At 39.4% G+C, this 72,089-nt stretch overlaps 3 protein-coding genes across 8 annotated transcripts; all 3 read right to left on the bottom strand.

The window, feature by feature from the left end:
• Positions 1-17,910: 17,910 nt before the first annotated feature.
• On the bottom strand, positions 17,911-56,131 carry LOC136232386 (phosphoenolpyruvate/phosphate translocator 2, chloroplastic-like). Of its 5 annotated transcripts, none has more exons than XM_066021510.1 (8): positions 55,564-56,131; positions 55,350-55,508; positions 50,508-50,593; positions 50,345-50,429; positions 50,159-50,278; positions 18,579-18,656; positions 18,357-18,486; positions 17,911-18,084 (listed from the first exon to the last, which is right to left on the bottom strand). In XM_066021510.1, exons 1-8 carry the CDS (start codon positions 55,978-55,980, stop codon positions 18,008-18,010), a joined length of 1,152 nt encoding a protein of 383 aa, XP_065877582.1. In that variant the 5' UTR covers positions 55,981-56,131; the 3' UTR covers positions 17,911-18,007. The 5 variants fall into 5 exon arrangements, with proteins under 5 accessions (XP_065877582.1, XP_065877581.1, XP_065877584.1 ...); XM_066021509.1 differs by having other exon boundaries at positions 50,345-50,437; positions 55,355-55,508; XM_066021512.1 differs by having other exon boundaries at positions 55,350-55,502.
• LOC136232566 (uncharacterized) lies at positions 29,325-32,277 on the bottom strand. The gene is made up of 4 exons (XM_066021789.1): positions 32,219-32,277; positions 31,501-31,729; positions 31,246-31,428; positions 29,325-31,156 (listed from the first exon to the last, which is right to left on the bottom strand). The coding sequence occupies exons 1-4, from the start codon at positions 32,275-32,277 to the stop codon at positions 30,497-30,499; spliced, it is 1,131 nt and encodes a 376-aa protein (XP_065877861.1). The 3' UTR covers positions 29,325-30,496.
• Positions 56,132-56,201: 70 nt separating the features above from the next.
• LOC136232388 (uncharacterized) lies at positions 56,202-59,823 on the bottom strand. 2 transcript variants are annotated; one of them, XM_066021516.1, is made up of 5 exons: positions 59,533-59,823; positions 59,370-59,427; positions 57,004-57,467; positions 56,645-56,889; positions 56,202-56,558 (listed from the first exon to the last, which is right to left on the bottom strand). In XM_066021516.1, exons 3-5 carry the CDS (start codon positions 57,450-57,452, stop codon positions 56,299-56,301), a joined length of 954 nt encoding a protein of 317 aa, XP_065877588.1. In that variant the 5' UTR covers positions 57,453-57,467; positions 59,370-59,427; positions 59,533-59,823; the 3' UTR covers positions 56,202-56,298. The 2 variants fall into 2 exon arrangements, with proteins under 2 accessions (XP_065877588.1, XP_065877587.1); XM_066021515.1 differs by lacking the exon at positions 59,370-59,427 and having other exon boundaries at positions 59,533-59,821.
• Between the last annotated feature and the right edge of the window lie 12,266 nt (positions 59,824-72,089).

Below are 72,089 nucleotides of genomic sequence, written 5' to 3'. Positions count from 1 at the left end.
CGGGCGGCATCTTCAGAAATCACTGCGGGTTCGCACATGGGAGCTTTGCCTTTGCAATTCCTACTGCGAATGCTTTTTTGGCGGAGATTAGAGCAGTAATTTTTGCCGTGGACATCGCTTGGGAAAAGGGATGGACCAACCTTTGGATCGAATCTGACTCACTGGTCGTGGTAACGCTGCTAAAGACCCGCTCTGATTCGGTCCCATGGTCAATTCGCCAGCAATGGCTCAACTGTCTTCGACAAACCTCACAAATGGAACTCATCGTCACCCACATCTTTCGTGAAGGAAACAGGGCTGCGGACGCCCTTGCACGCTTCGGTGTCGACGCCATCGACATCAATTAGTGGAACACGGCTCCAGACTTCTGTCAGCCAATGGTTTTTGATGATTTATGTAACATTTGTCACTTGCGTTTGTCTTAACTTTTTTTTCTCCCTTCTTCCCCCTATTGTACTTTTTTTTCATTTTTTATCTAATATATTCGGGTTTTGCTGAGCCTGCGGCTGGGGTGCCAACATAGTTGGGATGTCAGTCTCAGACCTAGTATCGTCCCAGCTTTCATAAAAAAAAAACTAATAAAAAACACGGAAAATTAACTGAAAGTACGAAATTTATTTTTATTTCTTTATTTTATCAAAACACTTTATTTTTATAATTAAACTTATTTATTTTATCCAAAATCAACCCGTAAATCACGCTAAAAGATAGGGTACAATACCCCTATCATGAACCCACAATTTTTATGAGACATTTTGAGCCAAAAAGAGTTCACACGAGAACTCTATATTCTTTCACTATTTTGAGAGCTTTTGCTTTACTCAAATCATAGAGTTTACATCAAATATCAGGTTAAGTATGTCTATTTCGATATAAGAACAATAGATGATAAAATAATCTCACTTAGGCTAATTCTTTTGTATTGTTTTCTTATTTTTCGCAATCCTTAGAAAACCAACTTTGAGCCATTAACTAATTTTCTTTCTTACACCCATTAACATTTAACCCATCTGTTGGGGTTTAGTGTGCTATAGACAATTGTTCTAGGATACAAACTTAATGTAAATGAATTGTTCTTTATATCATTTGTTTAATGAGATATATGTTTTGTAACTATATAAAGGCAATCCCTTTTTAAGCACTAAATAAAGTCTAATAAAAGGAAATCCGTAAGTTTGTTTAAAGTGATTATAAAGTGTTCATACAAGCATGAAGTGAGACAAAAATTTATAGTAAACTGATAAACTTAAAACCACCCCAAGTCAAGTGATATGTTTGGGATTGACATATCACTGTTGAGACTTGTATGTAACAATGTCTTCTGTCCGACAGAAAGCTGATCTCACGAGCTTCATATATACAGATATCTGGACAGTTACATAGATCCGATGAAACGTTGTTCATTAGGATTGGGGATCCGATTTGAGATAACAGGATGGGTAGATTCATCCTTGTCACATGTTCATCTCATCGGTATTAATAGGTATAACTAATCCTCAGACTCAAAGGAATGTTAATTGGTCATCCTGAATTACTGAATGTGAGACTTTGATCCTGCTGTCCCACGATCCTTAACAGAGATGACTCTGGGGTGTGAACGGCAAAGGTTGGGTGTCACAGGAGGTAATGTCAGGGTAGTTATACATTGGATTGAGCATTTATCACTCCCGATAAATGGGAGATACGTCCATGGATCACTTGTGGAAGACTCGACTCTAAATCCTTGCAAGGTGATAGCTTAAGACTTGAAATGCAGATTTCACTTAACCTATCTATTTGAGTTGACTCGGCATGTACAAGTAAAACGAACGTCTCGCTATATGTGACTTGACATCATCCATAGTCATAAGATTTAGTTCAAGGATGTAGTTGATAAAGGATCGAATTATACTGTAACTAATACGGAAAGGTTAACGACAGAATCAACCTGTCTTCTTAACGGACTCTGGGGGAATGATTACAGACTTGCCAATAACATACTCAGTACATCATTCCGTTATGCAAAGATTAAATATAATTCTTGAAGAAATTAATTTAATAGTTGCATACGGCCAGAAGTAGTAAGAACCTAATGGATCACACATAAGACTTGAAACCAAAAGAGAGATGGATGTTATTAATTGATGGAAGCCCAATTGAGCCCAGTAAGACCCATTTAATTAAAGGGGGCCGAAATTTATATATAATTAGTAATTAATTATTTTGATTTTATTAATCCTAATTTGATTAGGAATATGAATTAAATTAATTAAGAGATAATTAAGTTAGGAGTTTTAATTAGATTAATATACTCCTATTATTATCCAATAAGGTTGTTTATTATTATCCTAGATATATTAGATATATAGTGAGATAATAATTAGGAATTCTATTCCGAATGGAATTCCTATTAAGTAACCTATTCCTATCTAACTAGGGTTTAGATACAAGTGATTATATATACCCCCTACTACATAGAATTTTGACTAAGCCTAGATACTCCCCTTTTGTGAATTTCGATTTTTGCAAGAGAGAGAGAGAAAAGAATTCGACTCCCCTAGTTCGTGGACAAGAATTCATACGGCTTCCATCGATCGATTAATTTCATCTATCTCCCTTTTTCTTTGATCTTGTGTTGATTAATTAGAGGCAATCTAAGTGCTATTTCCTGACCTAAGCAACGAAGCTGTCCTAGTCACTAGTTGACTAAGCCAGTGTCTTGCTGAGTGTTAAGTGCCGCTGTTTTATAAACTTTTCTTAAAGAAAAGAAATCTGCCCAAATTATTTAAAAAAGGTAAAATAGTTCCTAACCCCCCCTTGGAACTATATTTGCAACCTTACAAGGGACCAACAAGTGGTATCAGAGCCTAAAAGCTCATTACTAAAGGTCTAACAACCTTGAGTTGATCCATACCATGGGCGAAAACAGCACTCGGTTTCTCCCTGGAAACCAGACAACTCAGATATTACCTGAGGGGCTGTCCATTACCAGGCCTCCCCTATTCTTCGGGTCAAACTATACCTTTTGGAAGAATAGGATGAAAAACTTCATTCAAGCTACAAACATGAGTGCCTGGTTATCTATAGTCCAAGGCCCGTTTGTACCTGTGAAAGTTGTTGATGACCAGTCAGTTGTTAAAGCTGAGGTTGAATGGACAGAGGATGATCTTAAGAAGCTTCAAAACCATGCTTCGGCTATCAATATGCTTCACTGTGCGCTCGATGATGCAGAATATAACAAAATCTCAGGCTGTGAGTCGGCACAAGAGATCTGGAAAAAGCTGGAAGTCACCTACGATGGAACAAACAAAGTAAAAGAATCCAAGGTGAATCAGCAGATGAGACTGTACGAGCTGTTCGAGATGAACAATGATGAGGGCATTTCAGACATGAACGCAAGGTTCACCAACATCATTAATGAGCTCAAGAGACTTGGGAAAATCTTCACTGAGGAAGAACAAGTCAAAAAGATACTCAGGAGTCTTCCAAAAGACTGGCAAGCAAAGAAGACAGCAGTTGAGGAAGCTCAGGATTTAACCACCTACAAATATGACGAACTCATCGGTTCATTGCTGACCCATGAGATATCAATGAAGAACTTTGAGGTGAAGGAAAAATCTGATGACAAGAAGCAGAAGTCACTTGTCATAAAGGCTGACTCCACTGACGGGAGTTCAACTGATGATGAGGAGATGGCTATGTTTACAAGAAAGATGAAGAGGCTGTTCAGGAAGAACGACAAATATTCCAAAAAGCCTTACAAAAATTTTGATAATTATAAGGCTGACTCAAGCGACAGCAAATACAGAAAGGATAGCTCAAAGCCCATTACATGCTTTGAGTGCCACCAAGATGGCCATATTAAGTCAAACTGCCCCACGCTGAGGACAGACAAGAAAAGTGGGAAGAAGGCAATGGTGGCTACTTGGAGTGACAGTGATGAATCTTCATCAACAGAAACCGAGGCCACCGAGTCAGCGAAGATATGCTTTATGGCTGACGAACTTGCTGAGCCATGCATTTCTGAGCATGCTGACCAATCTGATGAGTCAGATAATGAAGAGTAATCTAATGAGGTAATCTCACTCTCTCAACTCAGAAATGAAATGGGTAACGCCCTGAGTGATCTCTATACACTTGTTAAAAAGTGTAATAGGAAGATTAAAGCACTCAGCCGGCGCTGTGATGAAGTAGAAGAGGTCAAACTGAGTGACCTCAGATACCTTCTTCAAGACAACTCAGTTTTGCATGAAAATATGAAAATCATTCATGAGTCTGTCTCTGAAGTCCAGTCAGTTTCAAAGAAACTGAGGAAGGATGTCACAACCATTCAGAACCAATTAAAGGTTCCAAACAAAAACAATTTTCCGCTGAGAACTCAGTATCAAGGTACACAGTACCAAGGTACTCAGCAGAGAAGAAATCCCCAACGAAAAGTCCAATGTGATTTTTGTGGGAAGTTAGGACACACTACTAAATTGTGCTGGCACGCTCAGCACTGGGGTGCTGACAAGTCAGTAAGAAATCCTAAACAGAAGGTCAGTTGTGACTTCTGTGGAAAGAATGGCCATACTGTCCATGTATGCCGCCATAAAATAAAATATGATGCTATACCTGTTGCACCTAACAAGTCAGGACCCAAAAAGAGTTGGGTACCTAAAAGTAACTAGTTACAATGCAGGTAAGCCTGAGATGTGCCGAGAAGTCAAAGATGTGGTATATTGACAGCGCATGCTCAAGGCATATGACGGGTGATGAAACTCAGTTCATCACGTTTGAACGTAAACGAGGAGGGAGTGTAAGTTTTGGAGACAACAAGAAGGGTAAGATAGTAGGCTCAGGAACCGTCGGAGGTAACCCTACTATTGAATCTGTCTCCCTAGTCAGCGGACTCAAATATAACTTACTCAGCGTAGCTCAGCTATGTGACAATGGGAGAAAAGTTATATTTGATGCTACTGGATGTAAAATATACGAGGGTAAAACTAATGAGTTAATCTTAACTGCCCCTCGGATAGACAATGTCTTTATGCTAAACCTCGAAAAGAAGTTTTCAAAAACTGTATGCTTAGTCACAAAGGAAGAAAATTCCTGGCTATGGCACAGGAGACTTGGTCATGTAAGCATGGACCTCTTGGCCAAATTAGCAAGAAAGCAATTGGTTGAGGGACTGCCTGAACTTAAATTTCAAAAAGATCAATTATGCCATGCCTGCCAAGCTGGAAAACAAACCAAGCAATCTTTTCAAAGTAAAAACATTGTCTCAACTAAGCGTCCGTTAGAAATGCTACACTTGGATCTCTTTGGTCCAGTCCAGCCGCTGAGTCTGGGTGGAAGAAGGTTTTCCTTGGTTATTGTAGATGATTTCTCTCAGTACACATGGGTTATCCTGCTGACCAGTAAGGATGAGACTTTTGAGACATTTTCAAACTTGGTTAGAAAAATTGAAAATGAGAAAGACCTAAAATTAGCTCATATCCGTAGTGATAATGGTGGAGAATTCAAGAACCAAAAGTTTGTTGAATTCTGTGAAGCCAGCGGCATTGACCACAATTTCTCTGCTCCTAGAACGCCTCAGCAAAATGGGGTGTTGAAAGGAAGAACAGAACTCTGGTTGAGATTGCCAGGACAATGCTGGATGAGCATAGGCTTCCAAAGTATTTTTGGGGAGAGGCTGTTAACACAGCATGCTACATTCTTAATAGGGCTCTAGTTAGACCTATACTCAAGAAAACCCCCTATGAACTTTGGAAAGGACGAAAGCCCAATATTGGATACTTTCGTGCCTTTGGCTGTAGATGTTTTATTTTAAATACCAAAGATAGCTTAGCAAAGTTTGATTCAAAAGCTGATGAAGCTATCTTTCTGGGCTACTCAACAAACAGCAAAGCATACAGAGTTTTTAATAAGCGAACTCAAGTTTTAGAAGAGTCAATACATGTAGAGTTCGATGAAACTGACCCTGCAGGTAGATACCAGCCGCTGACCGAAGATGATCCAAACTCAGTAACCATCGCTGACTCAGAACCAGCTACTGAGTCATTCACGAAAAGGCTGACCAAGAGTAAGAGTGAACCTAAGATTACTTTTACTGACCCATCTACTTCTGCAGAGATTGTTGAAACAGGAACAGCACAAGACATGAATCTACCCAAAGAAATAAGGATTCCTAAAGGGCACTCCGAAAGTGCAATCCTTGATTCTGCTGGGAATACCCTGATGACGAGGAATCAACTCAGGAAATACCTCAGCAATGTTGCTTTCGTCTCAGTACAAGAACCGAGGAATTTCACTAAAGCTGAGTACGATGAATTCTGGATGAACGCAATGCAAGAAGAGCTCGATCAATTTCGAAGAAATGATGTATGGGAGTTAGTGCCTCATCCAAAGAGTCAAAAGACCATCGGAACAAGATGGGTCTTCAGGAACAAGATGGACGAACAAGGAAACATAGTCAGGAACAAAGCAAGGCTTTTAGCTCAGGGCTACAGTCAGCAAGAAGCTGGCGGATATCTTCACGAAGCCACTGGCTCGTGAGCAATTTAGCATACTGAGAGAAGCAATTGGTATGTTTAATCCTCTTCAGTAAATTCCTGTGCTAAATGAATATTGAATGCTGAATGAATTACATGCTGAATGATTTATTGTTTGCTGAGTATGTCATTGAAACTGACTGAATATACAATACTGAGTAATCTTGCACACTGAGTAAATTAGTTTTCGAACTTGAACTAAAAACCATCCTTAAAGAATGCACTGACTACTTAGAATATGAAACGTTTATATCAACAAACGCTAAGTAAAAGCACTTATTAGCATTTAATGTCACTACACGCGAAGTGACACCTGTACTGCGCATGCGCCGAATAACGTTTTAATAGTGTCATATGTGTCAGGGTTTCTGTCGATTGGACAACCCAGAGCAAAACTGGATAAAATTCAAACGGAACCCTACACCATAAAATCTATAAATAGTAAATACTAACCCACTACCCTCGTCACATATACATTGGACCCTAAGAAAGCTTCTAAATTTTCCAAAGAGCTTCAAAACTTCAAAAATGTCTTATAATGAAAGTTATTTCTCTCCAACTCTCAAATCCTCTGACCAGGCTGGTCCTTCAACTAGCCTAATGAGAAAAATGATCAAAGTACACTCTTGGGCCAAGAATCAAGAGGTACTAAGGAGTCGATTCTTCCATCCTGATTTCATCTCTTCAGAGACTCCATTCTGTGAATGGATCAAAAACAACAAATGGACAGGTCTCTTCTCTCTTTCCGGTCAAACCTATCCCACAATGGTGAGAGAGTTCTACTCCAACCTGCATGTTGATGCAGATGACTCTGACTACCTAGAGACCACAGTCAAGGGTCAAAAGATAGTGATAACCCCTAAATATCTAGCCACATTGCTAGAGATACCAAATACAGGGATTCAGTTCAGAACCACAAAGGAGCCGATACCGAAAGCCATCGCAGAAAAGATGAAGGGGTTCTGTAAACCCAGAAACTACAAGGGAGAAGTACCCAGCACCTGCATGGGCAAAAATCAGAAGATGGCCCACTTCTTGCTGACCAACTTTATCTTCCCTAAACTCAGCTCTCCCTCATCTGCCTCTAATTTTGAACAATGTTTCATCTGGCATATGCTGACCAGCACTCCTTTCAACATGCCTGTATTTTTGGTCGGGGCTTTCCAAAGAAGCGGAAGGAAGCTCCGTTTAGGTTCTCTCATCACCAGGATAATACAAGACAAGAACATAGAGACTGTTGATGAAATAAGTTCAACAGGAACTGCTATCACAGCACGTCTGCTGAATGGACTATCACACAGCCAACCCCTGAAAGGGTATGATGAGAATGAAACCTCTGAGGAGGAGAATCTTATGGCTGAGGATGAGCAACCCATTGGAGAAATGGAAAATCTGGCTAACCTGGATGCCATTATAGATGATGTTATGGCTGAAGCCGCTCACACTGCTGAGGGTACAGAACCAATCAATGAACCTCCAACTGAGAATCCGTCCACTGTGCCATCTGAGGTTGCTGAAGCTGAGAAGAAGAAGAAAAAGGGAGCATGCTCGAAGGATATTCATACTGTCCCGAGAAAGATAAGGCTGATAGAAAGCAACAAGAGGAAAGCTGATCAAGACCTAGCTGAGTCAGCTGAGAAGAAGCTGCGAACAGCTGAAGAACCTGTTCTTAAAGGTCATGTTGCTCAAGAGGGGTCTCCACAAAATCAAGCCTCTGTTCCTCCCGTAGAGAAACAAGCCAAGACCCCTGTAAGTCCAAAAGAATCTCCACTCCCACCGCAAACTCAAAGCAACTCAGCACCTGAGGTCAACACGCCTCGTAGTCCTGTCACTACACAAGGCCCTCAGTGTGAACCCACTTCTGCCAAATATGCACACCTTGGTGCCACTGAGTCAGGTCGGCGTGTCATCGCCTCAGCAAGCACTCTGCTTCAAGAACAAGCACCTACTCCATCAACTCCTGCTCAGTCCTCTCATCCACCTGTCACTCACCATATTCTGCGTGAAATCTATGATTTGATCAATCACTTCTCCTCTGTCCAGCCGCAGCCACCACCACATGCTCAACTGACCAAAATGACCGAACTCATGCTGACTATGGTCAGTCACATGAATTCCTTGGAGGGTCAAATACGTGTGCTGCAGGATCAGGCCAATTCTCCTGCCCCTACCGTCAATTTGCCTACTGCTGATGCTGGCAAAACGGGGGAGAAAAGTGGCAACTAAGGAGAAGGAACTCTAAGTTAGAAACTAGACAGTTAGAAGATAGAAGTTAGGAAGAAGAATTTTATTATTTGTTGGCTTGTCCTTATTCTTTTCTGTTTTAAAAAATTCAATATGCCTAACTTCTGTTACTTTTGGAATACTTGCATTACTATTTAACTATCTGAATGCATGCTGCGTATAAATGTTTGAACTTGTCAAATATAAACCATTGAACAAATAATTTACTCAGCGCTCTGTCACTATACATTACTTCCGCTGAATACTGAGTAAAATAGAATATGTCCCATAAGCTGACCTATATCTGAAAACTGACCTTAGACTTATTCAATTAAACCTTAGAATGTTTAGAATAAAACTAAGTCAGTAGCTCAGCCCTGACGGGGGAGTTCACTTAATCAAAAAGGTCAACTATCATGGGGGAGCTCAACGCTGAGTTCCTTACTGATTACTTTTGCCAACATCAAAATGGGGGAGTTTGTTGAAACACCTTTCCACAGGATTTTGATTTGACAAAATTAATTAAGTGAAAGTAAATATTCTACAACACACTAAGTTTAAATACTTTGATTTAGTGTTACTAATGTGTTTGTTCAATGTTGAGTTTATAATTATTATAAGACATAAAGATCATAAGGCCCAAGCCCTATATGGAAGTCAAGGCTCAAGTCAAACAAGCCCAAGATCTCTCAGCCTGCGTATTTCCAAAACGCTGCCGTTGAAGTAATGAAACGCATGCTGAGCAAAGAAGGATCGAGAAGATCCACGTAGACAACTTCGGTATGAAGCTGCTGAGCTGTCTCGACAAAGCGTACAAGACAGCCGCTGACTACAAAGCAACTTCCAGACCAAGTATTTCCTCATTAGGTAAAGGTCAGAAGACACAACAAGCTGTCTGGTTGACATTACCCAAAATGGTGGAACATACTGACTCACTGACCGAAGAACAGAAGATGCTGGAATCTGATTGGCTAGGAGAACTGCTGAACAGACTGAGTGAAAGCGACATGAAGCCGTTTCCCTCCAACGGTTATTTCGAAATTTGAAATAACCAGAACCTCTCATAGCTCTCTATAAATAGAGCATTCAGAATCCACATTCTTCAGAGAACTTTGAGCAAAAGCCGTTACGCTGACCAAACGTATATAAAAGTTCTCCATCAAAAGCAAAGCAAATTTCTTACACTACAAAGTCTATTCATTTGTGTAAAAGTCTAGAGTGATTGTTTTTCAATCATCTAAGGTGTTCTAGCAATTGTTGTTTAGGACAAAATCTTTATCATTTCTAGAAGTAGAAAGGAGAGGCTGAGTACTCGGTTTTAAGTACTCAGTGGAGAGATTAGGATTGAGTAGAAGTATAGAGGAAGGTACTCTTGTCATACTCAATTGCTGATATTGTAAAAGGAGAGATTAGGATTGAGTAGAAGTATAGAGGAAGGTACTCTTGTCATACTCAATTGCTGATATTGTAAAAGGTTTGAGGCTCTACCTTTAAAGAGCTCAGTAGAGGATTTGAAATCTCGGAGGTGTTCCGGGGACAGGACGTAGGCTTAGAAGAAGCCGAACCTGGATAAATCTGCTGAGTGAAGTTTTTCTAAACCTTAACTCCTTATTCATATTGCTTGCTTAAAACAAACTAAAACCGACCAAGCAAAAGAGGTCAAGCTGAGTTGTGCGCTACAAACGAGCAGGTTCAGGAATAGACTCTAAGTGTTATTTCCTAACCTAAGCAACGAAGCTGTCCTAGTCACTAGTTGACTAAGCCAGTGTCTTGCTGAGTGTTAAGTGCCGCTGTTTTATAAACTTTTCTTAAAGAAAAGAAATCTGCCCAAATTATTTAAAAAAGGTAAAATAGTTCCTAACCCCCCCCCCCCCCCCCTTGGAACTATATTTGCAACCTTACAAGGGACCAACAAGCACCTACAAAGCTAGGTTAGTAGCGAAAGGAAATCGTCAGAAGCAAGGAATTGATTATGACGAAACTTTCTCCCATGTGGCTATGTCCAAATCAATCAGAATCATGCTTGCAATTGCCGCTCACTACGATTATGAGATTTGGCAAATGGATGTGAAAACAGCTTTCCTAAACGGAAACCTGCTTGAGGATGTATATATGATGCAGCCTGAAGGTTTCATATCAAAGGATGCAAATAAAGTTTGCAAACTTCAGAGATCCATTTATGGACTCAAGCAAGCATCTAGAAGCTGGAATAAGCGTTTTGACAAAACCATAAAACAATTTGGTTTCGAACAAAATTGCGAAGAAGCTTGCATTTACAAGAAAGCAAGTGGGAGCTCTATAGCATTTCTCATACTATATGTGGACGATATATTATTAATGGGAAATGACGTTGCTCTCTTACAGTCAGTGAAAGTTTGGTTATCTGGTAACTTCTCAATGAAAGACCTTGGAGAAGCAGCCTATATACTTGGTATAAAGATCTACAGAGATAGATCGCGTAGACTGCTTGGTCTTTCACGGGCTACATACATTGAAAAGGTGCTAAATCGGTTTAGCATGCTTGAATCGAAACGAGGTAACTTACCCATGCTACATGGAGTAAAGTTAAACAATCATCAATGTCCTAAAACCGATGATGATAAATGACGCATGGCTGTAGTCCCGTACGCCAGCGCAATCGGTTCGATTATGTATGCTATGCTATGCACTAGACCTGACGTAGTGTTCGCGTTATCTGTAACGAGTCGTTACCAAGGGAATCCGGGAGATGAGCATTGGATTTCCGTCAAGAACATTCTTAAGTACTTGAGAAGGAATAAAGATATGTTCCTAGTGTACGGAGAAGGAGATCTGAAAATAGAAGGATTTTCAGACGCTAGTCATCTCACATATGAGAATGATTTTAAATCCCAATCAGGATACCTGTTTATCTTGAATGGGGGCGCGGTCAGTTGGAAGAGTTCCAAGCAGGGAAGCGTAGCTTTCTCTACGACCGAGTCAGAGTATATCGCAGCTGCGGAAGCAGCAAAGGAAGCAGTTTGGATTAGAAAGTTCATTACAGAACTGGGTGTGGTGCCTGACATTGTCAATCCCATTACACTGTACTGTGATAACAATGGAGCCATTGCGCAAGCAAAGGAACCACGGTCTCATAATGCGTCCAAGCATTACCTTAAGCGATACCACATCATTAGAGAGATTGTGGCTAGAGGAGATGTGAGAATAGAAAGAGTACCTACAGAGGACAACGTTGCAGATCCGTTAACAAAGCCTTTAACCCAGAAAGTACATGATCGTCATTTAACTTCTACTGGGATAAGTTTTAGAAACAATTGGCTTTAGTCCAAGTGGGAGTATGTTGGGGTTTAGTGTCCTATAGACAATTGTTCTAGGATACAAACTTAATGTAAATGAATTGTTCTTTATATCATTTGTTTAATGAGATATATGTTTTGTAACTATATAAAGGCAATCCCTTTTTAAGCACTAAATAAAGTCTAATAAAAGGAAATCCGTAAGTTTGCTTAAAGTGATTATAAAGTGTTCATACAAGCATAAAGTGAGACAAAACTTTATAGTAAACTGATAAACTTAAAACCACCCCAAGTCAAGTGATATGTTTGGGATTGACATATCACTGTTGAGACTTGTATGTAACAATGTCTTCTGTCCGACAGAAAGCTGATCTCACGAGCTTCATATATACAGATATCTGGACAGTTACATAGATCCGATGAAACGTTGTTCATTAGGATTGGGGATCCGATTTGAGATAACAGGATGGGTAGATTCATCCTTGTCACATGTTCATCTCATTGGTATTAATAGGTATAACTAATCCCTAGACTCAAAGGAATGTTAATTGGTCATCCTGAATTACTGAATGTGAGACTTTGATCCTGCTATCCCACGATCCTTAACAGAGATGACTCTGGGGTGTGAACGGCAAAGGTTGGGTGTCACAGGAGGTAATGTCAGGGTAGTTATACATTGGATTGAGCATTTATCACTCCCGATGAATGGGAGATACGTCCATGGATCACTTGTGGAAGACTCGACTCTAAATCCTTGCAAGGTGATAGCTTAAGACTTGAAATGCAGATTTCACTTAACCTATCTATTTGAGTTGACTCGGCCTGCACAAGTAAAACGAACGTGTCGCTATATGTGACTTGACATCATCCATAGTCATAAGATTCAGTTCAAGGATGTAGTTGATAAAGGATCGAATTATACTGTAACTAATACGGAAAGGTTAACGACGGAATCAACCTGTCTTCTTAACGGACTCTGGGGGAATGATTACAGACTTGCCAATAACATACTTAGTACATCATTCTGTTATGCAAAGATTAAATATAATTCTTGAAGAAATTAATTTAATAGTTGCATACGGCCAGAAGTAGTAAGAACCTAATGGATCACACATAAGACTTGGAACCAAAAGAGAGATGGATGTTATTAATTGATGGAATCCCAATTGAGCCCAGTAAGGCCCATTTAATTAAAGGGGGCCGAAATTTATATATAATTAGTAATTAATTATTTTGATTTTATTAATCCTAATTTGATTAGGAATATGAATTAAATTAATTAAGAGATAATTAAGTTAGGAGTTTTAATTAGATTAATATACTCCTATTATTATCCAATAAGGTTGTTTATTATTATCTTAGATATATTAGATATATAGTGAGATAATAATTAGGAATTCTATTCCGAATGGAATTCCTATTAAGTAACCTATTCCTATCTAACTAGGGTTTAGATACAAGTGATTATATATACCCCCTACTACATAGAATTTTGACTAAGCCTAGATACTCCCCTTTTGTGAATTTCGATTTTTGCAAGAGAGAGAGAGAAAAGAATTCGACTCCCCTAGTTCGTGGACAAGAATTCATACGGCTTCTATCGATCGATTAATTTCATCTATCTTCCTTTTTCTTTGATCTTGTGTTGATTAATTAGAGGCAGTCTATTTTGGTTGCATCTCATACGGTTGATTCTAACTTAATCTTCTTGTGTTTTACTTTGTGCTTGGGAACTCGGATTAGAGTTGTGGGCACTTCATTAACAACGGTAGATTGTTCATCGTAAGTTATTTCTTCTTAACCCTCTTTATGTGAAATAACGATTAACGGATCCTATGGTTATATGGAAGTTGGCTAAAATTTTTATATTTCCGCTGCTATACCTTAGCCTAATTTCCAACACCATCTTCTTCCTCGTTTGAGCACCGGAAGAATCAAAGCAATTGCATAAAACACTTAAAAGCCAAACTTCTAACAAGAAGTAAAAAAACTACTATTGAAATAGTTTTTATGCCACTCTCGAAAAAAACAAAACAACATAAAATAAGAGAGTTTCAAGCATTTTCAAGCTCTTTCGAGCACTTTCGGTCATTATCTTTCCAAATTGCTAAATAACCAACAAATCATGATGCAAATCAGAAAAGATTGGTGCTCAAACTTGAGCCTCACAACTTAACTTCTAACCCGTCTAAAAATCCTCAACCTCATTATAACCCAAATCCAAGATCATTTTTAATATTATTTTAACCGTAACAAAGATGGAAAGACTCGGATAAATGTGCAAACTCAGTGTGACTTTGGGTAAGTATAAAGAAGAGAGTATAAACACCCAACCACCCAAATTTGTGTTATTTAGTGAAATACCTTAGTGAGGTGAAATCGAGTTTCTCGAAAATAATCAAATTTTGTTAATATTGCCTATTAATATTAAGTGATGACATTTCGAAACGGGAATTTGATAATCCTTTCGTTCACACGGGTGGTCATTAAACTCTCCTCATAAAATCTTAGTTTCAGAATCACACACTCAGTTAAATCGAGAAATTAGGGCTGCACAAAACTAACCGAAAAACTGAAAAACAATTTCTGAAACCGAAACCGACCCGAAAAATAGGTTAACCGTAACCGGTGGACTAGTTTATGGTTTTTCATTTCAAAAACCGATGGTTAACCGAAACCAAAAAATAAACTGGTTATGTATCGATACACATAAAACTAATATAAATATATGTAGAAATTTAATGATTAATATATAAATATACATATTTATATTGAATTTTTAAGTTAAAAATATTAAAATAAATTAAAATCTATTTGTTTTGGCGATTTTGTTAATTAAATTTGAAGTTCAATAATTTTATTTAATATTTAAATAATTATATATTTATTTTAAAGTGATATTTATTACTAAAAGTCACAAATGGTTAACCGATCAAAATATAGGTTAACCGACCGAAGTAATAAGCTAACCGAAATATGGTTAACCGAATTAAATGGACTGGTTAATGGTTTTTGTTAATGGACTGGTTAACCGACCATGTTTACCCCTACGAGAAATGGTTTGTTTCTCAACATCTTAACTCTTCATCCTTCGACTACATTTACTTAAGGACAAAGTAAAGCTTTAAAGTCTGAGTAGGCTGATAGGGACGTTTTATCCCTATCTTTTAGGGTGAATTACGGTTTATTCTTGAGCTAATAATGACATTTAATGTTTAGTTTTTTACATATTTCAATAAATCAACAAGATGCAATAAAGTGTGTACTTTTTAGTTAATTTTAATCATTTTGAATCTCTTGTCGTTATAAATAAAGTAAATAAATAAATCAAATAATCTCGAGTCTAGCGGTTGTATTTTACAGGCTTAAGGAACGCACGCAAGATGCAAGTGACAGACGAAAAGCACAGAAGCGACGCATTACACGTCATGTAAAAGGAAGAAAACACTCTTCCAGAGTCCCACATGTCGTGTGGGAAGTCAACACGGTGCGTGGGTGTGAAGGGGACAAGACGGAAGTCAACGGAGACATTTTCGAATAAGTTCCCTAGTCATCAGGCATCCCACACGGCATGTGGATGGCCCACACACCGTGTGGGGAGCCTGGAACTGCTTTTCGAGTGTCGAATTTTTCCCGAATTGGGACAGAAGTAAGCCCACATGCTGTGTGAGCTAGCCACGCACCGTGTGGGACCATTTTTCAACATTTTAGTGTCTGAACAATAAAAAAAAATGTAATTACGACTGTGCTCGAGCTTGATTTTTGTATAAAGTGCTCAGCACTCAATTAGATATTCAGTTTTTATGTAATAAAAAACTGAGCTTGTTGTAATTCTCTCGTTACTCCGATGAAGTTACGTTCCATCCCTATTTCCCAAGGTCGAGAGTTCCACCTTCGAATCCTAAGCGAGGATCTTGAGTCCAGTTAGTTAGTTCTAAGAGCTGATTCTTCTTCCATTTTTCCTTGTTAACTAGTTTGTACTCTTCCTATGTGCTAGATTCAGTTGTATTTTGCATTTATGCTTTTCATAGTAATAATATACGATTATAGTTTTCAGTTTAACTATACTTGTTAATGTTTACTCCTTGCTTTGATTCTTATAATTTAATATTGTGTAGGATGATTACAAACTCCGAAATCCATTAGAATTCACATAGGTGTTGCCTTACCAGAATTGATAACCCGAAAACCATAGGAATTGACGAGCCATGGAACTTAAGAGCCATATTTTCTAAACCTAAGAATTAGAGTCACCTTAAGAGGGAACCACGACCTAAATACTTCATGGGGTTGGTCGGTTTACATATAATTATCTTTGCAAGAGTAAATTGTTACTCATATATATTCTGAAATATTGTTTATCAAATGTTGTAACTTAACGTCATATGTATCATCCCATAATGGTTTGAAATGTGTAAAAATTGTCTCACCTATACTTTAGGAGTAGTTTATAATTGTCACCAAACCAACCTAAACTATTCACTATTTAGATAACGTATAGAACCGAGTAATTTAATACTTGTGGGTATAAGTCTCGCGGATTCAATACCTGGACTTAACCAGATTTATTACTTGATATGGACGTGGTACACTTATCCCTTAGTCAATGTTGGAGTAGGAATCATATAGAGTGCATCACTACACCTCGACTCATCACCAGCCTAACTAAAAATAGGTCTAATATTTTATTTAATATTTTGACCAATTTTAGAAAGAAAAAAAATATTGTCCTAAATTTCCTGTTTCCTTCTTTGTCCCTCTGACAGAAAATTATTCGTAATTAAAATATATTGGTGGATCTACGAGGCCTATACAAGAAAATAAAGGTTTTTTGTGATGGGCATGGAGAAAGGGACGTGAAATGAAATTTCATACCAACGTTTTTCTTCTGATAATGGATTTATACATATTATCATCCTTACTGCAAACAAACAACGACCGAGTCTTAGATCAAGACTTAATAGAATCTTAGTGTGAAAATTAAAATTCTTCTAAAACTTAGATTTAATAGTGACTGAAATTCATTTGGTCGGTGAACACCATGCTACTACAAATAATATATGAATAAAAAATGAGTAAATTACACCAATGATACCTGAACTTTACCCTAGTTCACACTTTGATACCTAGATTACATTTTGTCTCAAAAATATACCTAAAGTAACGATGACCGGACAATTTAGTATATTTTACCGGTCAGTGGCCATTCAATACGAGTTTGACAAGTAAATTACACTGATAGTACCTGAACTTTACCCTAATTCACACTTTGATATCTAGATTTCATTTTCTCCAAAAATACACATCAAGTAAAGATGATCCAATATTTTAGTAAATTTGACCGATTAGTGATCAGTCAATGCAAGTTTGACCATTTTAAATTAAAAATTGAGACCCATCACACACTCAATTAACATAAAATTATAATACTACTATTTAGTTGTTTCTCTCTCTCTCTCTCTCTATATATATATATATATATATATATATATATATATATATATATATATATATATATATATTAAATGATAATATTATAATTTTATGTTCATTGAGTATATGGTGTGTCCCAATGTTTAGTTTAAAATGGTCAAACTCACATTATCCGGTCACTAACTAAATTTTTCAGTCACCTTTACTTGAGTTATGTTTTTAGGATAAAATAGAATCCATGTACCAAAATATGAATTAAGATAAAATTCAGGTACGATGTAATCAACATATGAAACTCACGTTGACCGGTCATTAATTAGTAAAATACACTAAATTATCTGGTCATCGTTACTTCATGTATATTTTTGAGACAAAATGTAATTTAGGTACCAAAGTGTGAATAGAGTAAAGTTCAGGTACCATTAGTGTAATTTACCCAATCAAAAATAATATTAGTAAGTTCTGAATTTATGAAATTTTCATTTATTTTCTATGTAAAGTGAATGTAATTACCAAGAAAAATATACATACTTTAAAAAAAAAGTTAGGAAGTGTTAAAAGTATTCAGGAAGCCTTTTGATTTGACTTTATCCTCTTTGCTCTCGAGTACAAAAAGACTCCAGCCATTGCTAATGTAGTTCCTGTAATTAAAACCGGTTATTATTCTCATGCAGAAAGCATAGCTTAAGTAATTAATAAATATATAAATAAATAACGATAGAGTGTCTCGTTATCTTTTAAATTTGTTTAAAGTGAATTATTAGTTATTTAAAGTGATCTACTTATCTTCTAAAGTTGTTTATAGTGATTTGAATATGTACATTTTAATTTATCCAAATTCTATTGCCACCTGTAATTAAGAGGAAACTAACAACACTATTATGATAAAAAAAAATAAAGAAAGTTAAGTTACCCATCAAATTAAGAGGGGAAATGGGAGTGTTGAAGATGATGAGTGAAGAGACAATGACTACCACACGCTTCACACAGTTTCCCACTGCATGAGTTACTGGATTTACCTTCTCTAGTATCATATATGACACCTATACATACAATATATATTGTTTTTTAGCTTTTTTAATCCAAAAAATATACTATATTATTAAAATAGGAATTAGGGAAACTGAAACCTCACTTGTTGATAAGAATGGAAACATATCCCACTTATAACACCTCTTATCAATAACTCTTTAACATTCAAACCTGACTTTGCCTGAAATTAGTATAACACAAAATGGAACTTATACAATGATAAATTTAATCTACTGGGCTCCAACATTATTTTAATTTTTTTAAATGCAAATATACTTTTAATATAAAAAATACTAAAATTTTGTTTTACCGATTGAATGTTGAAAGATGAAAAATGAGGTTTTAATCTTAAATCAATAAAAAGATAGAAATTTTCAAGGTTAAACTTGAAGGAGATGAACTCCTAAAAGGAATAAAACTCTAGCCTCCATAAAAGTATTCTATATTTCATTGAATAAAAGATGCATAAAACTTCAAAATTGGGCTTTATACCCACTAAATCCTAGCAAAAAAAAAAACACGTTAAAGCTCCTACGAACAAACTAGCTTAAGATTACTTAAAAGGATAAAAAGAACAAAGTGCAACTCAATAGAAACTAGTAAAAGTAAATAACTTGATGGCAGGAGTTGTAATTGAGCAGCGACACAATTGTAAATAGGAGATAGTTTGAGCAAAATGGGAATCTCTGTTTTACGCTAGCCACACAACATGTCACAAACCCCACATACCGTGTGAATTAATTTTGAGAAGCACGAAATCTGCTTCTCTTCCACACGGCATGTCCGAGACCTTCAAGACACTCCAAATAGGCTTGATGACCTCGTCATTCTCTCATTTCCGAAAATAGTTTGACCCAAATTTTGAATAGGATAACCAAGAGACGCATCTGGTTAAAATAAACTCATATCCCACATATTGAACGACGAAGGCATCTTTCCCAACCAATTTGGAGTGTCATGTGATAAGCATTTGCACTAATTTCCTTTACGATCTTAAACAAGCCATAACTCTTACGTCAAATCTTACTACTTGGTGGACTTGCTAGGTGCTCCTTGATGTGAGCAATATGGACAAGATTGCGAGGCAAAGCTTTCATGGAAAAGAGCTTCAAAGACAAAGTTTTCGACCATTTAAAGGAGAAACATCCAGAAATAACAGTTCAATAAGGATTCCTCTCGAACAACTATGAAGAAGGGCAGAACATCATTATAACCAGCAGAAAAAGGTCTAAAAGACGGGTTCCGGACTTTAGCGCGGGTCAAGCAAGAAGAATGAGAGAGAGAAATGTGGATGACAGCTTGCATCCACCGTGTGCATAATGAAGGGTTGAGATTTACTTCTTTTGTTGTAATAAACATTATTAGTTACTCTTTTACCCTTACTGTTTAGGGCAGAATCTTTATCCTATAAATAGTTTATTTTGTGGTTGGTGAAGGGGATCTCTCTTTTAGCCACCTTTTATTCCAGCTTTTAAAGCTTCTACCTTTAAAGGAGCATTTTGGTCTAGACATCCTGTTCACTCAGGGAAATGAGTGAGTAGTTACCTTTTGCAGGTCTAGCTAGCCATAAATGGTGATTGTAAGTATTACTATTTCATTAATGAAGTATTTTTTTTTATCCATGAATGGTTATCAATAGTATGATTGAATGTTTAGGTTAAGATCAAATCCATGTGATAGTAACAATGGATGACACGACGGTGCTCCGAAGTTATGGAAACAATCATTTGTTATATATTGTTGTGGACGGACACTAAAATGACCATATATCAGGGTTTCACTTGTGAATGCTCTCTGTTGCCTAACGCTGGAACATCCTTAACGAAAGGACACTTGGTTAAGCTCTGTTCTTAGAATCTTTGGAAATGTGACACCGGACCTTAGTGAGAAATGAGAGAGATACTCGAACTAGGAAACTTAAATATTCTTCATTATATGGAACAGTTGTACGAACAGTTGTCTGTTTGGTGCAGTGCTAGGCATGTGCTTGTTCAAAGCTGATATTCATCCTTTACATACTCTGTTATTTACTTGTTCATGTTATTGTCACTTAAACAACCTCAACATATTGAATTCTAGTTGTTAAGGTAACTGTTCATTAGACTTAAAACTCAATCCCTATGGAAATGACTCTTGGCTTTATCCGACTATACACGACCTAATGCACTCGCTAGAAGCCCAGATTTAACACGTCAAGTTTTTGGCGCCGTTGCCGACGATTGATAAACTAAGTTTAAGTGAATTTGTATGCTTAGCGTAGCTACCTGCTAACCACCTGTTTATTCAGTATTGTTTGGTTTCAATTTCTAGTTGTTTATGCGAAGAACATGTATTCGTATCCTTCCTGTGGATTTTGAGATAAACAGAACCTATAGGAGGAGGAGAAGGCTATTGAGGCAAGCCATACTTGCAAGGATGGATAACCAAAATAGTGGACCAGAACATGCTGGGGGACTAGAGAATCATGAGGAGGGTCATGATGACAATTTAAATAATGAGCCACATAATGATGGCTACCGGAACAATGGAAATCAACGGTTGCAATGAAGGATTACTCCAGACCATCCACGGAGGGCCATTCTTCTTGTATTGTTTTACCTGATGAAGGGAACCACCTGTTTGAGATCAAGGCATCAATGATCTAAATGCTTCAAACAATCGTTCAGTTCTGTGGGTATCCAAATGGAGACCCAAATGCTCATATTCAAGATTTCATCACAATGTGCAATAAATTCAGGATGAACGGGAACGAGAGTGATGACATTATCAGACTGAAGCTATTCCCCTTCTTGCTGAAGGATAAGGCTAAGAACTGGCTGAAGAACCTACAACCAGGCTTAATCACTACGTGGGAGGAGATGGACACACTGTTCTTGATGAAATACTTTCCTCCGAGGCAAGCAATCCAGTTAAGGAATGAGGTATCTCATTTCTACCAAAAAGAAGATGAGTCGCTGTCTGAGGCATGGGAGAGATATAAAGAACTATTGAGAAGAGTCCCCAATCATGGAATACCTATGTGGATGCAAGTCCATAACTTTTACAATGGAGTGACCAATGCCTATAAGATTCAAATTGAATCTGTTGCCAACGAGAATCCAGAGGAGCTAGAACCATAAGCTTTGTATGATTTGATTGAGAGGGTGGTTAACACAGGTTACAATTGGTATTCAGCGCAAAGTGATGGGAAGAGAGTCTCCACTGACTCAAGTAATGATGCCATTACCAGACTATCTGCTCAAATGGAACAACTAGTTAAGACTGTGGGTAGATGAATGTCTTTGTTGTTCAAACACAAACACCTGTTCTAAACAAGATGTCACCACATGTAGGCTGCAAGTACGTAGTGTAGCGAATAAAGACTGGAAAACATCCAGTTTTCAAATAAATAAATAAATACATATATATATATATATATATATATATATATATATATATATACATATATTTACATTCACTAGGGAATCCTTGCACATATAATTTTTAATTCCAGCATAGCACTTAATGGCAAGTTTTAGTCATTCAAAGCGAATAGTAGCTTATTCCATAAATAAGGGTGTTCAATGGGGTTTTAAATAGAATAGGTACAATCCTGACTTGGGGCAAATTTTCAAAACTTAGAGTTAATAAATTCCGAGTTTTAATTATTTACCCCCTTGAAATCTTAAACCCCCCCCCCCCCCCAGACACACACATTTATAGATTAACTAAATCAATTCGTAACATTTGCCAATTTCAACCAATTATTTCTATTAAGCTTTTAATTTTTTGCTTTAAGTGGTCTTATCACTCATAGGTAGTGAAGAGGTGTTCCACGTCATATCCGTAGGGGTTTGGTGACCACCAATGGTGCATATCGTACTTAATGGAAGCTGTCTTGTCACATCATTGGGGACTGTAACCTGCTGATTGCTAATTTCAAATGGTAAAGAAGAGGAAGAGACTATCTTCACTGCCAAACACGGAACGTGGATAAACTCATTCTTGAGGTGGTTAGCAATCTCATTGGCTGTTCAAATTCAAACCGCCAACCACGTTCCACTTTCCCCCCTCACCTTTATAAACGCCTACTTTTTGGAACTCCACACACCATAAAACTGATACCCAAATTCCATAACTTCACATCTCTCTCTCCTTTACTCAAAGAAAAACGCTAACCTCATCCTCATGGCCAGAAAGAACACCAGAGCATCCACAACAAACAAAGGAAATGATAAGAAACTAGACGTGAGCAGTAGCACGATCAATTCCAACACCCTCTCACGACAGCTGATTACATTCTCAGAGGAAACTGAACAAAAGAACTATGAAAACTTCAAGAACACTGACCTTCACTCTGCCCATTAGATTTGTTGGGATAGTCTTGAGACAGTAGGTCTGACCAAGGAGATGAAAACCTTCATTGATGGTGCAAACCTTACCACATTCCTTGCTATTGATAAAGAATCATATCATAAGCTCACATTGTAATGCATCTCCACCTTCCAACAGGATCCAACCATAACTGACCCAGCACATCATAAGAGGTACCAGTTTCGCCTTAGAGGGAATCATCTCAACTGTTCCATCAACAACATGAATATTCCACTGGGTCTGTATGACCGGGATAGACTTGAATAGGAACATTATACCTCTGCTGCTTGTGAGATCCCAGTAGACTTCGACGCGGCCGCTTTCTGGAAAACTATCATCGGTCAAAGCGAGTATAGCCCAAGCACCTCCAAGGCCTCTGGCATTGATAACTATTCACTGAAGTACCATTACGAAGAATGTGGGTTTCTTCGACCCTAAATTCACTACTCTCACCAAGGGGCCACACATTGAGCCAATCAATCTCCATGCTTTGGAGTGATTAGAGATTTGTTGTGAAGTTTAGGGTGTCTGGTACTTATGGAAGGAGGAAGAGATGTTGAAATAGAAGGACAATGAACAAGCTGAATGATCCAAGAAGAGCAAGAGCAATGATGGCATGGCATAACCTATTCACATCTCCCCACTGAAGACATTTCATGAGGAGCATATCCATGACATTGGAGATGAGCAATTCTTTCGGCAAGCAACATTGAGATATTATCCTAAGGACCAAAAAGGATATTCACCTAGAGAACGCCGCGTATTAATCCCCAAAGGAGATCCGGATGGCGGATCTCCACGATCCCATTCAAAGAGATCCGCTGGTGAACCTATAAGGCGGATCTCCTCATCTACTTGATTCGTCACTGTAACAGCTAAAGCCGACTCGGCCATAAAGGCCATTAATGAGCTATCAATTAGCTAAACCGCCAGTTTAAGGATAACTTATAACCGCCATTAATGGAGCATTAATGGAGACTTTCTGGTTGCCAAAGGTTACGACTTCCAAGCTATATATAGCCTACATCCTTAGGCTATCAAGGTATACTTACTGATTCTCCACTTTTGTGCTTACAGTTTATTCTCAGAAATATTACTGACTTTGGCATCGGAGTGTCCCCGGCCGATCCCAACGGCGCCTCATAGGGAAGTGCTCCGATCAAGGATTTTTCCACAAGTCATCAATTGGTGCGGTGAGCGTGGAATCCTTAAACAAATAAAGGATTTTCACTCACGATTAAAAGAAATATGACAAATGGAGATCATACCCCCTCCTCAGGGATTGAAACACCACTAATAACTAGTGATGGTCGCACTGATTCCAATGTTCCCACAGCGCACGCTGAAAGTAGTATGCCTCCGGATGCATTCATCAACATGTGTGCAGAAGCTATAGGGGAAAAGTTTGGTCCAGAAACAGGTGATCGCCTACGGTCATTCATGACCATTCCCCCATTTTGGAGTTTGCCGCCTTCATCTACAATACCTTCCTGGCCCCAGATGACTCTAGGACCAGGCGCCCACAATTCTTCATTTCTCCAAGCCCATAATACGGAGTCCATGGTAACCACCACGACAACGTTAGGAGAGCAACCAATCAATCGAGAGTTATTTCCTGCTGGCGCATGAGGGAGCCAAAGAACCCCTCAAACTCTAGCGGGCGGATCTACTAGCCAGAGGATTGATCTGGGCGGATCGGATATCCCAAGACGACCGCGGACGAACCTCTCCTTGGGCGGATCGGAAGGGCGAAAGCATAAGAAGCGTAGAAAGGAGAAAAGCAGGCGGTCTGAATCACCTTCGCCTCGAGAACCGAGATCTTCCCGTAGAGGCAGGTCACCCCCATCTGCTAGACGTAGACAGAGTAAAAAGCCAGCGGACACACCACATCCAAGTGGGCTGCCACCACCACCACCACACCAGGGGAATGATGGGCATATTCCTTCAAGAGGCGCTGGAGGAGATAACGGACAGGCTCCCCCAGGCGGAGGAGGTGGAGGTGGAGGTGGAGGCGGGCATGGAGGCGGAGGCGGACGTGGCGGACGATCACCCTCGGATCCGTCTTCAGGATCCAGTTCGTCATCTTCTCCAAGCAGATCTCCACGGAGGGGTCGCCCAAGGGCGGATCCGGAGAATTTTGACGATAGAGTTCGAGCAGCGGTGCTCCGCATGAATGAGGAGAATGCCAGGCATAACCCATTCGCCAATTGGGATTCGCCCTTCACGGCTTGGATTGAGGCAGAGGAGACGGATAGGCATTTTAAAATACCTAATCTTGCTATATACACAGGTGCTGACAACCCGGAGGCACATGTCAGAAAATACCGAATATTACTTCGCCTCAATCGTGTAACCGAGCCAGTGCTGTGCAAAATGTTTGTCACCACGTTAGGAAGTCCCGCTTATGGTTGGTTTCAATCCCTACCTCCTGGTTCAATTGATAGTTGGGACCAACTAAGCAGAGAGTTCTGTGCTAAATTCGCTGGCTGTATCCCGCCAATGGTCAAATCCAGGAAGCTTTTCGAATTGAAGCAGAAGGCAAATGAATCCCTTCGAGATTATATAAACTCCTTCAACAAATTGTGTATACAAATTGTGGATGTAGATATCTCCATGGCAGAGGAATCTCTGGTAAAAAATACCACTTGTAAAAGCCTACAGGAGGATCTAATTCGCAAGAAGCCTACTAGCATGGCGGAACTAATAGAGCGCTGCAAGGACTTTATGGAGGTAGATGACATTCGTCGTGAATCTCTATCTCCGCCTAGAAGGGACAGAGGCGATTCTCGCCATCGAGATAGAGAAAAAGACAAGCACCAGGATTCCTCCTCTAGAGGTCGGCGAAAAGGTTCTAAGAACAAATCGGCATTTGTCACCTCTTTCACGCCTCTCAATGCTTCTAAAAGTGAAGTACTTATGTGGATCGAGAACAGTCAACACAAACGGAGCATTTCATACCCCGAACCAAAAGGGGGGAGTACACCAATACTGGTAAAAATCCTAAAAATTATTGTAAATATCACAGGAAAAATGGCCATGACACCGATGCGTGTTGGGAGTTGGCTAGAGAAATCGAGCGTCTCATTGAGAGAGGCAAATTGGATCGGTTCATCCAAAATGATGGCAAGAAGGGAGAAGGCGATAGATCCAGAGAGGACCCAAATAAGAAAGGAAAGGGTACCATTAATGTCATAGCAGGCGGACCTGGATATCAACCAATGCTGAAGAAGGCAAAGACCACCGCTCTTGACAGGACATCGTTAAATCGCCCCTTTGCTGATGTAGGTCCTGAAATCTCTCCTCATGCGGATGCATTGGTCGTCACTATGATGGTGGAAGGCTGGGAGATGAAAAGAGTGATGATTGATACTGGAAGTTCGTGCAATGTCATCACTAGAGGAGCTTTCGCCAAACTCATAATTGATCCGGTCCAAGTGGAGCCAACTGTGGTAGATATCCTAGGAGTGACAGGGCACACCATCCAGACGAAAGGCCAAGTCACTCTGGATTGCGAGCTTGCAGACGATGATCAGATTTGGAAAGGTGATCTGGAATTTTCTGTCTTGGATGGTCAGTTAGCCTACAATATCATCCTTGGACGGCCCTTTATCTCCGAAGCAGCAGCACTTATCTCCATACGCCACTTAACGCTTTACATCCCCACAGCCAAGGGAGGTGTAATGATCAGAGGGAGCCAAAAGGTGGCTCAGGAGACGTATTCGGCCTCACTAAGGATTCGCCCTCAATCTAAGGAGGAGGATGAGGAGGAGCTCGTCACAATGGCCTTGGGCGAGACAGAAATGTACCTCATGGCGGATGAAAAACAGGTGCGAATGGCCAGGGGGCTCAAGGGCGAAATTAAAGACGCAATCACCAAGGTACTCCACGAAGCGGAGGATGTCTTTGCTTGGAAGGATGAGATCCTCCCCGGGATCAGTCCAGACGTGATCACTCACAAGCTTAACATTGATAAAGATGCAATTCCTGTAGCTCAGAAGCGAAGGAACCATGGGCTTGAAAGACAGAAGGTGATAGAAGAAGAGATCACCAAGCTCCAACGGGCGGATGCCATTGAGGAGGTACTTTATACTCAATGGTTGGCGAACGTCGTTCTGGTGAAGAAAGCAGGTGGATCCTACCGCATGTGTATCGAATTTACAGATCTTAACAAGGCTTGTCCCAAGGAAAACTACCCTTTACCATGTATTGACATACTCGTAGATGGAACTGCCGGGCATGCAATGTACTCCTTTACAGACATGAAGTCAAGTTACCATCAAATTCCCATAGAGCCTTCGGATAGAATTAAAACCTCGTTCGTGACTCATCAAGCCACTTATTGCTTTAAAGTCATGCCCTTTGGGCTTAAGAACGCAGGAGCTACCTATCAGCGGATGATGAACAAAATATTCGCGGAAAGCAAGGGTGATAACTACTCAGTCTATGTAGATGACATGATCATTAAAAGCACAACCGTGGAAAAGCATGCGGATGATGTGAAGGAGGTACTGGGCGTACTCCGACGCCACAATATTAAGCTGAACCCAGAGAAGTGTACTTTTGGTGCGACGTATGGAAAATTCTTAGGGTTCATGATCAGCGAAAAAGGAGTTAGCCCAAATCCTGACAAGGTTAAGGCTGTCCTAGAAATGCAAGCACCACGGAACATTAGAGAAGTGCAACGCCTTAATGGCCGGATCGTAGCCTTGGGCAGGTTTATCTCTTGTTCAGCGCGCAGATGCCAGCCCTTTTACGAGGTCATCAAAAAGCAAAAGGCGTTCGAATGGAACGAGGATTGTGAAAAGGCCTTTGAAGGGATCAAACGGTTTCTCACGGAGCCGCCCATGATGAGTCGGCCGAAGAAAGGTGAGGACCTCTACATGTACGTATCAGTTACGGATAAAGCTGTGTGCACGGTCATGATACGAGAGGAGGATGGCCAGCAGTTTCCGATTTATTATGTGAGCAAGGTTCTAAAAGATGCCGAAACTAGATATTCTAGGCTTGATAAAATGGCGCTGGCTGTTGTCACCACAGCGATCCGCCTTAGGCCATATTTTCAGGCTCATACTGTGGTGGTTCGAACGAATATACCGATGAGAAAGGTGTTGCAGAAACCGGACACTTCTGGAAGGTTGATGGAATGGGCAATCCGCCTTGGTGAATTCGATGTGAGATATGAAAGCAGGTCAGCTTTAAAGAGTCAGGTCTTGGCAGACTTTGTGAATGAATTCACTGAAGAGGGGATAGATCATCCCAAACCTCAAATGGAAGAGTGGACAATGTACACCGATGGTGCCTCCTCGACGGATGGAGCTGGCATAGGCGTTGTGATCAAGGGTCCCCAATACATAAAGTTACGGTACGCAGCAAAATTGAATTTTCATGCAACTAATAATGCCGCTGAATATGAAGCTCTGGTATTGGGATTACGCCTACTTAAAGAAATCACTCCCGAGCGGATTGTGATCTATAGTGACCCCAAGCTAATGGTCAATCAAGTGATCAAGAATTACGAGGTAAAATATGATGTTTTGGCCAAATACGTAGCAGAAGTCAAAAAATTGCTAGATCACCTCGAGGCTAAAGAAACTAAGTGGGAACTGATTCATGTCCCACGGGGATCCAACATTGAGGCGGATCATTTAGCCAAAATGGCCTCTAGTGAGGAGAACTGGACGGATCCACAATGTCCCTTCGAAGTTAAAATAGCTCCAGCCTTCGCCTCAGAGGAAGTATCCCTACTCACAACAGTAGAAGATGATTGGAGATCGGCCATTCGCCAATATCTGCTAGGTGGAACTCTACCTGAGGATAAAGAAGAGGCACGGCAGATTGTCAGAAAAGCGGCTTATTTCTCCATAATCAATGATGGCCTCTATAGAAAATCTTTTAGCCATCCTTGGTTAAAATGCATCCTGCCAGAAGAAGGACGACAAGTCCTCAAGGAGTTGCACGAGGGATCGTGTGGGGCCCATGAAGCATCCGCCTCAATCTTGAAGAAATCCAGGTTAGCAGGATTTTATTGGCCAACGGCCGAACTTGATGCGCAAAAATTGGTGGAAACTTGCCATAATTGTCAGATTCATGCGAATGAATCACATACAGCCAAGAATCTCCAGAGGCCCATCATAGAAGGACGGCCATTCGCCCTTTTGGGAATTGACATAGTAGGGCCATTCCCTCCTACCCGCCGACAGAGGAAGTACGTGATAGTGGCAGTAGATCACTTCACTAAGTGGGTAGAAGCCGAAGTTGTTTCCTCCATCACTGCTGAACGAATGGTGGAATTTGTCAAGGACAACATCGTGGGAAGATATGGCATTCCCCACACCATCATCACCGATAATGGAACACAGTTTAACTGCGGCGAGTTCAAAACTTTCTGTGAGAAATTGGGCATTCTAAACAGATTCGCCTCCGTTTACTATCCCCAATCCAACGGAATGACTGAAGTTACGAATCGGACGATCGTAAAAGGCATAAAGAAGAGATTAGGGGAACATGATAAAAAATGGGCGGATCAGCTAACCAGCGTCTTATGGGCCTATCGCACAACTCCTAGAACGGCGACAGGAGAAACGCCATTCGCTCTCTCTCATGGGGTAGAGGCCGTGATCCCAATTGAGATACAGGTTCCAAGTGATAGAGTGGCATTCTATTGTGAGGAGGACAACGGTGACAAGTTAAAGGAGAGTCTTGATCAAGTGGAAGATCGAAGAGAACAGGCCTACGTACGTATGGCGGCTTACAAGCAGCGAATCGCCGCTTACCATGACAAAAATGCCAAGCTTGTGGACCTGAATGTAGGTGATCTCGTGCTCCGCAAGGCCGACAAAATCCAGTCTCGAGAGGGAAAGGGCAAGTTAGGGCTCACCTGGACGGGTCCGTATCAGATAGTGGACAAGATTGGATTCTCCACCTTTAAAATTCAAGACATGGAAGGGAACACATTGCCGCGCACATGGAACCTCCAAAATCTCCGCAAATATCTTGTCAGAAAATAAAGTGTACATACGGTCTTGAGTACTCTTTTTCCTTTAGTAAGCTTTTTCCCATGTGGTTTTTCTTATTAAAGGTTTTAATGAGGCTCACATATAAGACCTGCTTACTGTAATGAAGCATTTCTCCTATCAATAAACAAATATTGTTCTATTCTCTATGTTCTTTTTAAGGTTTTTCTTGCAGCAATATTAATATTCCAGTCTTAAAAAGAAGGGGGGCATCCAACGCTCTCCGCATTAAAAGTATTGCTATCTCATTGCTACTTTTTCTCCTTGGATATAGAAGAATCAATCTCATGGGCGGATCCATCTCTGTGATGATCCCCATTTTAGATAGAGTTAAAAACGATCCTTGGACGCAAGGTCTTTACACTCTCTTACATCCTTCCCAAATAAGGATTCACAAGTCCTACGGGCGGATCACTTCACCTCAAAGACAGGTAGCAAATTGATCCCCTAGGCAGCTTTACTTCCTTCGATGGAATAAAACAGCTTCTAACCTTCACAAAGGTTCCTACTATGGAGTATGGCTGGCCACCTACTCCAGAATAAATCCTAGATGCCTATATATTTACTTACACAAACGTAACAGTAACATAAATAGCTGCCATAAAGGATTAAACAAATTGTACTTAACGATTGTTTACAAATCAAAAGTAAACGACTAAGTAATAGTGGGAGCATCCTCCTTTGCACTCTTCTCGCTTGCAGCACTTGCTTGAGAAGCCTCCTTCTCCACAGCCTCAGATACGCCTACAAAGGGTACCTCCTTTTCCACGGAAGATGTGGGACCAAGAGGAAGGGTGTTATCGTTGATCGGTTCTTCACCCGCCTTAGGGGGCACTTCCTCAAGCTCCACTAGTTCAACATTAGTGGGGGGTTTGCTTTCTTCCATGGGTCCCTTCATCCATCTCCGAACGTAGTCACGGAGGTAGTCTTTAGCGTCAGGCATTTTGTTATATTTGGCCACATCATCTGGGTCTGGAACGGCGAACTGTGGGTCTGTGAAATCAACCTCGGGATGCGCTAGAGAGAAGTACGCCATGAGTAGTTCGCCATAGTAGAAAGCTTGCTCACCAGCTGTGTACTCTGCTTCTCCTATCTCCACCTCATAGTTCTTAGCGTCTGTCACGATCTTTTCCTTCAACTTCTTGATCTCCGCGTCTCTAAGAACCAAGGCAGCCGTGGCAGAGGCAATGTTCGCATTCGTAGAGGCGATCTTCGCATTGGCATCCGCTACCTCTTTCTCCAACTTTTCAATGGTAGCCTTATCAGCCACGCTCTGAAGAAGCTCAGCTTCCATGGCACGTATGCGAGTATACATCTATCAAAAACAAACGGTTTCGTCAAAAGAAAAGAACAAAAGAACAACTTTTTCGGCGAAACGAAATCCTTTGTAGTGAAGGGGTTTACTGTGAGGAGCTCCGTCTTCCCCTTTTGTGCATGAATAGAACCGGGGATCTGGTTCTGATTCCTTTGCACTTCGCCCAACTGGCCCAGGGCCTCATCTAAGTCGTTTATGACGGACTCATTCTCCAAAGTTCCTTGGGCACCATACTTGGCGAACCAGTATCCGCCCAGATCAGGCTTCGCCGTCTGCACAAATATTCAAGGATCAAAACTCAGATCCAAAATTTGATGAACAGATAAAAATAAAAGGCAACTTACCTGTTCTATCTCCCCTACAGGCATGGCGGACCTCATGGCATCCGCCATAAGCTTGGGGCCTCCAGTAACTATAGGCTTCCTCCTTTTTAGTGGCGGTTCGACCATTATTCCAGCGGGACACTTCCCATCATCCTTTTGGGGATTCGCCGCTTGATCTTTCCTACGTGCCTCAGCCTCTAGAAACTTCCTACGCTTCTCTGCAATAGCGTGATTGGCCTTAGATAAACCCCTGCCAAAGAAAACAATAAAGTAATCAAAGTTCAAGAAGAAATAAAAGTTACCTTGGTCAAATTGCGCAATCTTGGAGTAAATGAACTGCTCCCCCTCTCGGCGAATCAACGGAATATCACTCATCATGAAGGCTAAAGCGTCTGCGTATGTCCATGCATCCGCCTTGACCTTCTTCATGAGCTCCGCCACCACTTCATCGCTATCAGTCAATATTCGCATATCGCTTGTCATGTGTAAAGGCTTGGGATTCCAAAACGAGGGAAAACCCAGTGATTCGCCCTCTTTTATCTTCACATAGAAGAATTTCTCATCCCAGCAATGGACATTGGACATTTTGTCACTGAATGGCGAATATACTCCGAATTTGGCGAAAGTGAGATAAGACTCGGACTTCCGTTTTGAGGGTTTATGGAAAGCTCTAAAGACACGACCCGTATAAACCACTCCTAAATTTGAGGCGAGGTAGCAGTCTAAAGCGATATCCAACCAACCGTTAGGGTGTAGTTGGCTGGCAGTAAAATCAAAGTATGAGAGGATCTCCGCCATCATCTTTGGGAGAGGAAGTCGGAACCCTCTCTCCACATGACTACAATATACGGTCAGAAAACCGCTAGGCGGACAGGAGGGTCGTTGATGGGCTGCGGCTAACTGAGTCTCGTAATTATCAATCCAAGGGAAGCGATTCGCCAGATCCGCTAGATCCGCGGCACTCATACGAGACGGAGTTGATTCCGCTCGAGGGTTCTTTTTCTTAGGTTGATTTGAAGAAGAGGCCATTGCCCCCGGAAAACACCTAGACTTAACGGCCGGAGCGGCACCGGAGATAGAAGTAGAAAGAACTTGACTTCTGGTTGAACGAGTCTGATAGCGATTACGCGCCGAGTTACACAACCCAGCTAACTCAGAGCTAACAGAGGCCTCGGAGGAAGATGAGTTCTCCGATGACGAAGTGGTCCAACTAAAATGAACTACTATTTCAGGAGAAGGGGTCGAATTAAAAAGCTCCGAAGTTGATCTAGAAGATGATGAAGAACTCCTAAACATTCAGAACAAATCGAGTAAGGAAAGATGAACTTACATGAAATCAAAAAGCTTTGAACTCCGAAATTCCCAGACAAAAAGCTTCACGCAGATGAAAATGAAGATGAAATGAGGGAGAAGGAAAGAGAGAAGAAGAAGGCGTCTTTTCTTTCTTTGAACAGAGCGCTCCTTACACGTGTCACTCTACGATTGGCATCGAACGGAGTGTTCATTAATGCAGATAATCATGACGGCGCCCAGAAGATCAAAAGCCCTAAAGGACTTTAAGGGAACTTTGGGGGGGGCTTTTGATAACATTGAGATATTATCCTAAGGACCAAAAGGGATATTCACCTAGAGAACGCCGCGTATTAATCCCCAAAGGAGATCCGGATGGCGGATCTCCACGATCCCATTCAAAGAGATCCGCTGGCGAACCTATAAGGCGGATCTCCTCATCTACTTGATTCGTCACTGTAACAGCTAAAGCCGACTCGGCCATAAAGGCCATTAATGAGCTATCAATTAGCTAAACCGCCAGTTTAAGGATAACTTATAACCGCCATTAATGGAGCATTAATGGAGACTTTGTGGTTGCCAAAGGTTACGACTTCCAAGCTATATATAGCCTACATCCTTAGGCTATCAAGGTATACTTACTGATTCTCCACTTTTGTGCTTACAGTTTATTCTCAGAAATATTACTGACTTTGGCATCGGAGTGTCCCCGGCCGATCCCAACGGCGCCTCACAGGGAAGTGCTCCGATCAAGGATTTTTCCACAAGTCATCAATGATCAACCTAAGGGTGATGGAACGCTGACTGGAGGCATATGATATGAGCATGAAATTGTGCTCTTAAAGGCCAATATTGATGTGCTTGAGATGGGAACAAGTACTGCCAGTACCAAATAGTATGTTTCTAATGCGTCTCAGCCCAGACCAACAAAGCAACAAGATGACAAGGAAGAAGATGGAACACCTGTTCTTAAGAGTGCTATTGAAGTAGAGGATGAAGTTGAATCCTCCCAGTCCCCTACTGTCTAATGATTGAAGGTTCTCTCTCTCTTGCTTGACCTTGTTTGCGTGTTTTTCCTGAATGCCTATTCTGCTGATGTTGTTTTCCATGCTCCCTTTTGTCTATCATTGAGGACAATGTCTTGTATAAGTTGGGGGTAGGGGAATCAACATCTTAGTATCTGATTAGATGATTTATGCAATCTTGGCACCCTCTTGTCGTATTTAAACTCTAGCTTCGCTGTATAAACAATCACCCCACAAAAATCAAAACACACCATCACCATCGACCTTGTGCGCATCACCCATCCTTTATATAGGCTGTTTAAATAATCACCTCTAGTTAGGCTTGACATGCAATTCAATTGTTTGACTTTTAGAGAATAATCTGTTAAGAAATCTTTAAGTTGAGTAGATATGCACATTTTTTTCCTGTGATTGGTATCACAACTGTGTTGCAAACTTGCCTGGTGAGAATTGAGCCCTAATTATGCATGTTTATGCAATTTATTTATTTTATGAGTGGGCTCTGCATGCTTTAGTTGAGGTTGATTTTGCTCTAGTTTCCCTTACAGTAGGTATATAGCTTATTGGCATGAGATGATAAAGATTTCAAACTAAACACACGTGCCCACCACTACACACCTGTTTCTACCACTAAACACATGTTCTCCATACACTCACCCAGACCTTAAACACCCCACTCACCATCAACCATCTATAGTTGTTTTCAAAAATTCCACAAGGCCAATAATCTGAGCACTACACCAAAGCTAGTACCTTTAGAGGAGAAGTATCTTTATCCCAAAAAAATCATCATCATCAATCAATAACTATTTGGATACTCCCCTCTTAGTAAAATAAATAGGTGCAGATGCAAACACCAAAAGAAGTGGCCTATTCATTATAGAAAAGTAAAACAGCTACAAATGGACCTTTCACCCTATTTCTCTTACCACCTAGCTTCACCTTTACCCCTCCATATTCTTTTGATTATGCCAAGAAGTTATCAGCTCTCTGTTTGGACCGAATTGCAAAATTGACTTTTTTACTTTACATGCATTGTTGTCAAGTGACTTAAACACCCATGAGAGGAGTAAAACACCATGAAATGTGAGCATATCAGATGCAACCTAAAGTGATGCCAATAGACTTCAGGAGAAATACTTGCCCATCTATTTTCAACTTGTGATTTCTTGATTTGCATGTCTTCTCTTATAAGTCAAACTTTGAATTACATCAACTTAGATGGTCGTGTTTTATTTACTGCTTGTTCTTTCACCCTCTTTTATATTGTGTTGCTTGAGGACAAGTAAGAGAGCTCAAGTTGGGTGTAATTTGATGTGAGCAATATGGACAAGATTGCGAGGCAAAGCTTTCATGGAAAAGAGCTTCAAAGACAAAGTTTTCGACCATTTAAAGGAGAAACATCCAGAAATAACAGTTCAATAAGGATTCCTCTCGAACAACTATGAAGAAGGGCAGAACATCATTATAACCAGCAGAAAAAGGTCTAAAAGACGGGTTCCGGACTTTAGCGCGGGTCAAGCAAGAAGAATGAGAGAGAGAAATGTGGATGACAGCTTGCATCCACCGTGTGCATAATGAAGGGTTGAGATTTACTTCTTTTGTTGTAATAAACATTATTAGTTACTCTTTTACCCTTACTGTTTAGGGCAGAATCTTTATCCTATAAATAGTTTATTTTGTGGTTGGTGAAGGGGATCTCTCTTTTAGCCACCTTTTATTCCAGCTTTTAAAGCTTCTACCTTTAAAGGAGCATTTTGGTCTAGACATCCTGTTCACTCAGGGAAATGAGTGAGTAGTTACCTTTTGCAGGTCTAGCCAGTCATAAATGGTGATTGTAAGTATTACTGTTTCATTAATGAAGTATTTTTTATCCATGAATGGTTATCAATGGTATGCTTTAATGCTTAGGTTAAGATCAAATCTATGTGATAGTAATAATGGATGACATGATGGTGCTCCAGAGTTATGGAAACAATCATTTGTTATATATTGTTATGGACGGACACAAAAATGACCATATATCAGGGTTTCACTTGTGAATGCTCTCTGTTGCCTAACAATGGAACATCCTTAACGCAAGGACACTTGGTTAAGCTCTGTTCTTAGAATCTTTGGAAATGGGACACCAGACCTTAGTGAGAAATGAGAGAGATACTCGAACCAGGAAATTTAGATATTCTTCATTCTATGGAACAGTTGTACGAACAGTTGCCTGTTTGGTGCAGCGTTAGGCATGTGCTTGTTCAAATCCGATATTCACCTTTTACATACTCTATTATTTACTTGTTCATGTTATTGTCACTTAAACAATTTCAACATATTGAATTCTAGCTGTTAAGGTAACTGTTCATTAGACTTAAAACTCAATCCATGTGGAAATGACACTTGGCTTTATTCGACTATACACGACCTAGTGCACTTGCTAGAAGTCCAGATTTAACACGACACTCCTTGCTTAAGTAAACCATCACTTCATCCTTGGCCTCAAATTGCATTCCTTTCCTCAAGTCTCATTTTGACCTATTTGTGCATTTGTTTAATCTCTTAGGGTAACTTTTAGGCGGGGACACTAACCTTCTATCTGTTTGGATGGTTCATAAGGTCAAGAGTGTACTTAGGAGTCTTGGTGTAGATCGTCTCAAAAGGCGACTTCTCAGTTCATGAGTGAATGGCCTCATTATAAGGAAACTCCATTTGAACCACCGCGAAATCTCACTTCTTCAGCTTGTCTTTACACTTTCTTCTCAAGAGATTATCCAAAGTTCAGTTCACAACTTCTATTTGGCCAATAGTTTAGCGGTGGACGGTGGTGCTAAACATCAATGATGTATCAAACAATGCCCAAAGAGTCCTCCAAAAATGGCTAAGGGACTTGTGTCATGATCGGAGACGATGCTCTTAGGAACGCCGTGTAGCCTCACAGTTTTCCAAAGAAAGAGTTTAGCAATGGATAAGGCGTCATTGGCCTCCGTATGTGGAAGAAAGTGTTCCATCTTGGAAAATCGATCAACTACCACGAAGATAGAATACATTCCCTTTTGATTTCTTGGTAGTCCTAACACAAAATCCATAGATAGATCCTCACAAACAATGTTCGAAACCAGCAACAGCTTATAGAGTCTCGAATTATTGGCATGTCCTTTAGCGGTTTGACAAACATAACATCTGTGATATGCGTATATTATACCTATTTTACCCCTTAATTCTTATGATTTAATTGGATAATTATAGCTATTAATGGAAACTTTAAGTGATTTTTTCTATAAATTGGAAAAAGAGGACCTTGGTAGATCACTTGTGCTTAATTGGAGTGAAATTGGTATTTTGGATGAGCAAAAAGACCAAAATGGAAAACCAAGGATCAAAGAGGAATTTGGAGAAAACATATTCTGCTTGTTCAGGGGTCACTACCTGTTCAGTGGAAGAGTTCACATTGTGCGCAAGAGGAAATGGGCGCTTAAAGGAGAAGAACAACCAGGAATGAGTGAGAACAACTGGTCGAGTGAAGCATGAACCCAAAATATGAATTATCACTCTTTCCTGAATTCCAAAGATACCTTTCTTGAAGAAGAATTAAATGTGCTGCAGAACAACCATTATTTTGGAAGAAAATAATACATCATGGGTTGTCTGTCTGTGCAACAGACTGCTCTCTCTGTCAAAACAGATTGCCAGACCATATCTTGAATATTTTAATTTACCTAGAACAATGATTTCTGCTGGATTTTTAGGCTATTTAAAGAGCCTTCTTTTATGTTTTGAATCATTCATATTTTACATCTGAATCTTTTTAGTGTGTAATTTTGTTCTTGTTATTTAAATGCATTATTTGTTTCTTCATTATTATTTTGTCTTGCCTCATTCAATTATGAGTGAATAATTTAATTAATAGGTATGCAGCTATGTAGGGATATGTAAAGGGGCAGGTTTACTTCCCTCTAAATTCGGTAAGTATACTTAGCTTGACTGTTCAGTGAGTAATTAGCGTTAAATAGGAGTAGCTAACCTATTTCTTAATGGAACAATTACGAGGAGACTCTGTTTGTGAGCTGAACTTTCACTTAACACATATAATTATGAAACATAGACGTAATTCATTATATGTTAAGGGTTTTCATCCTTTAATTAAATGCTTTCCTGTTCTTAATGCTTGAGAATATATTAATCTCAATGAGGCTTATTTTAATTGTTTTTAAAGAACGTTAGGAACAAAAGACACCTGACTCAACCGGTTTTCGTGAAAGATACGTTAAGCCAAAGCTGTTTTTACTTAACGAACAAGGAGAGAAGTGCATGTTCACTATCATTTATGTTCATATTGTATTCCTGTTCTTCCCAAATCTGAAATCAAACTTCTTTTCAACTTGCTTTACCATTTTATTTTTGTCAAATCAACACCAACTCAATTTAAGTGATCATCTACCTTTAAACTTGATTGTGTTCAACTTGTTAAGTAATCATATTCAACTTGTTATATCCTCGTGGAGAAGATATCTTACTTATCATTATATTACTTATACCTAGTGCACTTGCTAGTGTTCACATTTTAGGACAACAATCTCTCCATCAAGTAAACTACATCTTTCCACATCTTCGACCAATAATAACATGAACTCACCGCTTCATAGGTCTTGTCTCTACCAAAATGCCATGCTAGGCTACCTCAATACAAATCTCGAATGACCTTTTTATCGAATGGAAGTACAAGGGAAACATAGTTGGCTCCCTTTCATTAGATAATAATTCAACAAGTAGTAGTCACTGTCTCCTCCTTGATTGGAAAACTTCGCCCAAATGACCCCAAAATCCGAATCTTCCTTGTAGTCGCTTCTCACTTGCTGAAATATGTCCACCTCAAGCAATATTGTGTTTTGTAAAACCACCCTCCGACTCAAATCATCCACAACTCGATTTTGTTGTTCGAACTTATGAATAAGTTCGTATGGAAACGTATCCACAAATATGGACCATCTAGCATGCATGGGACTTTTAAGTTGCTTTTGGCTTCCCAAGCACTTCAAATCTTGGTGATTCATGTACAAATTGAACTCTTTTCCAATAAGGTAGTGATCACAAGTCTTCAAGGCCCTCATTATGGCATAAAACTCGTTATCATAAAATAGGTAATTGACCTCTTCTCTTGCATCAACACACCCCCGATTCCAATTCCATTGGCATCACATAACCTCAAATAACTTATGAAAATCTCAGAAGGAAAGGACTGATGGCGTGCTCAATTTCTCTTTGATAAGGGCCAAACTACTCTTTTGCTCATTGTTTCCCCTACAATTATGTTGGGACTAACTGAGAAGGATCAACGTGGAGAAAGCGCCAGCAAGAGAAAGAGCCAGAGAATGGAGCTCAATTAGCATGACCCGTGAGAAATAGAACAAGCTGGCCAAAATGACGGGAGAAGCAGTGTTTCTTCAAAACGACAGCTTACTCCACGAACTGAGAATAAACGTGGGACAAGAACATGGGTGGTTCAGGGACGTGTTGTGAACCCACAAACGAAAACAGAGCCCATTGCACAGAGAGAGCCAACGAAGAGAACGCAGGGTAATGGAGAGAGAATGTGGGAGCAGCGGTTATTAGCACCACGAAGCAGTATTTAAGGGAGAAAATAAAGAGAAAGAAAGATTCAACTCAACCAATTCAACAACAATAAAATCAAATCAAATCTTAATGGAATTCAAAAAATTCTCACATTACAGACTCTAGCTATTCTACAGCCTTAGTTTGTTCGTTTGAATCTTACTTTCAACTTGTAAGCTCTAGCTCTAGTCTTTCAGATTGATCAATATAAACATCTCAAGTCAATTCAAGTTCATGTTTCTCTCTTTCGATTCTTTCTCTTGCAACATCTTAATGTAGTCATAACCAGTCTTATAGGTTCCACTACGAACTTTAAGCATTTTATGCCCTTTAAGCGTTTTACACTTTCGTTTGATTAGAAGTTAGATCTCAGCTACTAGCTCTTTTCGTAGTTTTTCAACAAAGCTACTGGCATGTTCGCAATTCGATCCAATCCACACTAAAAAGGCACGAAACAATTTTTAGCACGCTTGGCGAGACACTGCTGAGATGGCACCCAGAAAGAATGCAAAGGAGAATACTGATGCATCGGTGGATGCAGACTTGTTGGAGTTACAGGACAAGGAGAAGGTCATGTGGAGGTGACTGGCGAAACTGAAGCAACATTCCCATAATTTAAGGATGTGGGACATATTAGACCAAACAGGGCAAGGGAGCACAACGAACAAATTCCTGAGCCAGAGTCATCTCTAACTGTGGCAGGTGCTTTGAACAACTTGTAGAAATCCCTGGACCTAATGATCAAAATGATGGCAGAAGGGTTCTCTCAGAAGCAACCAGAATCCCAGTTGGAGCCAAGAAAGTCACCGTGGAGGTGAACAAGATTGCTTCGTCGGCCAAAGGAAAAGAAGACGTGATCTCGCTAGAAGGTCCGCTAGAGAAGTACCAGATACCCCCATTAAGAGAAGACGAAATCCACAAAGGCTCTTCGAGTGGAGGAAAAAACCCTGTTGGGGTCCGAATCACTCAGCCCACTCCACCAATGACGCATTTCCAGGCACATACTAGCATGCAAACTGGTCCCCAGCTTTATCACCGGGAGGATGATATGCTTCAGGAGCAAGGGGGCAAACTGCGAGGAGGATGAGGCAGCCCATGTGGAGCTTCTTATGGCCCTCAATTTAGTTCCCATTTGAACCAAGGAGGAAATCCGGCTATGAACATGGAACTGGTAAGAGACATGGTTCAAGAACTCTATAGCCCCGGGCTCCGACAAGTAGGGAGGCCACCCGTGGCCATAGATAGAGATATCCCTTATCCCTAGGGATACCGAATTCCCGACTTTACTCTTTTTCCTGCAGGGGAGGGTCAATCTACGCTGGAGCATGTGGCTAGATTCACTATCCAATGTGGGGAATTAGCTAACCTTTTTAACTTTGATTACTTCAAGTTGAGATTGTTCCCTAATTCTCTCATAAGGTTGGCCTTGACTTGGTTCTCGTCTCTCCCATGAAATTCGATATTTACATGGCATGACATGGAGAGACAGTTCCATACTCAGTTCTATCGTGTGGAACCAGAAGTATGTGTGGTTGAATTGTCCAGAATGGGGAGATGGCGGACAATTACATCGCGTGGTTCAAACGAGTGAGAAGTCGCTGCAAAGTCTTCCTGCCAGAACATGAATTCGTCAAAATGGCCCAGAGAGGGTTAGATATAAAGCTCAGAAAGAAGTTCTAAGGGATGGAATTTAGAGATTTCTACGAGCTGGCTCAAAAAGTGTCTGAGTATGAAGATTTGTTAAGAGAGGATAATTATCGCAAAAAGACCTCGATGGGCTATTACTGTCAGGAAACCAACAAACCAGAGGTGGCAGTGGCAGAACTCTTAAGCAAGGGGGAAAATTATGCCCAAATCATTTTCGCCCAATCAAAGAGGTAGATCCCAAGAAGAGTGTTGTCCAGTACACTTTCGACATGGAGAAGACCGAAGAGATCTTTGAGTACTTGGTCAAGGAGAAGTTTATTGTTTTCCCGCCGAATTATAAAACGCCAGGAAGAGATGAGCTGAAGGGGAAGACTTATTGCAAATACCACGATGTGTGGAAACATTCCACCGGAGCTTGCTAGACCTTCCACAACCTCATCCAGGATCGTATTGAGAAGGGGATACTGAAGTTCCCAGAGAAGAAAGAGCCCATGATCATTGATGAAGATCCCTTCCCGCCAGCAACTTCGGTTAACATGGCTTCTTTTGATCTTAGACAGGTCCTAAACAACAGAAGGAGCAGGGTGGAACAAAAGCCAAACAGGTCCTAGACAGCTCAGACAAGCGTTGGGTGCTGAAGAAGAGGCTTAGTGTCCATGAGAGATTACAGTTCTCGAAGAGCAAGGCTAGCACCACAAAAAAGAGCCACAACCTAAATTCACAAGGAAGCAGCCTAGGTTTATGGTTCCTTCCTTAACAAAGGTCAGCAAGGAGTGGCAGGTGGTGAGACACAAAAAGTTCCCCCATCTTAGTCCCAATACTAGGACTCAGAAGCGCAGGCTGTTGAGGAAGAAACTGGCCGAGAAGTATAAGGTAGAGAAAGAGAAGAAAGTATGGAGACCAAAGCAACAGGCTGCCAAATTCTTAGGACCAATCGAAATAAGGATAGGTGATTTTGTGATCCCAATCAACACAATATCACTGACCCTACCTGCAGATTTCCAAGGAGAGGACAAGAAGGACTACACAATACAGGAGCCAGAAGTGTCCGAAGTGACAGCGGAGTTCGAAGCTTGGGAGATACCCAAAGAAGTGCCCAAAATCAGTAGTGGAATCACCATCCAAGCTCCTGCAAATGGTGGCCCCAAGAAAGTAGTCTTTGAGAAGCCTTCTGTCCAGATGACGCAACACATTAACCCATTGTATATCAAAGCCCACCTCAACAGAAGACCCACTTCCCGGGTGTTGATAGACAATGGGTCAGCTGTGAACATCATGTCGTGGAAGATGGTGCATGCCTTGGGGAAAACTAAGGCAGATCTCATTGACACAGAGGTTACAATATCGGCATTCAATGGAGAAGTCACCAAGTCCTTGGGCATTCTACCTCTCGAGCTAAAAGTCGGAACCAAGTCGGATTTATCTGCTTTCTTTGTGGTGATTTCTTCAGCCAACTACCAAGTCTTGCTGGCGAGGGACTGGATACACTCAAATTTGTGTGTACCGTCCTCTCTCCATCAGTTCTTATTGTTCTAGAAAGGGAACGAGGTGGAGGTAGTTTGGGCAGATGATAAACCATGCATGGCAGTGTCAGATGCAATTGATGCCAAGTTCTACGGAAGGGAGATAGGCCCAATCAGATTCGTCGGGCAAAGCAAGTTGGGGATGCCAAAGAGGATCTCTATGAGTCCGGCTAAAGAAGAAACAATTTTTAGACAAAGAAGAGCTCTAGTAGGCCCAAGCACCAGCAGGCCACTAGACGATGCTCCAATCATCGAGGAGATTGATGATGATTAAGTCTTCTCAAGAATAAAAGGCGGTATCTGTAGCCGCTAAGATAAAAGTGCATATATAGGAGCTACTTGAAAAGATGTTACATGTGGAACAATATGAGTCCGCCGGGACCGAAGTTATTTGGGAGCAAGAGAAAGAGATCGAAGAAGGAGAGGAAGAGATACAACTGCATGAGCTTAAGGCTGCATCACAGAAGTTGGAGGACAGTCCATGGCAGCTAGAAGATCCATTGGAAGAAGTAATCCTGGGGATGAAAGAAGAGCCCAATGTGACGTTCATCAGTGGTTTACTGAAGCCAGAACTGAGAAAGCAGATCATCGAGCTCTTACACGAGTTCAAAGATTGTTTTGACTGGGACTACAAGGATATGCCTGGCTTAGATAGGAGCTTAGTAGAACACAGGATCCCAATCAAACCTGACTTTGAGCCCCACTGCCAGCCACCAAGAAGAATGTCAAAAGAAGTAGAGTTGAAGATCAAGGAGGAGATTGAAAGGTTATTGAGCGTAGAGTTCATACGTCCGACTAGATATGCCCAATGGTTGTCAAACATAGTTCCCGTAGTAAAAAATAATGGCAAGCTCAGGGTCTGTATTGATTTTAGAGATCTAAACAATGCTTCCCCCAAAGATGTGTACGTCATGCCCATTGCTGATATGTTAATCGATGTTGTGTCCAAAAATGATATCCTATCTTTCTTGGATGGTTTCTCTGGATACAACCAGATCCTAATAGCAATAGCAGACATAGCAAAGACCGCCTTCAGATGCCCGGGAGCATTGGGACATTTGAATGGCTGGTCATGCCGTTTGGCTTGAAGAACGCCAGGGCAACCTATCAAAGAGCTATCAATGCCATCTTCTATGATATGTTAGGGAAGTTCCTGGAGGTGTACATTAATGACATTATGGTAAAGTCAAAAAGAGATGCTAATCATGTAGAGCATCTCAGAAAGAGCTTCCTACGGATGAGGGATCATAAGCTCAAGATGAACCCACTAAAACGTGCATTCGGAGTCAGAGCTGGGAATTTTTTAGGTTTCTTGGTGCACCGAAGAGGAGTAGAGGTGTAAAAGAACAAGGCGAAAGCAGTTATTGAAGCGAACCCACCTAGTAACAAGAAAGAGCTACAGAGGTTCTTGGGGTTGGTGAACTACATGAGGAGGTTTATTTCCCAATCTGGCAGGTAAATCTCATGTTTTTTCCGATTTGTTAACTTTGAAGGGGGAAAGTGATTTCAGGTGGGAGAGTAGGCACCAAGAAGCTTTTGCCAAAATCAAGGAGTACTTGACGCATCCACCAGTGCTGGTACCACCATTGAAAGAAGTACCTCTGAAGTTATATCTCTCGGCAATAGAAAGATCCATCAGTTGTTTGTTGGCCCAGAATAACCAAGCAGGCCACGAGCAGGCAGTGTATTATTTGAGCAGATATGCTTGATAGACACTGAAAAGAGATATACAGTAATATAAAGATAATGTCTGGCCTTATATTTTGCTTGCTCCAAGCTGAGGCATTATTTGATCCAATCCAGAGTGTTCGTGATTTCTCCCATAAATTTGCTAAAGTTCATGCTATCCCAACCATTGATCACGGGAAGGATTGGCAAATGGGCTCTAGCGCTAGCAGAATTTACGCTGGTGCACATCCCTCAGACAGCTGTGAAGTGACAAGCATTGTCAGACTTCCTAGCAGAGCACCCCTCAAGCATGGAAAAGGAGGAGGAATTGGATCTGCCTATTTGTGGAGCAAGCAGAACTCTTTGGACTCTCAAGTTCGATGGCTCCAGCACAGAAAGAGCTGCGGGAGCAAGTGTGATAATCATCTCCCCTTTCAATGTTAAAACTGCTTTATCTTTTAACATGGATTTTGATTGCACTAACAACCAAGCCAAGTATAAGGCTTTGATAATTGGGTTGGAGCTTCTAAGAGACCTCGGAGCCAAAGAAGCTATGGTGACGGGTGATTCCCAACTAGTGCTAAGACAGATTAGTGGGGAATACAAATGCACAAGTTTGTCTTTAGCACCATACTACACCATGGCAAGGCAACTGGCATATGACTTCGAAGAACTATCTCTGGTGCACCTTCCTAAAGAGGAAAATTGGGAAGCCAGCGAGATGGCACAAATGGCGCCAGGCTTGAGAATTTCTGAAGAACTTACTCACCGTTTGATCCTGGTTCAAAGGAAAGGACACTCGTCCATCTTCCAGAGAGAAATCAAGGTAGAAAGTTTCAACATTGATGTCAACAACATAAATGATTGGAGAGATCCAATAAAGAAGTACCTAAAAGATCCTTCACAAAGAGCTCCGTACGTGATAAAAATCAGAGCGCAGCGCTATCTCCTATTGGAGGAAGTATTGTATAAAAAAGGTGTCGATGGCCTATTATTAAGATGTATGGGTATGCCTGAAGCCTTGAAGGTTATGAGCCAAGCACATGAAGGCGTGTGCGGAGCGCACTAGGCAGGGATCAAAATGTGTTGGCTGCTTAGAAGACACGGGTTTTTCTAGCCTTCCATCTTGAAAGACTGTGTCAACTATACAAAAGGGTGCAGACAGTGCCAGACACATGGCCCCATCTCAAGGGTACCTGCCGACATCATGCATCCCGTAATCAAACCATGGCCCTTCTGGGGTTGGGCCATGGATCTTATTGAGAAGATCTACACATCTTCATCAAAAGGGCATTCATTCATCCTTGTAACGATGGATTGCTTCACGAAGTGGGTAGAAGCAGTGCCCATGAGGAAAGTGGATCAAGAGGATGTCATTGACTTTGTGAAGAACCATATCATACACCGGTTTGGGATCCCCGAGACGCTAACCGTAGATCAAGGCAAAATCTTCACTAGGGATAAAATGAGAGAGTTTTCAAAAGCCTATAAGATCTGAATGCTCAACTCTTCCCTATATTATCCACAGGCAAATGGACAGGCTGAATCGTCCAATAAGATATTGATTAGGATCATACAGAAAATGTTGACAGATAATCCAAAGAATTGGCATGCAACTCTTTCAGAAACATTATAGGCCTACAGAACATCCAGAAGGGAGGCAACTGGAACCAGTCCGTTCCTGCTAACTTATGGACACGAAGCTATGTTGCCGATGGAACTAATAGTTCAGTCTTGCAGAGTGGCACGTCAGCCAGGTCTAACTATCGAAGGATACACGGAAGCCATATTGACAGAAATGGAGGATTTGGAGCACGCTAGGCTAAGCGCCTTCAATAAGATGTTGATTCAAAAGAAGAACATGGCCAGATCTTATAACAAGAAGGTGAGAAGTAAAACTTTTGAGGAAGGGGACTTAGTATGGAAGTTTATCCTACCATTGGGATCGAAAGACATGGAGTTCGGCAAGTGGTCCCCAAATTGGGAAGGTCCATTCAAGATCCATGAAGTATTGAAGGGAAATGCATATTGGCTAGACAGTTTAGAAGGGGAACCACATCAAAGAGTTATAAATGGGAGATATCTGAAGAGGTTCTTTCCTACGATGTGGGAAAGCTTTCAGAGAGGAAATGAAGGCAATAGCCCCGCAGGATGTTCCAGCTAGGCTATGTTAGTATTGCTGATGTACTACACTGGGAGTTGGCAATATCAAGTGTAAAGCCACTTCACTATGTCCTTTTTGAGAGGTTTCCCTATGGTTACCCAAAAGTTTGTAACCAGAAAGTTTAATAATAAATTGCAGGCCTGTTAAGGCCGCTTTTTATCTGAAGCAAAAGGATAAGGGAAGTCCGGTAAAGCGGTGGTTGGGGGACAGTTGGTCATGGTGTATAGAGTCTGCTAAAATAAAGGAGAAAAATAGACCCTAAACTCAGCAAAGAATAAAACGAGAAAGAAAGCTAAAAACGAAAAGAACAAAGAAAAGAACCTACCAGAGGGCTTGGTGTCGAAGGGGAACCAGTGTGTGGAGTAGTAGAAGATTTCGCCATTTCTAAGAAGAAAAACACACATGCAAGTAAAGATCAACGCAGTAAAAGCCAAAAGCAGATGAAAAGAGAGCAGGCAGAGACGAAGCTTATCAGAATGAGAAAATCGCACGAGCGAGGCAGAAGCTGAGTTCCTTTGGGAAATTAAAAAACGAGGTGAAGATCCTCAGGTGAAAATGGAGTATTTAAAAGAAGAAAGAAAGGAGAAGAGTTTGAAAACGGCTAGGAGTGTATTGGTGGAAGAGTTATAGTTCAAGTAGGAGTTATGGCGGAGTCAGTTACAAACTCAAAAAGCTAACAAGTCATTATGATCAACCGCCAGGAGTGCAAAAAGGGGAAAAGGGAAAAGGTGTACTGATATCAGCTCTACATTTCGAGAACTAAGACCTGAAGGGGAAATTGCTTCCCTTACAATTATGTTGGGACTAACTGAGAAGGATCAATATAGAGAAAGCGCCAGCAAGAGAAAGAGCCAGAGAATGGAGCTCAGTTAGCATGACCCGTGAGAAACAGAACAAGCTGGCCAAAACGACGGGAGATGTAGTGTTTCTTCAGAACGACAGCTTACTGCATGAATTGAGAATAAATGTGGGACAAGAACGTTGGTGGTTCAGGGGCATGTTGTGAACCCACAAACGGAACCAGAGCCCGTTGCGCAGAGAGAGCCAATGAAGAGAACGTGGGAGCAGCGGTTATTAGCACCACGAAGCAGTATTTAAGGGAGAAAATAAAGAGAAAGAAAGATACAACTCAACCAATTCAATAACAATGAAATCAAATCAAATCAAATCAAATCCTAATGGAATTCAAACAATTCTCGCATTACGGACTCCAGCTATTCTACAACCTTAGTTTGTTCATTTGAATCTTACTTTCAACTTGTAAGTTCTAGCTCTAGTCTTTCAGATTGATCAATATAAACATCTCAATTCAATTCAAGTTCACGTTCACGTTTCTCTCTTTAGATTCTTTCTCTTGCAACATCTTAGTGTAGTCATAACCAGTCTTCTAGGTTCCACTACAAACTTTAAGCATTTTATGTCATTTAAGTTTTTATACTTTCGTTTGATTAGAAGTTAAATCTCAGCTACTAGCTCTTTTTGTAGTTTTTCAACAAAGCTACTGGCACGCTCGCAATTCGATCCAATCCATACCAAAAAGGCACGAAACACTCATCTTCCCACTTAAACCACTTTTCTTTCTTCAAACACTCGTTGAGAGGAGCCACAAAGGTGCTAAAATTCTGAATGAATCTATGGTAGAATATAGCTAGCCCATGAAAACTTAAGATATCTCGCACATTACATGGTGTCAGCCACTCACAAGTAGCCCTCACTTTCTCTTCATCAGCCCGAATGACATCTTCATTCACCACAAAACCCAAGAATACCAAGCTCTCGATCACAAGATCACACTTATTGCTGTTGGCTAAAGTTGGTGCTTCCTCAACAAATCAAACACCATACACATATGAACCATATGCTCTTCTAAAGTTTGACTATTTATAAGAATGTCATCAAAATATACAACAAACTTGTTGAAACCCAATTTTGATCATTAAGGAATTAGATCCCTCAAGCATATTAAAATTCAGAATTAAATAATTGCTTTCTGTACTAACAAGTTTGTTAAGTGTTGATATTTTAACTAAAGCAATTGGTCGCTTTTGAGTCAATTACAAAAAATCGGCAAAAGGCCTTCACTGAAATAAAGGATGAGCCAAAAGACAAACCCAAGCCCAGAACCAGAAGCAAAGCCTAGTGCACACTCAGAAGAAGACAACAACGTCGTCTTCCTAAGGCTTGCCCATTCTGGTAAAACGCGGAACACAGTCATCGCTGCAACAACAACCTATCTTTTTTATATACGCCAAAACGGAAATGCTCTAGCTTGCAAGATTAGAAACCAGAGAAGATTATTTGGTGAAGCTTCTCAATGCTCAACGGTCTTTTGAGTCTCAAAAGACCAGTTTCCTCATTTGGCAATGCGATAGAAGAACCCAAAATCCTAGAGAAGAACAAAGGATGTTTCTTCTTAACAGATATCTTCCGGATTCAAACGGCTAATCTGAATCTCTATCTATATAAGAAAAGCTCAAGAACAAAGTTTAACAGACCATTTCAAGTGCATCAAGCTACATATGAGATATATTGCAAATCGCAGAAAAACAAAGCAAAAAGTTAAACACCTATCAAAAGTTCTTATTTGTCTAATTGTTAGAAGGGAGATTAGTTCGATACATTTTCTAACTGAAGAAATTGTAATCTTTCGATTGTAATCAGTAGCGATTTGTTACTTCGATTATAAGTAGTAAAGAGTGATGGAAGGTACTTCATTCAAACTTAGACTATTCTATAAAAAGTTTGTTTTCTACCTCTAAAAGATATCGTTAGTAGATTAAAGCTCAAGAGAATGTATCATGAGGAATGGACGTAGATAAGAGGCATAACCAGAATAAATCCTGTTGATTATTTCTTTCCATTTTTACTACCTTTTACTTCTACTAAATTATTTTATGCTCTGAACTTTATCTCACACATTAACACTCTGAAAACTCATTAAACTGTGCATACATTCCATAACTTCAGAGTCATCCTCTGAGTTGGGATTTGTCATAAGCTGAAGCATTCGGAATAAATTGAAATTGCCCTTTGTGTTTTATTGGCTTGAGTAATAAAAGTTTTTAAATGCAAAATTACTCAATAGTTCTATTCACCCCACCCCTCCTTTAAAACTTATTCGCCTTAATAAGGACCAACAAAACTTACTAATCACCGGACAGAAGACTTGGTTCACCAAAATCAATCTTTGTTTTACGCCAGCAACACGGCATGCCACCAACCCATACGTTGTGTGAATTAATTTTGGAGAAGCAAAGAATATGCTTCTCTTCCACACGACGTGTCACCTTTTTTACATGGCGTGTCACTGTGTTCCTCTTCCACACGACGTATCTGAGACCTATGAGACACTCCAAATAGGCTTGATGACCTCATCATGTAGTCAACTTTTAATTGTTTGAAGTGCAAAAACATAAACTCAACCAATATAGATTGAATTGGTTTCCTCTACCCAGATCAAAGTTATGGATTAGGCGGTTACAAAAGAAAATAAGGTGCACATCCCTTTATGTAATGGAAGTGCAATGAACACGGTACATATGAAGATAGAGGGGTGGGCAGGTCGAGAACCACCCCTATAAAAGATGGTTCTTGACGATCAAGGGTGTACTAGCAGTCGGTGCCTCCCTACCTTTAGTTGGTTAAAAATATTAGTCCATTTATAAAATAATAAGTATTTAAAAAGAAGATACATTTTTAGAAGAAGATGTTTTGAAAAAAATAATTTGAAAATGATAGGACAGTAAGAAATGAATAAGACTTACTGCAGAGTGGAAGTAAGATGGAGTAAAGTTGAATCCTTCGAGGAAAATAGCGGTAGGAGCCAACAAGATAAAAGAAATGATGGTTATAACAGAAAAGAGATTGATGTTATCCAAAGGTTCCTGAAGAAATAAGAAATTAATGAGAATTTAAGTGAAGAAGGCATATGATATGATATGATTAATTACCTGTTTGTTAACCATGAACCTTTTGCTAACAACATTTCTAGACTGATTTGTGACATTAGAGGCCATAGCACTAAAGAAACCAGTCCTGCAACACTATATATTAAATTAATAACATTAAGAAATTTAGAAACATAATTAATTACTGGATGGATTTGATTATTACCAATTGAAGGATGTCTCTGTGAATGATGCCAACGCAACTCCACCTACTATTGGTAAAAGTGAGCAAACCACCCACAAGGAGGGCATCTATACACATCAACACCAATATCAAACCTATTCTTTTCTAAACTTAATATTTAACTAATACCATGCAAAGAGACTAAACTTGTACGAATTTAAAACATCTCCTATCAAATTCATCAACCCTAGCCTCCAACATACACCCTCAAAACCCTAGAAATCAAAAACCTCTAACAATTAACTAACTAAACCATAACTCTAAAAACCAAATGGCATAATTCTTATATAACATAATGCCAGTTTTCTAAAATTTAGAAAGTAAACCAAGTGGGGCCACCTATTACTGTTCGTTTTCACGCTCAGCTTCTCAATCCATTGTGTCCAAATTATTTGAGGCTCAGGTCGGCGATCCCAGCTATTGGTCGGTGACCTGGCCCTCTGAAATTAATCTCACGTACATGTTTTGCTTCTCGAGATGCTCCTCTAATGCACGCTAAACACCTCGCATCATCCTGAGTCTTATAGAAAGCCTCGAATGCTCACTTGGTCAGCTTGGAAAGGATTGAACAGATTTATGTCCTCATCATTCTCCCTTTTTTGAAAAGATTTGGACCCCAAGTTTTGTATAGGGTAGTCAAAAGTGTGGAATTTGCTTTTAAGTATTCTTGCAAACTTCATCTTGCACATCTACCAAAAAGCTACTTCATCGACTTCAAGTCCGCTAGCTCCGCCTTCAACCTCCAACCACTTGTCAAAATTCGGAACGAGTGTCAAGTACAACATCTCATTAGTAGGCATCAATATTGCAATAAATTTCATTATAGATCGACCTCGGATCTCTCTAGCATTATTCTCACTAACTTGAACACCAAGCCCATTCTTGACACACCTCAAGAACACCAAACTACTCCTTACAAAATGGCACCAGTTGAGGACTTGATTTAACAATCTCATGTCATGGTTAGGGTCATTTGTTATACTGAAAGGCACCACAACGAGTTCTCAACTCATTTTCGTAAAGTTCGTTCCCTCATAAGGAAGGCTAGAAGAACTATCACTCGAGAACAAATGAGGTTGATATGACTTGTCTTCCGAAGGTGGTGATCCATATGTTATTTTGTTAGGATACACATCTTACCCTCTGAGAATTTCTCCCACTTGCATCAAGCTAGTTTTCTCCTCAACTCATGAACTTGATGACTCATTACATCTTTTTTTTATGTTGGTTCCCGGGTTGGACAAACAATCAAAGTGGTCTTCCCTCTCTCGCTAGAGGAACTCAAAAACAGTGTAGGGATGTACTTGATGTCATCTTTGAATATTTTATACATGTTGCTTCTTACCGCACGTGACACATCTTAGTCAAATTGTCATGGTCTTTCTAGGAGTAAATGATAATCATCCATCTCAACTACATTGCACATAACTGAATCCTTATAAGCCCCAAAGTGATAGAAACTTTACACTAATGAGTAATTTGAAGCTTCTCCCACATATTTAATCCAGTGTTTCGATACGGTCTAGGATGTGGTTCCGAGAACCAAACCAAACTTGCTCAAAGCGGCTTGACTAATGATATTCTTTTGTCCTCCTCCATCAACTAGCACCTCACATTTCCTCCCAAGAATTAAGCATCAAGTTCTAAATAATTGATGCATTGGGTCATGCTCTTTCTCACTAGATAGCATCACCCTCTTCACTACATGAACGACACACTTATCCCTAGAAGAACCACTCTTCAATGGATCGCAATGAACCATGTCATCTTCTCCATCATCATCTCCATACACTACCATGTTGGTGTTCCTCCTCTTTGGAAACTCATTAGACATTGTCTGATTCATTGCAGCGAAAACATGTAAGACGTGCTGATCTAGCATAAGGATTGATGTTTCTAAGTGGAGGCAGAGGTCCCCTACCTTGCCCTCCATCTCCTATAAGAATATTCACGGCATTAGAACTCTTAATCCTGCTAGCACTTGCAATTTGCATATCCTTATCTATTGATCTCGAGTGGGGTATTGCTCTCCCCCCCCCCCCTAATCTTCTGAAGGCTCTCTCGACTCCTAATGCCTAATTGAGATTCCTCGATACCAAATTTCTTGCATTTTACACCCGAATCACCACTTGAGTCCCAATTTTATCTTGCATATTTTACCTTAACCCTTCCAAATATTTGGATGTCTTTTGACCCTCAAACTCCCTCAATTAGGCACTAGCCTACAACCTCAAGAACTCTGCGGTATACTCGTGCACACTGGTGATATGAATTTTAGATGTATGGCTTATAATATGGTGGTAAGACCCTCTCAACATAGTCCTCATCTGTGGCTAAGACCAGATCGGTTTCCTTCCCCCTCGTCTTCGTTCTACCCAATTTGATCTCACCAAACCGAAGATCCTCTCTTCAAATGGTAGGCAACCAACCTTTCCCTCATATGGTCGTATATATCCGCATATTGAACGTATCTCTCCACTTTTGATATCCAATCAAATAACCCCTCAATATCTAGGTCTCCCCCAAATGCGGACAAATTCACTTTCAATTTAAAAGCATTGTCTCCATTATAATTTCGCCTAGGTGGATTCCTCACGTACTCATTTCCACCATATCAATTTCTCTTCACAAACCCCAACTCCCTACCTCCTTTAGGTTTATTATGCCTATATACATCATTGTACTCAATTTGCTGATACTGTGAAGATCATCAAATTGATTAAGATTAAGTCTTTTATCTCATGATTTCTTAGACCTCGAGGATTTTGAGGTAGATGAAATGGGTTTCTTAGCTCCCTTCTTGGTGGAGGTGATCTAGGTGGAGGGTGGTAGCGGTAAAAGACCTTCATCATCTCCTCTTCAATTCCGCTCTAAGGTTTGTTGAAGCATGCTTTGAAACTCCCCCTCATTTTTTCTATTAAATCATTCATTCGCTCCATTGAACCACTCATGTCATGCCGAATAGCTTGGCTCCAAAGAAGTTTCGGGTTAGAAAACGATTGGTCTGATACTAACTGATGCAAAGAGGGATTGAGAGAAAGAAATGTGTTGATTTTGACCTTAAATCAACAAAGCAATTTACAAGACAAATTTGTAAGCATTTAGAAAATCCCCAATTTCATTGATGAACCCTAGCCTCCATAGGAGTTTTAGAATTTTGATTGATAACAGTTTTTCCTTACAAATCATAAAGGGGTTTAAATACCCTCAAAACCTAGGAACGAAAAATACATAAAAGCCCTTATAATTAACTAGCTAAAACATAACTTAAGGGTATAAAACGAACATTGAAAATAAAATTGCATAATTGGAATATAACATAATGGCACTTTTTGTAAAATTTAGAAAGTACCCAGGTGGGGCATGTCTGTCTGAAGCTAAGGGAAAACAAACGGGAACGATGTCTGTTGTTCAACTAGAGTCGTCGACTCTATGTGAGGTCGGTAACCTCAAGCTCCATTATGCCCAAAATATGTGGGGCTCAAGTCAACGACTTCACATAGAAAGCCTCGCATTCTCTCGCATCCTCTAGAAAACCTTGAATATTCACTTGGTTCTCTTAGAAATGATTGAACGGATTTATGTCCTCATCAAGTTTGCATTAATTTCGTTGTGGTCTCGGGTCGAATTGGGCTAGACTAAAAGAACTCATTCCCAAGCATATCCTAGTTCATCCAGCTGATATATTTATATTTAAATGATAAATTTAAAATTAAACTACGATTATGAACAATAAAAATGCAATGTATTAAAACTTAGTTAATTAATTCAATAAAACTCAACAAGTATAATTTTAAATAAATAAAAAGCATTGAACAAAATAATTATAAAAAATTAAATATAGGTAAGAAAAAATAGATAAAATATAAATTATATAAGGACAGGTAGGGAACGGCTCGGACTTTTGAGCTGAATTTCAACTTCAGTACATATTATGTGAGACTTAGAGCACCATTACTGGTTGCAACTCCCAAACACTGCCACCTAAGGCAAAAGAAGACTCCAAAAAACAAACCACTATAATTGAAAGTCACTCCACAAAAAATAATGATTTTTTTATATATAAAAAAAGGATTAAATATAGTGTAGATGGTTTAAAAATAAAAATAAAATAGAAAACAGGGGTTGTCTGCCACTATTTTATGTTTTCACTAATTTTTTAATGTTTTGGTCCTACTTTTCCTTTGTTACATCTTTTGGTAACTTACCAATTGTGAGAACACAATTGTAATAAGCACTCTAGTGGTTGGGTGTTGCAAGCAACAAGCTTGCAACACCCACTAGAGTTGCTCTTATATGGATCACAACTGGGCTCCTTAGGGATATATGGATATATGGTGGGGTGGAGATAGAAGTCCCCTTCCTCGCTCTATCCATGCCTTTGAAGAATTTTTTTTCCTCTCCCCACCCCATTGAGAAAATAAATGAAAATTTTCGGTTCTATAGGATATAATATTATCCCATTTGCAATCTAATCTAGACGTGACATTTTTAAGAGCATGTAAATCTTAAAGCACCCAATAAATTCAATCCTGAGATATCATTTTGTTAAATATTAGTAGAAAATAAAAGATTAAACATTTTTACTAGTTTGTAAGTTTAAATTGCTTTATTCCCATTTGAAAATGGAAAAGATAAGGTAAAAATAATATCTAGGAGCAGAGGAAGGAAATCCACCAATTAATTCATTTTGTTTACATATTCTAATTCAACAAATAAACCTGTACCACAAAACTCTCAATTATGACATGACATATATATAGATATATGTGTGTGATAGAAAGAAGGACGCATCTAATAGATAAAATGGGCATAAATTGTTACCTCACCAAGAAAAAGGAAAGCAAATAAGACAGTGAAGAATGGTTCCATAGCTTTGATAGTGTGAGTGAAGGAAACTGCAACTTTTCCTAAACTAACATTTGTGAAAATGTTTCCCATGGCATGCACAACTGCCAATGGTATGATTACTGCAACCTGATACTGAATATTGTCAAATCAAATCCAGAATAATGAGACAAATCAAATCCAGAATTACCTGTGAAGAACTGAGTTTAGGTCGAGGGTAGAGATTTAATGTCCACATTATGCTAACCATGAGAGTTCCACACCCAAATTGGAGAGCAGTAAGTGTTGCTGGAAATGGATACACCTTTAGGACCTGTTTGTTGATAATGTTGAAGTAGATATTCAAAAAATACCAAATTCCAAACATAGCAGCTAGCCGAGCAATATGGGTCAAATCAGTTTTTTCAATTTCACTCTCACTCTCAGGAACTGAGGCGGCTTTGACCTTGAAACCAGGATTTGAACAACAAATCAGAGTGTTGAAGCATGGAAATGAGACATAATATTTTATAGGTTTCGAAAGACTGAGATGTAATGTTGGCTTAGAATTTACACAAGATGATAGCTTCGGTGGTTTCAGAAATGACAGAGCTAATGCTGTATGCATTTTCTTCCAATTGCATCAATGTCCTCTTTGGAAGGGGATTTGCTTTGTATTGTATTGTAACCCCAACATGTGGGACCAACACCCTAAACTCTCTCTCTCTCTCTCTACAAACTTAAAAGAATTTTGAGCCTTTAGAAATGTGGGCATTAAAACAAATTATTAAGACAGATAAGTTTGCTGTTAGCGTCAAATCAATTACTGCATTATTGAGATTTTAAAAAAACAAAACAAAACATGTGGCATGCATGCATCTCTAGAATTATTATTATTCTAATAAAACTTAAGCAGGGAATTTCCAAGTTCCATATCCTCCACAAATCAATCTTTCAGTAACATTATCTCAGCATAGACATTAAGTCTTGCAAATGTCAAGTAACCAGTATGACCTCTAGCTTCACTGCATGGCTTGGCCATGATCACATTCACAGGAGAGCTGGAATTCTTCTGTCCTGAAGCCTGCCTTCTCTTGTAAGGAGGGGACCTCAATTGAACTCCTTCATCACTCTCTCCATAACCATAATCTATCTTTCCTTCACCAACTTCATATGTTCGAACCAGCACCTCAAACGTCCTTATGTCTATACATCAAAACATGCACTTATTAATAACCCACCATTTTACTATCATCCACTTATTCAAAAATATTACTATGGGTTGGCCATACCTGTAAACTCTGTTTTAAGTGCTTCGCATGACCGTTGTACTTGCTCAATGCAAGGTGAGAAGGAGCACAATATCGCATCCTGTTTCAACATTTTTGCAGCTGACCCAACAGCCAACCATGGTTGGGGTAGATCCAAGAATACCGAGTCAGCTAACCCAGAATATTCATCCGGAAATCCCACACCCTGAATGTCTCTAACTCCAACTGAGACTACACTGCTCACACCTGTCCTCTCAAAATCTTCCCTACAATGTTTAAGATAACACTTTATGGAACTTTTACGAATCAATAAAATATAGCTTTGGAACCAAACTTACTGATTTCATAAAATAGAATAACATCACAACTCCATTTCTTACCTTGCTGAGGCAGCCCTTTGTTCATGGAAATCAAATGTATAGACATGTCCTGTAGGAGCTACAGCTCTTGCAAGTGACGTTGTTAAAGACCCACTACCAGTTCCAGACTCAAGTACCAAACAACCAGGAACTATCTCCAAGTATGTAATCAAAAAGGAAATATCAGCAATATATAGAATTTGAGTTCTGTGGCTTAAAACCAAAGTCCATAATTCAGGAGTCGGAGCTAATAAATACACAAATCCACCCTTGTTGCTAAACACCTTGGATCCAAAAGGCTTCCCAATCCAGTCTGAGTGCTTAAACACACCAAAACGGTTCTGGAGTACTGAAGACCCACATACTTTAATGGCTTTCATCGAGTCATGCTTCTCATAGACAACAACCAAATCTCCATCTTTAATGCAACGTGTAAATGATAACTTATTTGTTGGATCGGAAAGCAACATCTTGAAATGAGGAATCTGTTGACAAAAAGTCACAGTCGTCAATTCTAGAGCATTAAAAAATGTTAAATGCATAGCTTAATTGCTTGCCAGTTGCTTCAATTCTCCCATTTAAACAACTCCCATATAAAGAATTTTCTTTAATTTCACTGAGAATTTCTCAGGGAAAAAGAAGAACCCCGGAAAACCATATAAAACACATGTATGACATGAACAATGAACAATCCAGTATAGCCTACATGAAGAAATTGGGCAATTCAACAATGTTATATCAAATCGAATATTATTAGATTGTTGCCAGTTTCCAAACTCTGAATCAACAAATGAACCCTTCAGAATCATGGAATCAATTGGAGAGCATCATTGAGTCATCACTTCCATTCCATGATACTAATGTCAAAAGTAATATTAATAGGTCCCATATTTCATCAAAGATGATGAATTCAGATCATCCAACCTGAACTTCGAACAAGAAAAGCTATACAAATTGGGTTTCTCCAGTCTGTTATGTTAGCTGTCAACAGCCAAACGTCATATGAGCGCTATTATGATACATAGGGGTGGGCATGGTTCGGTTAACCGGTCCAAAGGACAAAAAACTTAACCGAACCGTTATCAACGGTTTTTTAACCATCCAAACCAAAACCGGTCCATACTTATCGGTTAACCATTAATTTCAGTTAGGTTTTTCAGTTAACGGTCTTTAACCAATTCTCATTGGTTAACCAAAAATCAACGGTAAACCATAATTTTTACCCTAACCTAAATTTTTAAACAATATTAAAATACACATGATTTCAAATATCCAAACGAAATGAATTCATATAAAAGTTCAGAATTCAAACATAAGTACCGAACTAAAAAACAATTCATCAAGTTTACATTTAAAACATAAAGAAATGCAAATATTCAAACCATTAGCTATATCAAAACATAGTACTTATTACAACATTAATTCATCACATCTTCTCGATCATCCTATTCATCAAATCTTCTCGATCATCATTCGTCAATTGTGCAAAGAGGATGATCATCAGTAAAACAAAAAAATATAGTTAATGAACCATATGAGATTCCCATAGAAGTATGGAAGGGTGCAGGAAATGTAAGAGTTTGTATGGTTTGTCCTCAGTAACAGAGTATAATAATTATAGATGTATCAAGCTCATGAGTCATACTATGAACTTGTATCAGGTGGTCACTGAACCAAGGTTGAGAAGTTGTTCTAAAGTGTGAGAATTAATTTGGCTTTATGAACAGAAGTTGACTATGGAAGCTATATTCCTCAAAAGAAGTTTGGTGAAAATGTACAACTAGCCAAAATATGACCAACATATGGTTTCCATGGACCTTGAGAAAGCTTATGATAAAGTATCAAGAGAGGTTCTCTAGTTCAAATTGGAGAAGTAGAAGATTCATGCCAAGAATATTCATGCAACTAAAGACATGTATAATGAAGTGGTTATGGCTGTGAAGAACCTTGACTGGGGAATCAAGAGAAATCCCTATAATTGTTTAGTTAACAATCTGCTATGAGTCCTTATCTTTTTACCTTAGTAATAGATAAACTTAACCAAGCATACACAGAGGAGATCGCCTGAGGAGACTTGAAGAGGGAGTAAATATTAAGTTGGAACTATGCGAAGTACACTAGAAGATAAAGGATTCAAGTTGAATTAAACAGAATTAAGCATATGCAACGTAAATTTCAAAATAGTCAAGGCTAATATAGACGTTAAAGTATGCCTTGGAGGATGCCAGTACCTTTGTCTAACTACCTCCTAAAATTAGGATTTATAACTCATAATACATAAAAGTATGGCAGAGGAATGATGTCAGACATAAGAGACTAACAAACAGATTGTATATTGATATTCAAAGATGGAAGAGACTAACAAACAGATTGTATAATCATCTGACCTCACAAAGATGGAAGAGACGAACAAACAGATGGAACCCTAAATAGACCAACCAAGCACTGCGGCAGAAAAATCCCAAATAACCACCATGAACAGAAATTTAACCTAGAAATTAATTCATCACAAACATGAATAATAGAAATTTAACCCAGAAATTTACTTACATCGCATGTGCGAGACGGAATAGAACGACGAGACGGACGACACTGTGCAAGAAGGTACGACGCTGTGCGAGACGGTGGAGGAACGAGAGCGCTCGGAAGAGGAACGACGGTGGAGGAACGGATGGAGGAACCGCGGTGGAGGATGGAGATCGTTCGCTAGGCAGGTGGTGGTGGTGGTGGTGGCGGCGGCGGCTGGCTGCTTTGAGAAGTCCCTTAGTTTAGGTTTTCGATTTCTTAGACAGTAAAGAAACAAATATTAGACAAAAGAAAAATAAAATCGTTCTTTAGATGCAGGAAGAATAACAAATAGTGAATTCAAAAAAAAAAAAAAACAAATATTTAGCTTAGGTTTATGTTTTGAAAAAGAATTAGTATAATAATTTTTATATAATATATATTTTTATTATATGTTTGTATAAAGTATTAATATAGTATAAGTAATACTCCCTCCATTCCATTATATAAGTCATTTGTATTTCACAAATTAAGAAATGTGTCACTATTAGGGAATAAGCATTGGAATATTAAAGTACATTATATTCGTACCAAAAAACTAAACTAAAAGTTCTTGGAATCCTAGAATGACTTATATTTAAGGAAAAACTAATTTGCTAGAATGACCTATATAATGGAATTGAGGGAGTAGTATAGTGCGTGTGTGTATATATATATATATATATATATATATATATATTAAACGGTTCGGTTAACCGTAAACCGTAGTTTTGGAACACCCCCAAACCGAAAGCGAACCAAAATCATTATGTTTTTTCAACCCTAAAACAAAATCACCGGTTTGGTTAACCGTTTTTTCCAGTTCAGATTACCAGTTTTCGATTCGGTTACTGGTTTGTCGGTTGTTTTGCCCACTCCTAATGATACAACAGTTAATGGATGAACAATAAAACTAAAACATGAATGCATCATCTAAAAAAAAGGTAAAGGCCGTGAAAAAAGTTAAAGGCCGTGAAAAAAGTTAACTCCTTCAGAAAAATACAAGGATTGTGCATAGATAATTAGAACATTCAAAAAGCAAAAAGAACATCAATGATCAATGAAAATCCATAAACCACAGCAAATATTCATCAGAAGAAACCCGGAGACAACATCAAGAAAGCAATTTTGATTCAACACTTGAAATTAAAGTTAAGTCGTTGTAAAATTATTAGCAGCGGAGGAGGTGACTAATGTCAAACCATGAACTACATAACAAAAATGAAGTAGAATATAGAGAATATGGGAGGAAAAAAGAGGTTGTACACAGCGAACTTACACATCAATTTGATGCTGAGGAAACTGTAAAAGGGAAAGGGAGTAGAGTGGCCGACGGCTTCCTTTTTCCGGTTACGGGGTTGTTTCGCCTCTATTCTTCTCTTGGCTCTCTTTAGAACTTGGGCTATTAAGCTCTCTAGAACCAGTCTAGTCTTCTTATTTTTGTTCTCCTGGTTATTGGGCTATTGGCTTAGTCTCGATTTCTGTTCTTTTCCATGGTATATAATACACGTAAATGTTATAAAATTACTGAATTATATAGTGTGATTATAACCACACTTATATGTAGATTAATATATATATATATATATATATATATATATATATATTATAGTAAAAAACTTTGATTGAGAGAAAATAATAAGTGCATAAAAGTCTTAATATTTGTGTGTATTACAAATTGGGAGATAAATCGTATACTTACAAAATGAATAGTTCTAATTACACTTATTTTTAATTATCACATGTGTAAAATTAATACATATTTAGTTGTTGGTTGACATCTAATTAATTGGATGGACATTCATTTAACATGGTGGATATCCAATAAATAATTATTAACATTTAATTATAACTAGGAGATACCATAGCGTTGCTTCGGGAATGAAATAAATAAATTATAAAACTGAAATAATATTTGTTTAAACCAATAAGTAATAATAAGGAAAGAGAAATAAACATTCTCCCTTTAAAAATTTATTATAAACTTATACTCATTAAAGAATACATAAAAAAAAATTAGAGTTTAGAAATATATAAAGAAATATATTAATACTAAATAATATTTGTTCATGTAATAAGACTCGTTGATATAGTAATAAATTTATTTATCATAAAAAATGAGGAGTTCAAAAATATATAAAAAAATATATTGATGTTATTTGTTCATGTAATAAGACTCATTGATTGATGTAGTAATAAATTTATACGGTCAATAGAGAAGCATTAAGCTTAAGAAGATGAGCTATAACTGTAAAATAAATAAAAAGGAAAAATGATAAAAATAAATCTTGTAGTTACACCTATTTTCAATTGCAGCCTTATGGTTTAAAAATTTACAAAATGGTATCTTAGGGTTCTTTCCGTTAGCAAACACATAACAAATTGACTAACGGTGTTAAAAGTCAAAAGGAAACGAGTTAATTTGGTCCTTATATTTATTTATTTTATAAATTAATCCCCTTATTATCTAATTATTACAAACAAACCTCAAAATTAAAAATAAAAATTCAAATCCACCATCTTCTCCATAACTCTCTAATCCTCTTTTTCTTTATCTCTCTTACTCTCTCTCCTAACATCAATTTATCAGTAAATTGAAAACAATTGGCACAAAATTAAATCAAGTAATGGAACAATAATACTAAACTGAAAAAATTAATATCGAATTTATCCTAATTTTATATAAAAAAAATCAGTTTAAATTTGCAATTTGCGGGAATCGATGGAGTAATATATACTAATCTAAACAAGAACAAGCTACTCCGGTGAGGTGAGGTTGGCGAGGATTTAGATTTTGTCTGGCCGGCTAAACAAAGAATCGGTACGGTGGTGAGGAGAATGGGATGAACGCGGTGATCTGAGGATGAGTTTAAGGATGAAAGTAATATATAAAGTTAAGATTAAACTAAACCTGAACTGCAGAAGAAAAGACAGAATAAGCTCCATATATCGGTCTGATCCATTTAGAAAAAGAAGAAAGAGATTCACAGTCAAACTATGGAATTGACAAAGCTTAAATATATTATTGAAAAAACAAAACCTTGTAATGTGATTATTGCAAGATTCATATGACTTTGTAATTTTTCCTATTAATTTTTCTCCGTGAACGGTTCAGGCCTGCAAGAAGGTCAGCGATTATCCGGTTTTGTTTCGATTTTCCCTCTCACCAAGTCGCGAATGGAGGGGGTTTTCTTCTTCTGATTTGATTGTTCCAGCCGGTTGGCTGGGTTTTCTCCTTGATTGGTTCCGATGTGTGAGTAGGTAAGTGATTCTCCGTTTCTGTTTCGATTTCCCCTCTCACCAAGTCGCGAAGGGAGTTGGTTTTCTTCTTCTGATTTGATTTCCTGTCGTTTGGCTGAGTTTTCTCCATTAACGGTTCCGTCTTTGTTAATTTAATCCATTAGATAGTAAGCTAATTAAATATTAAATTTAGAAAGAGATTTTCAATTGATTTTAGAGAGATAAATTAACAAAGAGGAGAGAGAAAAGAGAAAAGAGAGAGAAAAAAAAATAAGAAATTAGAGAGAGATGGAGAAGAATGTGTATTTGATTTTTATTTTTAATTTTTGGGTTTATTTGTGATAATTAGATAATAAGGGTGGTTAATTTATAAAGTAAATAAATATAAGGACCAAATTAACTCTTTTCCCTTTGACTTTTAACACCGTTAGTCAATTTCATATGTGTTTGCTAGCGGAATGAACCTCAAGGTACCATTTTGTAAGTTTTTAAACCACAAGGCTGCAATCGAAAACAGGTGTAACCACAGGGTTTATTTTTGTACTTTTCCCTTAAAAAATATGAGAAATTTAATAAGTAACGTAAACGATAAGTGTTATTTAAAAGCTTACTTTAAACGACTTTTTTTATTTGACCGCACATCTTAAGAATCAATATGGAAGTAGGTTCATTAACTCTTCAATATGCATATTACTTCCAGTTTCAATTCAATTTGAGTTTGTAAATTTGTCACTGAATTGTAGTGATTTAAACATAAACTTAGAACTTTACGATCTGAAAATGGACCGTGTTTAGTAAATAAAAAATTATGGCAGTGTCATGTAACAAATAAGTGTCAATCGAAAAGTTGGTCACCACATAATTTTATAATCTGAAAAAGAAAGTCACATTTGTTTCTTCTGTGAGTTTAATTAGAATAACAAATATTATTCAGTGTGCAGCATATTTAGTAATGAGTTTAGTTACTTATTGAGCCTTTCAACCTACTCAATCTAATAACCCACGTTTTCAGTTTCATTTCATTTCATTGTCATGTTTTGTTTAATTTTTGAATTTAGTATTTGTAGAACTATATTACATTATACTAAATCAAATGAAAGCTAATGAAACTTACAACACCCGTGATTACCAAGAACTGTAAGATTGTACAAAAAGCTAATGATATGGAAAGCCAAAACAATACCTTTAATAGTGGCTGATAACTAACATCACCTACAACAGTAAACATATCTTTAATAGACTTAGACAAATGTTTTCTTACATCCAAGGTACAATTATGGAGATTATTTGTCAATCAAAGTTCATAACATCCACCATGAAACATGAAAGACTAAGCTAGAGATATTCCCTAGCGAAGAGGGCTTAAAGGGAGAAAAGGCCCGCCTCCAAGATATATATGGCGTGCAGATAAAGATACGGTGTCGTCTATGGTATTCCTTCTTATGATCCGCCACACAGCTCATAGTTGGAAATACGGTGTCGTTCCGCGGGTCCTTACAAAGATCCGCCCGGTAAGAGAAGGAAGGGATCCGCCCCATATGGCGATTCGCCTTTAGAAGAAATGAACGACTATACGGCGTAACTCACTAGTATTAAACCAGCATTAAAGATATCTCAAAACCTGCCAAAGCCTGGAGGTTAGAAGAGAGAGTTAGATTGCATTAAAGAAGGATTACTCTTCATTAAAAGAGCATTATGAGAAGGTTATTACAGTTATCACTCAAACCTTTATAAATACCCTTGTAACATGACAACAAAGGTACACTTACACACCCTTCTTAGCTTTACTTTGTCATTACAGTTTATTCTCTTAAGAAGTTTACTGACTTAGGCATCGGAGTGCCCCCGACCGATCCCAACGGCGCCTCACAGGGACGCTCTACGGTGTTACTAAATCTACACAATATCAATTGGTGCGGTGATCATGGAATCCTAATAATAATAGGGTTACACGATGAACATTCAAAACATGCCTTCAAATAATCCCACTGGGAATACCTCCACTACAAAAAACACGAGGAATACCCCTACCAGCGAGGACCCCAATAACAGTCCCCTTGAATAAATTATACCACATCCCGACGGCACAGTGCAACCTTCATATGAGTGGTCTCCCGAGTCATTTTTTGACCAAATGGTGGAATCTGTTCGACGGGAACTAGGCAACGAATCGGCTGATAGGGCGCGCAATATTCTCAACGAAAACGATGTAACAAAGCGGGCCAGAAGGGTGTTTGCGCAACAACAACCCCAGGGAGGCGCCGTTAGTGAAGGTCCAGCACTGAATAATTCTGAACCAAGGGATAGATTGAGATCACGTCACAGACGTTTGCCCAGACAACAAGAAAATAACAATAAGGGTCGAGATGGTGAATCCCTTTCTCTAGACAGGTTTATAGCGGCGGTAGAGGCGCGATTCCATGAGGAATCCCGAAAGCAAAAGCAGAATGAAGAACGATATGCCCATCAAGTAAATAGGCATTCGCCTATCACCGCCTATATTATGGGATTCAAAACAGATGGACGCTACAAATCCTCCAACTTGCCACAGTAGAAGAAAGCAGAAAACCCTGAAGCACATGTAAGAAAATACAGGGAACTGATGGACCTAGGGGGAGCCAATGAAGGGATCCTTTGTAGAATGTTTTCTACAACATTGAGTGGATCAGTCTATGGATGGTTTGAATCTCTAGCGGCTGGATCCATAAATAGCTGGGAAAAATTAAGCCGAGAATTTTGTACAAAATTTGCAGGTAGTATCCCCTGAAAGGTGTATAGCAGAACACTATATGATCTAAAGCATAAGGAAGGCGAACTATTGAGAACCTACATCAATCGATTCAATGACTTATGTACGGATATAACAGACGTTGATGTAAATACGGCTGTAGACACCGAGTCGGAGGACCTGTGACGAAAACCTGTAAACAAGACGGTCGAAGCGGTTGATTCCGGAAGTTTTAAAACAAAAATATATAATAAGAAAAGAAAAGTTAATGTGAGTCGCGGTCGTCAAGGGGACGGCTCGCGAGTGCTCAGCGACGTGGTGCGAGCACCTAGCGGCAGCCGACGCGTGTCCGACAACAGTTGGACGCACGCCCAGCAGCGTGGGGCGCACGTTCGACGTCCGCTGGGCGCGCACGCCCGGCAGCGCGGAGCGCGCGCTCGACGACCGTGGGGCGCGCGCGTCCGACAGCACGGGACGCACGCCCGATGGCCGCTGGGCGAGCGCGCCCGGCAGCCGCTGGGCGAGCGTCCAGCGACGTTGGGAGAAAACATTTTTTTTCCTAAAAATTGAAAATCTCCAAAAAGTTAAATATTTTATCAAAAACATAAAAAACACCGGAAAAGCACGATTTGTGGAATCGACCGACTTCAACCGTCAATACCGAACTTGAGGTATTGTCCGAGGACTAGACTCGTTTTATTTTATTTATTTCCTTTATTTATTTTCATATCATAATTTATTTATTTAGTTATTTATTATTTATCACGTTTTATTTAATTTCCCGTATTTATTTATTCTTTATCCCGTGTTAAATAAAGATTCAGTTTTGTTTTGAAATAAAAAACATCGTTTTGATATCCCAATACGAACCGTGATCCGATAAAAAGTAGTTCGGGTATTAAAAACGTTGTAATTATAAGTTTTAAAAATATTTCCAAATAACGTTTTAAAACAAAAACGTCGTTTTAGGAATCTCCGTTATAGACTATGATCCGTTTTCGGTAGTTTGGAGTTCCAAAATGATAGAGTAGATCTAATTTTAAGCCTTTGAACAAATCTGGAAAGTTGTGGACTGTTTCTGTAATTCTTCTTTTTCTGTCACTGATTGCTGTTTACCTACGGATTTTCCGCGGTAAATCTGCTGAAATGTAAAAAATGCTGTTTTGATCCCTCCTTCTCAACTTTTAGGCTTTTGGTCCTTTATGTATATATGTATATTTATGAAATATATACTTTCAAGCTATTTTTAAATACTTTGTACATATGTTTATTTAATGTGTTTATATATCTTTCCTTTCATCAATTTGATTTAATAAAATTATATGTATATATTTTCTTTTTAATTCATTTAAACTATATTGGGTATTATTTTAGAGGGTTATTTACTTGGACATTTTGGGGTAATTAATTAGTAGATGTTTTGAGGATAATTAGGTGTTATTTTGATGTTTAATGTATATTTGGGAGAGTTATTTCCTATATATTTGTTATAATAGTTATTTTGGGATATAAGGTTTGTTTTCTTATTCTTAATGAACTTTGTTCATTGTTTACATGTTTTTAAGTAGGGTAAAAGTGTATTATACTTAATATCTTTTATTTTCATCACTATATATATACTTAGCTATATTAGGTGGTATTCTTTACTTAGTTTTCTAAATTGTATATATATCATTATTTTTAAATATATATATATATATATATATATATATATATATATGTATATGCTCATCTCCTTGCCCTTTTGGCATTTGGGGACATATGTTTTAAATTAATTTTCAATTGATGAATTTTGGTTTGGTTCATTTGTTGTTGTAATTGTGATAATGTTCAAGATAGGTTCAATTGAGTGACTAAAGGGGAAAACAAAATCACAAAAAGAGAGTTTAATTTGTTTTTTAGATGTTCCTAAAGCGTAAATAACGTTTTCTTGTCATTTTTTTTAAACCATTTCCAAAATATCACGTGTTGAAACCTTAATCCGTTCCAACGACGGATTAGGCGAACCTTGTAATTAAAATCGTTTTCATTGTAAATAATAGAGTTTTGAATCGCTTTCTTAAATGGTTTGTACAAAATAAATTGACTTGTATGCCTAATCATGTTTTTTGGAGCTAAAGCTTTTATCTCAACATTTTCAAACGCTCGAGTCGTTCCAACGGCGATTCGAGTGAACGTCACTAAACGGGGTTTTGAAACGTACCTAAATCGTTCCAACGGCGATTAAGGTACGAACCAAGTAAATAAACTCATTTTTGGAAAGTGAGTTTAGTTTAGAGTTAGTGTGTAATACGAAGCATAAATCACATTGTAAACAAATCGATTCTTTCTTCTCCCCCCTCTCTCTCCTATGTATTTTGAGCTGATGTAAATGGGTGATTCTTTACCAAAATGGCTTTCAATCATATATGCTCAAAACGGTTTTCAAAACGAGAAAGAAAAGGTTTCAAATGAATTTTAAACTTAAAGAAATATGCGATTAGTCCGTTATCGCCTAACACGCTGAGTAGGAGGCCGGTGGTTCATAACCGGGCGATGTCGGGATGCCTAGTAGCCTTTCTCCAGAAAGGAACTAGCCTTCTTGGCTCGTACCTAAGTTTCCCGAACCCTCTCCGGTCTCCCGTAAGGGATCGGTGTTCATTTTCCCATTCGTGGGTGGCGACTCTTCCATAATCCGAGCTCCGGTCCTGCCGAGCAGCTTGATTCCACGATTGGTTGCTTTCGACGCCAATCACCGCTTACGTCGCCATGAGGTGTCCACCCCCCGGTCCGCCCAGGAGATTAGGCCGCGACACCTCGTCTAACAAGTGGCGACTCTGCTGGGGAAGCGAGAAATTTGATTCCGGAAGGCGTGTATTAAGCCCTTAACGGGGACGGATCGTATTATTTCTTTTCGTATGCATTCATAAGCATTATTGCAAACCTTTTGGGTAATTTCCGCGAAACCTCTAGCGAGAGTCCATTCGTCGCTCGAAAGAGGCTAGTGTAAGTTCCCCCTTACAGTAAGGCGCCAAAGGGTCCCCATCCATTCGTTAGGGGCGAATTTGTGCGGTCCTGTGAGGTCCCGTGATCAGCTGTGTCAGCATATAGTAGCCTTAGAAGTTGCCATAGGATTACCCGTTACCATTTTTGATGTGATGAATGAATCAGTTCGTGTTTTCAAATTGCCATGATACGTGTCTAATCCTAAAATATGTAAAGAAAATGAAACAATACGTTAATATATACTCTTAAACCGATGTACAAACTACCCCAAAACATCGAAACAATTCGAACTAAAAACGACTTAGTCATCTCGTATGAATGAACTTGTGCGACCCGCCTGGTCCCTTTCCGTGTCCCGAAGAAGGCACATGTTCAGGAAATACGTTATGACGTAAGCGCGTATTAGTATGAATTGGTTTGGTATTAAGGATAGTTATATCTCGATTCAAAAGACTATATTAACAGTAGCCGTTATTCACATTCTTTAAATAGGTTGGGATAAAACGAGATTATGACAAAACGAAAACAAAGAACATTTCTGTTTCGAATGACCCCGTTGTAACGTAAAGAGTTTCGCAAACGTGGCCCGTCCCTTCCGAATAAAAGACGAGCTCTTACGTTATGCCTTGTGTCATTCTTAAGAGAAATGGACGTGTCCGCCAAAGTGACTAAGAAAATAAAAGAAAAGCAAAAATAAACAAACGACCAAAGTCATTCTGTATCTACGATGTATACCCATCCCAAGGGTAGTTAAAGAAAATGAACCAATGCCGTTAAATACGTGTCTCGAGCCGATATATACGCCGTTTAAAATCATAAAGCCGAATTAAGCTAACACCGTATGATTGCGCCATATGGACGAGACTGTGGGTTTGATTAATGGCTCGATCATTTCGACCGTTACCAAAACTACAAGAAATATGGCCCGATCTGCATGTTTGCTTAACTCATGCCTAACTGAAAAAGAACGGTGATATCCCTGCTTCGAATAAACATGTGATTCAACGAAACGTTGATTTTCTATAACCACGCTAAGGTGATATATCCCGTAGATTAAAGAGTTGTTGCTAGCCGAAAGATTACCGTGCGCTCAAATAAGACTCGCCGTCTTTTTACGTAGCCAAAACGAGCAAACGGATTCTTAACGCTAAAAACAAACGCGTTACGCGATGAGTCCGTTCCCTAAAATAAAAAGTGATTTCATCACTAAATAAACATGTGGTTACGTCTCTCGATAGATCCAAAAAGATCCCGTTGTAATCCAAAAATCGAGACACGAACCCACGCGAATAAAAGGGAACGAGTCATTGTCAATAACGAACGATTGAACCAGAAAAATAACTCATACCACGTCTAAAATCCGAGATACACTCAAAAGGGAATCAAACCCCGAACTAATGCATCTCGCGAAATAACGAGGGACGAGTTATTCGAAAGGACAATCCAATTTGGTCGATATCTTAGTCACTGAATGTTGATACGTCAAAACGAACTGTATTGTCTGATGGATGATTTACTTTTCCGCAATAATCGACGGCATCACGCGTCCCCTGGACCGCAATGTGAGCCCCAAACCAAAACCCTAGGAAAGAGACTTGGACCATCGAGTGCGTGGAGGAATAAGGGTGGAAGAGAGATGTTGTGATACGTGTAAATTAGACTAACGTTTGTTCTTCTGATCTTATATATCCGTAAATAATAAACGCACACACCATGAATCATGCATATAAAATCATGCATACATACTAATGGATACCGTTCGCTCAGACTTCATCATTAAGCGGTTGTGGTTTCGCGAGAGTAACCGGCTAGTCAGGCAGTTTGATCAGCTACAAATTGACAATTCCGAATCGGCAGTTGTGGCTTCTGAATCATCCTCGTCCGAATATACTCAGTCTTTAGTCAGTATGTCTGCGATCGATGAAAAAGTGGCCGAATTGGAAAACTCTGTGAACAACATTAATGATCAGTTGGCCGTAATTTTGGCCCAGCTCGCTGAGCTAGCATTGAAGGATAACAAGAGTGGTAGCAAACGCGCTGAGAATGAAGTGAACACCGGTCCCCGCTTCGGGAACGAGGATGACTATCAGGATTACATCCCGAAACAGCTTGAGAAAGAGAAAGCTAAAGAAGAGGAGTGGAAGCAACACATCACTCAGGAGGTGCAGGATCTACGTGGAGGAAGTTCCGGGAGTCAGGACTTTTATAACTTGAAGAATTGTCTATCAGCAACTGCTTTGCCTTTGAAATTCCGGCTCCCCGACATGAAAAAGTTCGATGGAACTGGAGATCCCACTACCCACATGAATCAGTATGTTGCTGTAATGAAGCACACGATCCTGACTGAGGATCAAGTCCTGGGGCTGTTTAACACTTATCTAGAGGGGGCTGCCCTCACATGGTTTCATGCATTGCCGATGGTGACGAAGAGGGATTGGAAAGAGTTAGCGAAGTCATTCATCGCTCAGTATAGCTTCAACACCATGCTTGAGGTCACTTTGAAGGAGCTTGAGAGCACTAAGCAGCAGACTGGGGAATCTTTTCCAATTTTGTAAGAAGATGGAGGGCCAAGGCCGCGATTATGAAGTAGAAGCCGCTTGAGTAGGATCAGATCCGAATGGTAGTCGGTAACACATTGCCGTATATTAAGAATGAGCTGCGGTACATGCCTTTTACCGATTTCAACCAAATGTATAGCTGCGCCTTGACAGTTGAGGGGGACGGAGAACCAAAGAAAGCTTATACCAAGTGGACAAAGTCTGGATATAGTGCCGGAGGGCCAAGTGCGAGTGCAGAATCCGCAGCAGTGAAAGTGCTTGATCTTAATGCTATCGAAAAGAGGCAGTTCGCCAAATTCGATCAGACCTACGCAAAAGTTTTCGAACGATTGCAGAAAAAGGGGTTGTTGAAAGCTCTTACTCCTTATAACAAAGCTCTGCCCACTCAACAGATACAAGCTAGGGGATACGAATTCCACAGCAGTTATGGGCATACTATTGAGCACTGTGAGAGGTTGAAGCATGAGATCCAAGATTTGATTGAGGAGAAAAAGATAGCTGATCCTTCATCAGCAAACCCTTCCACTAGGCGTAATCCATTGCCTAATCATAGGGTGAGCATGATCGGATTTGGTCTGAAAGAAAGTGTAGTGATGAAATCCTTCGAGGAAAATGAAGAGGAGTTGCTGGACTCCGATGAAAAAGGCAATATAGGAAATGGTCTATATGTGTCCTTCCTTGGCGAGGAACAGGAAGGTGAACCGATGGATGAAGGTTTGGACGGTGGAGCACCGTATGATGAAGATAGTGCCGAAGAGACTGGGGAAGGGCCATCTCGGACTATTGTGCCAGAATTGGGTCTGTTTAGTGGTGGAGAGGATCCCGATGTGCACTTGCGTGAATATATGCACGATATGTTTGTTGAATCCTTCGGAGTGGACGAGATTACTCAATGGTTCCACCATTCGCTAATAGGCGAGCCTTTGGGGTGGTTCCACTCGTTACCCGACTCTTGTAAGCATGATTGGGAGCGGTTGTCAGATTTATTCCTAGAAAAGTACCAGAGAGCTAAAGACATGACCGCAGAGCGCTTTGCGATGCAAATTGGACCT

Source organism: Euphorbia lathyris, chromosome 6 (genome assembly GCF_963576675.1).
Source record: "Euphorbia lathyris chromosome 6, ddEupLath1.1, whole genome shotgun sequence".
In the NCBI taxonomy this organism is placed as follows: Eukaryota; Viridiplantae; Streptophyta; class Magnoliopsida; order Malpighiales; family Euphorbiaceae; genus Euphorbia; species Euphorbia lathyris.
This window is presented reverse-complemented; position numbering and strand designations above follow the sequence as displayed.

Excerpts from the sequence above, each read along its gene's own strand:
- LOC136232386 (XM_066021509.1), bottom strand. The coding sequence starts at position 55,980 with ATGCATACAGCATTAGCTCTGTCATTTCTGAAACCACCGAAGCTATCA. Across the intron at positions 50,594-55,354 it reads ATTTGCTTTCCTTTTTCTTG|ATGCCCTCCTTGTGGGTGGT; the intron begins GTGAGGTAACAA and ends TGATGTGTATAG. Across the intron at positions 18,085-18,356 it reads TTCCCCTCTTAATTTGATGG|GAACTACATTAGCAATGGCT; the intron begins GTAACTTAACTT and ends TTTTAATTACAG.
- LOC136232388 (XM_066021516.1), bottom strand. The coding sequence starts at position 57,452 with ATGTTGCTTTCCGATCCAACAAATAAGTTATCATTTACACGTTGCATT. Across the intron at positions 56,890-57,003 it reads CAAAGGGCTGCCTCAGCAAG|GGAAGATTTTGAGAGGACAG; the intron begins GTAAGAAATGGA and ends TAAACATTGTAG. Across the intron at positions 56,559-56,644 it reads ACTTAAAACAGAGTTTACAG|ACATAAGGACGTTTGAGGTG; the intron begins GTATGGCCAACC and ends TTTGATGTATAG.
- LOC136232566 (XM_066021789.1), bottom strand. The coding sequence starts at position 32,277 with ATGGCGGAGATCCTCTCATACTTTGATTTTACTGCCAGCCAACTACAC. Across the intron at positions 31,730-32,218 it reads CAACTACACCCTAACGGTTG|GGGTTTATCTAAGGCCAATC; the intron begins GTTGGATATCGC and ends TTTCTTTGGCAG. Across the intron at positions 31,157-31,245 it reads GGAAGACGGAGCTCCTCACA|ATGTATACTCGCATACGTGC; the intron begins GTAAACCCCTTC and ends TGTTTTTGATAG.